The sequence below is a fragment of the Haliotis rubra genome, unplaced genomic scaffold (genome assembly GCF_003918875.1).
Source record: "Haliotis rubra isolate DU_JTF1 unplaced genomic scaffold, ASM391887v1 Scf340, whole genome shotgun sequence".
NCBI classification, from domain to species: domain Eukaryota; kingdom Metazoa; phylum Mollusca; class Gastropoda; order Lepetellida; family Haliotidae; genus Haliotis; species Haliotis rubra.
The window spans coordinates 457346-529434 of NW_025767014.1; the positions used below are offsets into that span (position 1 = coordinate 457346).

General features: G+C 40.7%; 2 protein-coding genes across 2 annotated transcripts; one reads left to right on the forward strand and one right to left on the reverse strand.

The window, feature by feature from the left end:
• The first annotated feature begins 14979 nt into the window (after positions 1-14979).
• Positions 14980-28627, forward strand: LOC124284669 (tubulin beta chain-like). The gene is given in 4 exon segments (XM_046720774.1): positions 14980-15036; positions 27437-27532; positions 27534-27838; positions 28183-28627. Coding segments are annotated over 4 exon segments (903 nt in total).
• A 17334-nt stretch (positions 28628-45961) lies between these two features.
• LOC124284629 lies at positions 45962-59943 on the reverse strand. Its single transcript, XM_046720734.1, is given in 5 exon segments — positions 45962-48266; positions 50118-50136; positions 50138-50262; positions 51638-51805; positions 58286-59943. Coding segments are annotated over 5 exon segments (2289 nt in total). The 5' UTR covers positions 59580-59943; the 3' UTR covers positions 45962-47583.
• Between the last annotated feature and the right edge of the window lie 12146 nt (positions 59944-72089).

The window sequence follows — 72089 nt, forward strand, 5'->3', positions numbered from 1 at the left end:
TTCGTTTCCACTCATGGTCGAATGAAGAGAGAGAGGTGCAAGTCGTGAGATAGGATAAGTATATAAATATACAATTTATAGTTAAAATTTCCAAGTTTTACTTTGACTGTTATTGGTGGTAGTGCTCTTTTCTGGTGCAGAACTTTAAAATCTTTTAATACTCTCCTTCCACATTGTGGGTATTCAAGAACTTAATGAACACTCAGGGAGTTGATATTTAATTTAAACTGAGAGAATTGTTCATTGAACTTTCTTAATTTCAGTCTTTGATTCATCTCACTCGTCGCTCGGATGGAGAGATGGTCACAACTCGGTACACTACGGATTCCTTCTTCTGCTTTCACTTCATAAACTGCTATGAAGAAAACGGCCATGTTGTCATCGACCTTTGTGGTTACGATAGAGCTGAAACTGTGCGTGACCTTTACCTTGATTCAGTCAAGCACATTGGGTTAAACAAGTGGGCAAACCCCCAAAGTGAGACGCTACGTCCTCCCACTTGATGCTGAGAAGGTAAATGCCTGATATCAGTCCTGACAATTTGAAACACAATGTGGAGGAGTTATTGTTGTTGCAGAGGCCTTAAGTACCCAGTATCTTAAAGTACATAGTATCTTTAAATGGAAAGCCTTAAGTACCCAGCATCTTTAAGTGGGAGGCCGTAAGTACTTAAGTACCAAGTATCTTTAAGTGGGAGGGATTAAGTTCCCAGTATCTTTAAGTGGAAGGGATTGAGTACCAAGTATCTTTAAGAACATACCCAGTATCTTTAAATGGGAGGCCTTAAGTACCAAGTATCTTTAAGTGTGGGGCCTTAAGTACCCAGTATCTTTAAGTGGGAGGCCTTAAGTACCCAGTATCTTTAAGTGGAAGGGATTAAGTACCCAGTATCTTTAAGTGGGAGGCCTTAAGTACCCAGTATCTTTAAGTGGGAGGCCTTAAGTACCCAGTATCTTTAAGTGGAGGCCTTAAGTACCCAGTATCTTTAAGTGGGAGGCCTTAAGTACCCAGTATCTTTAAATGGAAGGGATTAAGTTCCCAGTATCTTTAAGTACATAGTATCTTTAAATGGAAAGCCTTAAGTACCCAGTATCTTTAAGTACCCAATATCTTTAAATGGAAAGCCTTAAGTACCCAGTATCTTTAAGTGGGAGGCCTTAAGTACCCAGTATCTTTAAGTGGGAGGCCTTAAGTACCCAGTATTTTTAAGTGGGAGGCCTTAAGTACCAAGTATCTTTAAGTGGAAGGAATTAAGTACCAAGTAAGTGGGAGGCCTTAAGTACCCAGTATCTTTAAGTGGGAGGCCTTAAGTACCCAGTATCTTTAAGTGGGAGGCCTTAAGTACCCAGTATCTTTAAGTGGGAGGTTTAAGTGGGAGGCCTTAAGTTCCCAGTATCTTTAAGTGGGAGGCCTTAAGTACCCAGTATCTTTAAATGGGAGGCATTAAGTGCCCAGTATCTTTAAGTACCCAGTATCTTTAATTGGAATGGATTAAGTTCCCAGTATCTGTAAGTGGAAGGGATTAAGTGCACACTGTCTTTAAGTAGAAGGGATGAAGTTCCCAGTATCTTTAAAGTGGGAGGTATTAAGTACCAAGTATCTTTAAGTGGGAGGCATTAAGTGCCAAGTATCTTTAACTACCCAGTATCTTTAAGTGGAGGCCTTATGATTGAAATTGTTTACATAAACACGAAAAGTGGCTCAGGGTTTCAAGTGAGTTCATCTTTTCAGATATTGCTTATCACATCAGAAGAAGAAGTCTCTCATTAATGTATCCTTTTGAAATTTTCTCTCCAGCAAGCACACTGTATCCATATGAACTCCATACAATGCTGCTTAATGAATTGAGTGGCTGGGCATGCTGACTTAATTGATGCTTGTCACTGTATCCCAGTTGCTCAATGCTCATGATGTCAATCTCCGGATTCTCAATTAATATTCTGTCTGCCATAACGGGAATGTTGGTATACGTGATGACTGAATCAAGTTGTATATATTGTTTGTGACTCCCCCACACAGGCAGAGAGCGGCAAGAACCTGGTGACTCTGGCAGACACATCGGCTACAGCAGTCAAACAGCCTGACGGCTCCGTCTACTGCAGCCCAGACTACATCACAGGAGGTGGGTGACATTTTACTGAGAACTTGCTGTGGGAATCCAGCATTGTTGACACATGACAAACTCATGGTGATCAGTAACACGTACTTCATTTAAAAAAAATTCATATTCTGTGTGGAGAAAGTCTGGTGGATGACTGGTGGTTTAGCTTTGCGACTGGCACATGGGTTGTTGTCTCCCAATAGCATGCGTTAAGCAGTGAAGTCTTAAGAAACAATTCAACCAAAATTAAAGTTCATATCTGTTCACCATACTTACAAGAACCCAGGAAATAATTCTAATGGCACTATTTACATCAGTATGTCCTAATTTGACATGGTTTAGTTCTTATTTGACATGGTTTAGTCCTTATTTGACATGGTTTAGTCCTTATTTAACATGGTTTTGTCCTTATTTGACATGGTTTTGTCCATATTTATTTGACATGGTTTCCATATTTATTTGACATGGTTTAGTCCATATTTATTTGACATGGTTTAGTCCTTATTGGACATGGTTTAGTCCTTATTGGACATGGTTTAGTCCTTATTGGACATGGTTTAGTCCTTATTTGACATTGTTTAGTTCTTATTAGACATGGTTTAGTCCTTATTGGACATGGTTTAGTCCTTATTAGACATGGTTTAGTCCTTATTTGGCATGGTTTAGTCCTTATTGGACATGGTTTAGTCCTTATTTGACATTGTTTAGTTCTTATTTGACATGGTTTAGTCCTTATTGGACATGGTTTAGTCCTTATTTGACATGGTTTAGTTCTTATTTGACATGGTTTAGTCCTTATTTGACAGGGTTTAGTCCGTATTTGACATGGTTTAGTCCTTATTTGACATGGTTTAGTCATTTTTTTACTTTACACATTTTGTGCAGTGGTGCCCAGATTTGCAACTGTGAGACACAGCCACCGACAGCATGGCTGCTCAAAGTCAAAGCATAACGAACAATATAAGTTCAGTGACAGAGTTCACTGCTGCAAGGCTTTACGCAAGCTGTACATGCTACACATGCAGCTATCCAGCAAGTTATACAAGTGGGGTGTTGACACAAATGTTTTCAGTCTTTTGAGTTGTTCGAACCAGCATTGGTCATGCTCATCACTGGTTCGTCTGGTCCAGACACAGACACTGGTGTGATATTGGCTTGCAGGAATACTGGTACAGACAAGATTGTAACAGACTGTGTATACTGGATAATGCTACTTAAAACACATTCACCCACTCACGTAATGATGAGCACATTCCGACATTTCCACTTCAGACTGACTGTATGTAAGGAAAATGTATTCACCCTCTTCATGTGAATGTATTTTCAGATTCATCCAATGCTGTTCTCATGGAACTTCCAAGAATCAACTACGCCTACAACACGAAGAAATACAGATATGTTTATGGAACTGACTTTCTGGTTGAAAAAGCCAAGGTTGAGTTTATACTTGAATACAATTTCTACAAGTTGAAAAATGCTTTGAAGTTAGAGTTTACCTTAAATAAGTTTGGAGGATATGGTTCGGAAAGGCCTTATAATTTACCAGTGAGTGAGTTGAGTTTTATGCCGCTTTAAGCAATATTCCAGCAATATCATGGTGGGGGACACCAGAATGGGCTTCACACATTGTACCCCTTGGGGAATCGAACCTGGGTCTTCGGCATGACGAGCGAACTCTTTAACCACTACGCTACCCCCACCCCTTAAAATTAACTCTAAACCCCATCTCATGATCTCATGAAAATTCCCCCTCCCCTCACAAACACACACAAAAGACCAAAAGTTTCAAATCTTTTTCTCTGAGTTCTTAAGAAGACAGAATTCATAAGAAGGTAGAATTAGACTACTACATTAAGTATGGCAGATGGAACCTTGAAAAAAGACTTGAATTTTCCTTATTGAAGGAGAAAGAAGCACTCTCTGTCTAGCTCTGAGGACCCGCCGGTTGTGGGTTAAAATCCCTGTCTCAGCTTACTTGTAATCCTTGCCAGAGTTAAGCCCATCTTCTGTTGTCGAGGGAATATTTTTTTCATTCCTTATGCTATTTACACTGGACTGATTGGGCAAAGTATTTCATCTCCAGCTTTATCTCTCTGATCAATAACTCTATTGTCAGAAAACAAACTACATGACATACACATGATTCTCATGGCATTAACAGCCCTGTTGCAGTGTTATGTGCATATGAGGGTTAAAACAGCATTATGGTATCGCTTTGTTCGTCATCCTTGCTAGTTATCGTCAGACACGGATGTAGTTTTCATCCCTTGCCATGTATTTATCCCCGGGGGCAGTGGGGTAGCCTACTGGTTAAAGCGTTCGCTCATCACGCCAAAGACCTGGGTTCAATTCCCTACAATACAAAATGTGAAGCCCATATTCATATTATCAACTTTGGGTAAACTTTGTGAAACAGAAACACTATTGAAGTGACATGAACAAGGTTTGCATGCTTACTGAAGTGATAATTATGAAGCCTGAGTTTGGAAAGTGGTTCAATAAATTATCTTTTCCAGAGTTACCTTCCCTGCTACATATTTTTGTATCTTGATCATACGGTCAGAGACTCAGAAACTACTGTTACATGAAATTACACAAGAGTTGCTCAAGAGCTCGGAATTTGGTGTGTTCATTTCCAGAGAAGGGACCACTTGTATGTAATTATTCCACATTTACTTGCAACCCTTGTGCTTGTCTCTATAATTTCCCCGAGTTACTGTATACTTCTAATCAATCATTACTAAATGAACAAACATAATTCTAATGTGCCTATTGGCTGGAGATAGTGATAATGCTGTTTTCTTGTTTCTTGAGAGAATGAGCTAAAATACATAATCCTGGAAGCAATTTGCATTTGGATGTCACATTAATATTTTTTTAAAAGCCTATTTGGTAGTTTTCCTAATGTGGAGAGGGCGGTGGGGTAGGTGGGGTAGCCTAGTGGTTAAAGCGTTCTCTGGTCACTCCGAAGACCCGGGTACAATTCCCCACATGGGTACAATGTGTGAAGCCCAGTCCTTGTGTCCTCTGCCGTAAAAGCAGCGTAAAACCATACTCCCTCACTCCTAGTGTGGAGTGCCCTCTGCTCCCAGTCCTGGGTCCCGTGCAGATCCGGGTTAGATCTTGATTGACACATGTCATCGTATCCCAATTGCATAGATGGACGACAACAAACCAAACAACCAACCAAATCCAGTTCTGGATCCAGTGTGGTTTGGCAGTGGTGATTGTTCACATCAGTTAAAGTTTGTCGTTATTTCAGCTGACCAAGCTGGACCTGAAGACCAAGACCTGTATTCACTGGGCAGCTGAGGACCTGGATCAGCCTGGGGAACCAGTCTTCATTGCTCGTCCTGATGGTACGGAGGAGGATGACGGTATGTGCTGTGTAGGTTCCTTGGGTTGTCCTTGATGGTATGTGCTGTGTAGGGTATGTGGTTGTCCTTGACCGTGGGTTGTGACGGTATGTGCTGTGTAGGGTCCGTGGGTTGTCCTTGACGGTATGTGCTGTGTAGGGTCCGTGGGTTGTCCTTGACGGTATGTGCTGTGTAGGGTCCGTGGGTTGTCCTTGACGGTATGTGCTGTGTAGGGTCCGTGGGTTGTCCTCTTGTATCTGTGTGGCAGTTACAGGTCTTTTTAAGTCCTATGTTGATGGATGAGACTGTTTAACATTGCATTCTTCCTAACTACTAATTCTTTAAAGTTGTATATGTTTTGGATGTCTGTCTTGTCCTGATCTGTTGATGATGTTCATTGTGGTTTCTTGTTCCTAGTGTCTTTCTGTCTATTGAAGCTTCTCTGCTCCTTGCCTGTCTTTTAGGTCTTCCGTATGTCTGTGTCCTTGCCTGTCTGTCCTTTAGTTATGTATGTCTATGCCCTTGCCTCTCTTTTTAGTTCTGTATGTCTGTGTCCTTGTCTCTCAGTCTTTTAGTTCTGTGTATCTATGTGCTTGCCTCTACGTCTTTTAGTTCTGTATGTCTATGTCCTTGCCTCTACGTCTTTTAGTTCTGTATGTCTATGTCCTTGCCTCTACGTCTTTTAGTTCTGTATGTCTGTGTCCTTGCCTCTCAGTCTTTTAGTTCTGTGTGTCTATGTGCTTGCCTCTCAGTCTTTTAGTTCGGTATGTCTATGTCCTTGCCTCTCCGTCTTTTAGTTCTGTATGTCTATGTCCTTGCCTCTTTTTTAGTTCTGTATGTCTATGCCCTTGCCTCTCTTTCAGTTCTGTATGTCTATGCCCTTGCCTCTCTTTTAGTTCTGTATGTCTATGCCCTTGCCTCTCTTTTAGTTCTGTATGTCTATGCCCTTGCCTCACCATCATTTCGTTCTGTATGTTGATGCCCTTGCCTCTCAGTCTTTTAGTTCTGTATGTCTATGTCCTTGCCTCTCAGTCTTTTAGTTGTGTATGTCTATGTCCTTGCGTCTCCATCTTTTAGTTCTGTATGTCTATGCCCTTGCCTCTCTTTTAGTTCTGTATGTCTATGCCCTTGCCTCACCATCATTTCGTTCTGTATGTTGATGTCCTTGCCTCTCAGTCTTTTAGTTCTGTATGTCTATGTCCTTGCCTCTCCATCTTTTAGTTGTGTATGTCTATGTCCTTGCGTCTTCGTCTTTTAGTTCTGTATGTCTATGTCCTTGCCTCTCCGTCTTTTAGTTCTGTATGTCTATGTCCTTGCCTCTCCATCTTTTAGTTCTGTATGTCTATGTCCTTGCCTCTCCATCTTTTAGTTCTGTATGTCTATGTCCTTGCCTCACCATCATTTCGTTCTGTATGTTGATGTCCTTGCCTCTCAGTCTTTTAGTTCTGTATGTCTATGTCCTTGCCTCTTCATCTTTTAGTTCTGTATGTCTATGTCCTTGCCTCTCCATCTTTTAGTTCTGTATGTCTATGTCCTTGCCTCTCCATCTTTTAGTTCTGTGTGTCTATGTCCTTGTCTCTCCCTCTTTTAGTTCTGTATGTCTATGTCCTTGCCTCTCAGTCTTTTAGTTCTGTATGTCTATGTCCTTGCCTCTCTTTTAGTTCTGTATGTCTGTGTCCTTGCCTCTCCATCTTTTAGTTCTGTATGTCTATGTCCTTGCCTCACCATCATTTCGTTCTGTATGTTGATGTCCTTGCCTCTCAGTCTTTTAGTTCTGTATGTCTATGTCCTTGCCTCTCCATCTTTTAGTTCTGTATGTCTGTGTCCTTGCCTCTCCATCTTTTAGTTCTGTATGTCTATGTCCTTGCCTCTCCATCTTTTAGTTCTGTATGTCTATGTCCTTGCCTCTCCGTCTTTTAGTTCTGTATGTCTATGTCCTTGCCTCTCCGTCTTTTAGTTCTGTATGTCTATGTCCTTGCCTCTTCGTCTTTTAGTTCTGTATGTCTATGTCCTTGCCTCTTCGTCTTTTAGTTCTGTATGTCTATGTCCTTGCCTCTTCGTCTTTTAGTTCTGTATGTCTATGTCCTTGCCTCTCAGTCTTTTAGTTCTGTATGTCTATGTCCTTGCCTCTCCGTCTTTTAGTTCTGTATGTCTATGTCCTTGCCTCTCAGTCTTTTAGTTCTGTATGTCTATGTCCTTGCCTCTCCGTCTTTTAGTTCTGTATGTCTATGTCCTTGCCTCTCAGTCTTTTAGTTCTGTATGTCTATGTCCTTGCCTCTCCATCTTTTAGTTCTGTATGTCTATGTCCTTGCCTCTCCCTCTTTTAGTTCTGTATGTCTATGTCCTTGCCTCTCCATCTTTTAGTTCTGTATGTCTATGTCCTTGCCTCTCAGTCTTTTAGTTCTGTATGTCTATGTCCTTGCCTCTTCGTCTTTTAGTTCTGTATGTCTATGTCCTTGCCTCTCCATCTTTTAGTTCTGTATGTCTATGTCCTTGCCTCTTCGTCTTTTAGTTCTGTATGTCTATGTCCTTGCCTCTCTCATCTTTTAGTTCTGTATGTCTATGTCCTATGTCCTTGCCTCTTCGTCTTTTAGTTCTGTATGTCTATGTCCTTGCCTCTTCGTCTTTTAGTTCTGTATGTCTATGTCCTTACCTCTTCGTCTTTTAGTTCTGTATGTCTATGTCCTTGCCTCTTCGTCTTTTAGTTCTGTATGTCTATGTCCTTGCCTCTCCGTCTTTTAGTTCTGTATGTCTATGTCCTTGCCTCTTCGTCTTTTAGTTGTGTATGTCTATGTCCTTGCCTCTTCGTCTTTTAGTTCTGTATGTCTATGTCCTTGCCTCTCAGTCTTTTAGTTCTGTATGTCTATGTCCTTGCGTCTTCGTCTTTTAGTTCTGTATGTCTATGTCCTTGCCTCTTCGTCTTTTAGTTCTGTATGTCTATGTCCTTGCCTCTCCATCTTTTAGTTCTGTGTGTCTATGTCCTTGCCTCTTCGTCTTTTAGTTCTGTATGTCTATGTCCTTGCCTCTCAGTCTTTTAGTTCTGTATGTCTATGTCCTTGCCTCTCAGTCTTTTAGTTCTGTATGTCTATGTCCTTGCCTCTTCGTCTTTTAGTTCTGTATGTCTATGTCCTTGCCTCTCAGTCTTTTAGTTCTGTATGTCTATGTCCTTGCCTCTCCGTCCTTTAGTTCTGTGGGTCTCCCTTCTTTCCTCTCTCTATCCTCTAAATATGTGTATGTATATGTCTGTGTAAGTAGGAATATGTGAGTGAGTAATGATTCACACTTAGTACATTAGTTGATGGAAGTAAACACCCCACTCTGAGCTGGTAGGACACCAGATTAAAATATGCAGTCATATAAAACTAGGGTCCCTTCTCCTAAATGTCATATCAATATTGAATCCTGTCATATGTTCCAGGCATAATCCTGTCCCCTGTCCTCCCTACAAAACCTGGACGCAATGCCTTCCTCCTGGTGCTTGATGGGAAGACGTTCAAGGAGCTGGCCAGAGCAGAGACGCCCCCTGGTGTCAAGATGCCAATCACCTTCCATGGGTCGTTCATACCCTGAAGAAACGACTTGCACAGAGCTGTGTTTTTTTACAATATCAGCAATGGAAATACATAATATTCAATACACATTTCAAAAATATATATTTATAATAACATTCACTTTAATGTAATAATCCTTTGTTATCCATACCTGATTCTTTTCACAAATGTGTTGATTAAATGTGATGTTAATTGGATTTAATAATAGAATAGGCCTTAAAAGTTTTTAATTTCATTTATGATTACGGATATGTCAAGTACCGCGATACAACGAGGTCGCAGGCTACAGTTAGTGATATCATTATGTGGTTGTGTATAATATGGTTCTATCATCTTTAACCAGTTGTCATTTTTTAAGATTGTCTGGAAGTTATAGTTTATTCCCTAGGGTAGCATAGTGGTTAAAACACTTGTTCATCATGGCAGACCTGGGTTCGATTCCCCACATGGGTACAATGTGTAAAGGCCATGCCCATTTCTGGTGTCCGCTACTGATATATTGCTGGAATGTTGGTAAAAGCAGAATAAAACCCAGCTACCTTACTTGTTCATTTTATTCTCATATGTGTCAAGCCTTCTGTGCCGTGTATAATTTATGCTGGTCCCAAACAATGTACAGGTATATGCAAGATAGAAATTGCTATCATGTTTGATAGTTCCATTATCTTTTACTGCAAATTTTGTTAAACCTTGTTAATGCCAAACAGTTTGTCCAGAACAGCGACTTCTTTACGAATATGGTTGAGAACATCTGCAATCCTCCATACCAATGTATGTTGGTAATCTGGGAATTTGTGAGATGGATGATTCCGCTCCAAACATTGCCGTCCAGTTTAGCAAAGTTTCATCAAGTTTCATAATTTGAGAAAACAGTTTTGTCGGTTGTTACTGCTGAAAGATTGTTTGACATTTGACAAGATGTTCAATGTTGTGATTTTTCATCTTCTTCATCTTTAATTTGTCTGTGAAACACATGGAGATGCTATTTCGGTAAGACTACAGAATACCGGATACCTTCCGCCATCTTTGAAAGCACGCGAGTTTACTTAGGGTTAGGGTAAGGTTTAGGGTTAGGGTAAGGTTTTTGGTTAGGGTTAGCGTTTGGGTTCGGGTGATGTGACACTAAACAATATGGCTGGTAGGTATCCGGTATTCTGTAGGTGTACCGCTATTTCCAGCCATAGTACCTGATAATTCAGGTATAATTAAACGTGTGGTATATGCTTGTAGTGCCTGTTTTTGAAACATTTTGATGATATTTGTGATGAATCTGTCGTGTTGATTCAATTTGGATGTATTTAATTCCACTATTTAACCTAAACTATCTTTTTGTGTGACATGTTGAAAATGCAGGGAAATCACCTATCATTGTGGTGATTGTTTTACGCACGGTTGACTATAATCATTTTTCTTACCAACTTTAGCATTCTATATATTTTGACTTGTTAAATGATATTTATGACAATCATTTCTATATTAGTCTTTTTAACACATGATAAAACAAGTTAATGTTGTTCTGGTTTTATACAGCTTTTTTTACATCTTGTCTGTTCTGTTTGATTCTTACCAAATATGTAATTATCCCCCACAACGCGTTTTGCGGGGGGTATTAAAATGGACTCCGTCCGTGCGTGCGTGCGTCCGTCCGTCCGTGCACATTTGTCTTTTCCGGAGCAGAACTCTAAAACCGTTCAATATTTCTTCACCAAACTTGGCACATACATGAATCTGGTGGTGTACTGGTGCCTTTTGGTAGTTTTGGAATTCTGAATAAAATATTTTTGGCTTTTCCATGGCAACGAGTTCGACTTTGACTGAAATTGGTCGTTGTGCTCTTTTCCGGAGCAGAACTATAAAACCGTTCAATGTTTCTTCACCAAACTTGGCACATAGATAGATCTGGTGGTGAACTGGTGCCTTTTGGTAGTTTTGGAATTCTGAATAAAATGTTTTTGGCGTTTCCATGGCAACAAGTTTGACTTAGCCTGAAATTGGTGGTAGTGCTCTTTTCCGGAGCAGAACTCTAAAACCGTTCAATGTTTCTTCACCAAACTTGGCACATAGATTGGTCTGGTGGTGTACTGGTGCCTTTTGGTAGTTTTGGAATTCTGAATAAAATATTTTTGGCATTTCCATGGCAACAAGTTTGACTTAGCCTGAAATTGGTGATAGTGCTGCTTTCTGGAGCAGAACTTTAAAAACCTTTCAATACTCTCCTTCCACTTTTCTATATACACACCTAAATATTTGACATAATCATAACTCGTAGAAAGTGTATTTTGCCATTGCGGGGGATATCGATGACTTTGTCTTCTTGTTTTATTGAATATGACTATGTGTTGATTGGCGTACACCATGAGCAGTTACAAGTGTTAAAAGCACAGTTTCACACATTTTCGACAATATTTTGGCCTATATTGTATATATTTTGGGATATGCATTCACTTTAGCTTCCTATTAATGCAATAAAAGACATATTATCTCTTGTGACTTACTTGAAATCAATAATGGAAACTTCGAGGCGAACAGCTTCCAAACAGATAACACTTGCCATATGTGGAATGTAAATGATTGCTCCGTACATAGAAAACTGTCGCACACGGTGTTGCTGCTGTTGGCTGAACTGGCCTCAATCACAAGTTGTGCGTAGGATATTCGTAAAGAGCGCTCCATTGGACATAAATCTATGGGGTTCGCTTGAAATAATGTTCGTCCGGTGGAGAGCACGAGAGTTGATTTAATGCAACGTTGCATTAATTCATTCAAACTTTATAATTTAATTTTGTAATCTTAATACATAATTTTGTATTCGAATAAATTATATGGTAGCTTCCCTGAGGGATGATAGTGAGTATTTTTAAGAGAAATGTGGTGTGGCATTGTACCTTTAAGAATATTCAAATGGGAGTATGCCTCCAAATTGTCAACGCATGGATATGCGTCAACTGGGGAATTAGCTCATAATTACGATGAAGTGTACGTACAATACGTTGACAAGACGAAGGCATAGTTGAGTTCAAACTTCTTTAGTTACATGACAAACAAATATACAAGACATAAATCAGGTGAGCAGAGTTCCTGCTCAACCCCAGGACATTTCCTACGAGTGGCATTATCCTCCTAGCGGTCATCCTTACACAAGCAGTCGGTATACCGGACTCGACTTTGTTTTTCAATGAATATGTGAGCATATATATATATACAGTTCTTGACAACAATGGACATGCGATGACTCAACAATGGACAGATAGAAAAACAGTAGCTTGACCTTGACCAGTTGATGTGATGGCAGACACGGCCAAGGGGGATGACCAATTAAGGTTATAAATGTCATATACAATAATTAATTGCCTGACAAGTCAATGTACAATGTGGAAGTGATAAGGATTACATAGAATACAGATTAGCATCATATAGATAATTACAATGAAGTCTCACATGTCTTCAGTACATAGTTTTTACATTTTAAATAGTTGGACGATGGCTGTCCTGAATTAGTCCCTATAACAGCTGCCTCGTAGATCAGTCCATTTTTCCTGACAAAGGAATTTAAGTCTTTTGCCGTTCCGTTGGCATGGATATATCAACCCTGAAGTAGATCAGTCCATTCCGTTGACAAGGAGGTATCTGTCCAATCCATGGCATTGATGTAATCTGGACATAAGGGAAAGGTCAGCTACATAGTTTAACATTGTCAAATCCATGACACTTATGTAATCTATACATTGTGGGAAAGTCAGCTACATAGTTGAACATTGTCCAATCCATGGCACTAATGTAATCTATACATTGTGGGAAAGTTAGTTACATAGTTGAACATTGTCCAGTCCATGGCACTAATGTAATCTAGACATTGTGGGAAAGCCAGCTACATAGTTGAACATTGTCCAATCCATAGCACTAATGTAATCAAGACATTGTGGGAAAGTCAGCTACATAGTTGAACATTGTCCAAACCATGGCACTAATGTAATCTAGACGTATGGGGAAAGTCAGCTACATAGTTGAACATTGTCCAAACCATGGCACTAATGTAATCTAGACATTGTGGGAAAGTTAGCTACATAGTTGAACATTGTCCAATCCATGGCACTAATGTAATCTTGACACAATGGGAAAGTCAGCTACACAGCTGAACATTGTCCAATCCATAGCAGTAATGTAATCTAGACATTGTCGAAAAGTCAGCTACATAGTTGAACATTGTCCAAACCATGGCACTAATGTAATCTAGACATTGTGGGAAAGTCAGCTACATAGCTGAACATTGTCCAATCCATAGCACTAATGTAATCTAGACACAATTGAAAAGTCAGCTACACAACTGAGCATTGTCAAATCCATAGCACTAATGTAATCTAGACATTGTGGGAAAGTCAGCTACATAGTTGAACATTGTCCAAACCATGGCACTAATGTAATCTAGACGTATGGGGAAAGTCAGCTACATAGTTGAACATTGTCCAATCCATGACACGTATGTAATCTAGACATTGTGGGAAAGTCAGCTACATAGTTGAACATTGGTCAGTCCATGACACTTATGTAATCTAGACATTGTGGGAAAGTCAGTTACATAGTTGAACATTGTCCAGTCCATGGCACTAATGTAATCTAGACATTGTGGGAAAGCCAGCTACATAGTTGAACATTGTCCAATCCATAGCACTAATGTAATCTAGACATTGTGGGAAAGTCAGCTACATATTTGAACATTGTCCAAACCATGGCACTACTGTAATCTAGACGTATGGGGAAAGTCAGCTACATGGTTGAACGTTGTCCAAACCATGGCACTAATGTAATCTCGACATTGTGGGAAAGTCAGCTACACAGTTGAACATTGTCCAGTCCATGGCACTAATGTAATCTTGACACAATGGGAAAGTCAGCTACACAGCTGAACATTGTCCAATCCATAGCAGTAATGTAATCTAGACATTGTGGGAAAGCCAGCTACATAGTTGAACATTGTCCAATCCATGGCACTAATGTAATCTAGACGTATGGGGAAAGTCAGCTATGTAGCTGAACATTGTCCAAACCATGGCACTAATGTAATCTAGACATTGTGGGAAAGTCAGCTATATAGTTGAACATTGTCCAAACCATGGCACTAATGTAATCTAGACGTATGAGGAAAGTCAGCTACATAGCTGAACATTGTCAAATCCATAGCAGTAATGTAATCTAGACATTGTGGAAAAATCAGCTACATAGTTGAACATTGTCCAATACATGACGCTAATGTAATCTAGACGTATGGGGAAAGTCAGCTATGTAGCTGAACATTGTCCAAACCATGGCACTAATGTAATCTAGACATTGTGGGAAAGTCAGCTACATAGTTGAACATTGTCCAAACCATGGCACTAATGTAATCTAGACGTATGGGGAACGTCAGCTACATAGCTGAACATTGTCCAATCCATAGCAGTAATGTAATCTAGACATTGTGGAAAAGTCAGCTACATAGTTGAACATTGTCCAATCCATGACACTAATGTAATCTAGACGTATGGGGAAAGTCAGCTATGTAGCTGAACACTGTCCAAACCATGGCACTAATGTAATCTAGACGTATGGGGAAAGTCAGCTACATAGTTGAACATTGTCCAATCCATGACACTAATGTAATCTAGACATTGTGGGAAAGTCAGCTACATAGTTTAACATTGTCCAATCCATGGCACTAATGTAATCTAGACGTATGGGGAAAGTCAGCTACATAGTTGAACATTGTCCAATCCATGACACTAATGTAATCTAGACACGGTTAGTTATATTTAATAAAAGGCAAGCTACACTTTCTAAATCCAAGGCTGCAGCCATATGAGTCTCTGTCAGGCGTAGTGATACGGCAGTGCAACCTCAGAGCTGGTGCTGGAGATCTGGTAAAAAGTCCCTGAAACTCAGCATCCTCCAAGATACAGAGAAGTGTGGTTGTAGCTGGAAGCAGGTGCCCGTTACCATGAGGGAAATTGTTCACAAACAGGTCGGCCAGTGTGGCAACCAGATTGGTTCCAAGGTAGGCTTACTTCGCCGTCTCATATGTATTTTTAAAAATCAAGAAATTAAACTTTGAATTTAGTGAGTGAGTGGATATGATTTTACGCCGCTTTTAGCAATATTCCAGCAATATCACGGTGGGGGACACCAGAAATGGGCTTCACATATTGGACCCATGTCGGGTATCGAACCCGGATCTTCGGCGTGACGAGCGGACGCTTTAACCACTGCGCTACCCCATCGCCAACTTTGAAGTAAGACGCTGCTTTTATATTGTGTTCAGATGAAATTAATTGCATTTAAATAAACAGAACAGCATCTTGAAATGAACATGTTAACATCGTAATTTCATGATATTTTGGTATATATTTAAAGCCAGAAGTATATTTAAATACTTCTTTTATATTACAGGGTTGACAGAATTGGATCATACATTTCGTGGCGTTAAATTTGTCATTTATTGCATCACACAAGATACTCTTTTCTGTACTCCTTTGTATTTCTCGCTTTGATGTGGTCGCTTTGCCTGTCTGTCATATGCAGGATTTGGTTGATGCAGAACTACCTACGTGCGTGACATATATTCACTTTCAGGAACACACATTTTCATTCACGTTGTAGTTTTTTTTCTTAATAATCTCCATATGTTCTGGCTTTCATGTCAATCAAGCAGCAATGATTGACATATGTATTCAGAAGGTGGCAAGTGGCTTACATGATATTCTCTTGCTTATTTCCGTCCTGTATTCAGCAGGAGGGCTTGAGTGTGGTGGCGGTAGGGTTGTTTGTCGACATGATGGTTGGTGGATTTCGTGTTGTATTTACATGAACTGGACGGAAATCTGGTGAAATGCTGTGAAGTGGTAGTATTCCGCGAGTTGAGCTCGTACATGTGTGTCTGAGTTACCACTGACTCGTAAAAGGACTCGTAGTAAGTGAGGTTAGGTTATAAAGAGACCATGGCTGACAAACGTCATCGTATCCCAATTGCGTAGATTGATGCTCATGCTGTTGATCACTGGATATAGCTGGATATTGCTGAGTGCGGCGTAAAACTAAACTCACTCACTCACTCACTCAAAGAGATCATTAGTTGTTATGCTCACGCAGTGAACTAGTCTCTAACAGCGTTGCAGTGTTGATCGTTTCAAATACCCCCTTTTAGGTTGCACGATAAATTATCCTGTAGAGAAGGAGAGAGATATGAATCTACGACACCAGGCATGAATTGACAACATATCCCTTCACAACGAGGCGGAGAGCGGAAGGTCGCTTGTTCGATCCCCGACCGCGTCATACCAAAAGACGTTAAAATATGGTACTTGTTGGTCCCTGCCTGACGCTCGGCATTAATGGGTACAACAAGGACTGGTCGGCTAGGAGTCAGTATAATGTGTCTGAGTGGGGTATTCATGCTTCACTGCGGCATGGTATCTCAGTGAGCTAGCACTATAAAACCAGCTAAAGTCTCGGCTAGTACAAGTAGCCGCACATACACATACACACGCAAGCACGTCGTCATATGAGCGAAATATTCTCAAGCACGACGTTAAACCCAATTTCACCTCACCTCACCTTCACAACGAGGACGTGTTTATCATCGTAACAAGAATCTTTGAAACACGCTTTGCAGCGACCATGTTTTCCGGACGTGTCACAATCTTCTCGAGGGTATCACAAATATAAAACGGTAAACGTCTGACAGCTTTATACGGTAGGCACATTGGAACCCGCCACTCGAATTATGTGTACTTCATAAAGGTAACGGGTTATTTCACCCCAAACACGTTCACCCCAGCACAGTTTCACCCCAGCCTGTTTCACCCCAAACGGTTTCACCCCATTTAGAGGTTGTATCACCCCAGTTTCTTCCAGTATTAAGCTTCGTGCATTCTCTGCTGCGGGTCTGATGAAGGAACGGGCTTGCGAACACGCATCACAAGACCAGCTGTCATTTGCTTCACGACGCATTACCCACAGGCCCTTGTGTCTTTGCGAGGATTAAAGATTTTCAAAAAATAATAAAAAAATTGAGATGACCCCCCGATATATGTTATATGTACTGTGAAGCATTTCGAGTCGGGGGTCATCTCAAAAATAATATTTTATCAATCTTTAATCCTCGCAAAGACACGAGGGCCTGTGGTAGTCAGTTCTTGATATTCCTGTTGGTTAAAAGTATTCCCATACAGGCAATATAGACAAGAAAATAGTCAGTTTAGGCCAGACCAATTGTATTTCTTGTTTTACGGATCCGCCGGTCGTATTTTTTCAAGAATAAGAAAAAAAATATTAATTGAATTTCTCCGCTCAAAAAATAAAATCTAGTGTTTTTATTAGCCAAAACTGTAAACTTACAACAATCTTTTTAGATTGTTTTTTTTTGCCCCATATACAGTTCATAAAGTGCCAAAAGTAAAATACTTTTTGTATTTAAAACGAATATTACTTTGACTGGTGTTTTTTAAATATATTTTTCTCCCACCTCTAGGTTTTCTGAGGACAAAAATCCGTAAAACAAGAAATAAAATTGGTCTGGCCTTAATGAATAATTACAATTTACAGATTAAATTTACTCATTGGATACTTAAAAGGTATCAATTTAACATTATTTATCAACGGGTATTAAGTATATAAGGGATGGGTCTATAAGAGCACAGTGTACTAACATGCATGCAACATTCTTATCAAACAGTTGTTACGACTAAGTATTACCGGTGCCAGATATTCCGTGTTGATGGCGATGGAAAGTTTCACACAGCAGTCCATCTTGACGCGGTCTTACTCTCTTCTTGCAGCCGAGCTGGAATTGGGTTGAAACAACCCGGGTGAAACCACTTGGGGTGAAACTACCTGGGGTGAAACTACCTGGGGTGAAACTACATGGGGTGAAACTACTTGGGGTGAAACTACCTGGGGTGAAACAACCCGGGTGAAACTACTTGGGGTGAAACAACCCGGGTGAAACTACTGCGGGTGAAACTACCTGGAACTACCTGGGGTGAAACTACTTTGGGTGAAACTACCTGGGGTGAAACAACCCGGGTGAAACTACTTGGGGTGAAACTACCTGGGGTGAAACTACTTAATAATAATAATAATAATTGATTTATAGAGCGCCTATTTCCAAAAGATATTGCTCAATGGCGCTATGAAGAGAAAAGATTGTAGACAATGTCTATGGAAAAGAGAGTTTGAACAGATGAGTTTTGAGGGCAGTTTTGAAAGCATCAGCAGATTCTATTTCTTTTAGGGTGAGTGGTAGAATGTTCCAGAGATAGGGGGCTGCAGCAGAGAACGCTCTTGATCCCATGGCTGTTTTGACGTGAGGCTGTGTAAGCAGTAGGGAGTTTGATGAGCGGAGCAATCGGCTTGGAACATGGAGATGAATGAGGCTTTTAAGATATTGAGAAAACATGTTTTCATAGATGCAGCTGTGTGTAAGAAGAAGAAGTTTGTATTGAATTCTGCTTGATACAGGAAGCCAGTGAAGAGTTTGGAGGATAGGTGTCACAGTTTGGTAGCGTGGTGCACGGGCAACAACACGGGCGGCTGAATTCTGAATCCGTTGGAGTTGTGAAAGGAGCGGTTCGGATCTTGCTAATATTGAAGATATGGTAGAAACATCCTTTGCTGAGTGAATTGATTTGATTTTCGAATGACATTGTTGATTGAAAGATGACACCAAGATTTTTTGCAGAGTCGGACTGCGTGATAACATCTTGTCCAATTTCAAGAGATAAACTGTCAGGCACTTTGGAAAGTTGATGCCTGGATCCGATGGTTAAGAACTCAGTCTTTGTGTCATTCAATTTCAGAAAGTTCAAGGTCATCCAGTCTCTTATTTCAGCAATACATTGTTGTATCATCAGTGCACAACCTTGAGCAAGGTTAGGCTCCGCTGACAGATATAACTGATTGTCATCAGCATAAAGATGAAATTTCAGTGAGTGCTTTCGGACAATGTCACCAATGGGAAGAATGTACAGACTAAACAGTAAAGGTCCAAGGACAGATCCTTGGGGAACGCCATAGTGGAGTGGTGACGCAGTGGAGAGTACAGATTCCACTTTGACGGACTGTGACCTATCAGATAGGTAAGAACGTACCCAGTCAAGGACAATTCCATCGATACCGACTCTGACCTTCAGACGCTGCAGAAGAATTTGGTGATCAACAATATCAAAAGCACTGGGGTGAAACTACCTGGGGTGAAACTACTTGGGGTGAAACTACCTGGGGTGAAACTACTTGGGGTGAAACTACCTGGGGTGAAACAACCCGGGTGAAACTACTTGGGGTGAAACTACCTGGAACTACCTGGGGTGAAACTACCTGGGGTGAAACAACCCGGGTGAAACTACCTGGGGTGAAACTACTTGGGGTGAAACTACCTGGGGTGAAACTACCTGGGGTGAAACTACTTGGGGTGAAACTACTTGGGGTGAAACTACATGGGGTGAAACTACTTGGGGTGAAACTACTTGGGGTGAAACAACCCGGGTGAAACTACTTTGGGTGAAACTACCTGGGGTGAAACAACCCGGGTGAAACTACTTTGGGTGAAACTACCTGGAACTACCTGGGGTGAAACGACCAGGAACCCTTTATAAATATCAATTAAGCGGAATTGAAGTACTTTAATCAATCTTTTATTTACGGTACTGAACAGGCCATAGGCCTATAGTACATTTTTACATACAGTAGCAAAGTGAGTGAGTGAGTGAGTTTAGTTTTACGCCTCCCTCAGCAATATTCCAGCTACATGGCGGCGGTCTGTAAATAATCCAGTGATCAACATTATGAGCATCGATCGCCCCAGTTGGGATACGGTGACATGTGTCAACCTAGTCAGCGAGTCTGATCACCCGATCTCGTTAGTCGCCTCTTACGATAAGCATGGGTTATTGCAGATCAATTCTAACCCGGATCTTCACGGGTTACAGTAGCAAAGGGCGCAGTAGAAATAAATTTATCATAAATAATAATATCGCATCTGTAATGCAGAGGATGGGACATTCATTCCATGGTGTATATACATTGCAAGATACTTTGTGACTGTTTGGTTTTGGGATGACATGAGGGTATAGAATTTGTCTATTCGGGGGTTCAAATAGAAATACCTCTTTATGTTTGCATTCTTTTCTAATATTCGCATACAATGGACAAACAAGCAAGAAATGGTATTCATCTTCTACCTCCTGTTAAGTACAATATTTACACAATCAATTTTCCCTTGATATCCCTAAATGTCTACCTTTTTCTATTGGAAGATCATGAGAACTACATCTGAAACGGACTAGTGCCGTTCGGAATTTCTTAACCTTAATGTCTAAAGATATTTTTCAGTAAGAATGAACGATAATTTACAGGAGGAATTTAACTTATTGTGAAGCATAGTGAAGAATGCCACTTTGGAAAATACATATCTTTTAGCCTTTGCCTTAAATCACATATGAAATGATCTGGTGCTGTTACGTGTTGTTCTTTAATCATACACCCAAGCTGCCTAGATAACACTGACACAATAGGAGTGGAATTAGAGTGAGAGTGAACGCCGTCTTTCATGTAGGGGAGATAACTCCTCCATTACTCGGCACAAGGATTTAAAAGGACAGATTTGAAATCCGCCATATATTCTCTTGGTAAATATTCTAATATCTTTTTTTATACAAATCGTTTACGTTCAGAGGGGTAGCTACCATTGTAAAAAAAGCCCAGGCTTACACATGATTGTTGCTAAAAAGGTTAGGCAAGCCCTCAATACTATCTAGATATAAAGCTTTGCACGGGGTTGCACGAAACAATTGGCTTGCTACGCGCTTGACGTTAACTCTCTCTGTCAGCTCTGAAGTGTGACGGGCCTATGCTCAATATATGGCTATTCCACGAATGAGGGTGTTTAAAAACAAACAAATCGTATCTTGTTTAAAAGGTATCCGAATCAAAGTTATCTCAAATGTGTTTTGATATTAAGAAATTAATTATTCACTATATAAGATGACCTCTGACGTCCTCCTTCTGAACAAGATGAAATAACCCTTTAAAATAGAGGCGGTTACTGTATCATAACCGTTCGTGCGTGACTGACGCTGTCACACAGTTATTTATGACGTTGTTTGTTTATGCCACAGGCATATAAACACCTGTATGGTTACTAAACTTTAATGAAAGTACATCTAAACAATTCACACATATGTCGACCTGTTCCCCTGCCCTCCAACGTTTGCACAGTGACTGTTGTATGTACGTTGGGTGAAAAATATACATGTTGAGACACATGACCTTTCACCTACACCCTCGCTAGTTTCCGTAAATATTTAGTAGGCTCTTATATTTCTTAGGTCCCCACATATTTATGATATGCAATATTAAGTAATATCGAAGTACTACTTGATTTCTCTTCGATCACTTGATTGTCCGGTTTGTTTAAAGGCTGTGTGGCGTAAAGTAACACACGCATACTTTTTTATGTTATGCAATCTGTATGAGTGGCGGGTGGGTGGGTGGGGCAGGGCGTGCTTACCCTTTAAAGAACACCTGGTGTCATCTCTGACATTGAGACATCTAGTCATATAATTTGTTTTTCGTGCATTTTGAAATATACTCTCCCAAAAAAGAAACGCATATAGGAATTTCAACTGTATTTTTATGTTTATTTTGAAACATCTTGTAGGCTTTATGAGTCAATGAAATATAGCGAAATTGCACACTGGGAATGCACACTTATCCGTCTTTGGCACTCGAGGAAAGTCAGTTTGAGTGTCACATGGAGACGTGTGGTGGCGCTGAAGTCAATACCTCGTGTGACCACCGTGGGCATCCAGAACTGCCCGGCATCGCCTCGGCATCGAACGAATAAGTCTCAGAATCTCGTGTTGCCCAATCGCAGCCCACTCTGAATAGTGCCTGTGCGAGTTGCTGAAGTGTCTAGGGCTGAGGGTTACGGCGTCGCACCCGTCGCAGGGCATCCACAGATGTTCGATCGGGTTTAAGTCCGGTGATCTTGAGGGTTGGGGAGCACATTGATGTTGTGGTTCTGGAGGAAGTCTCTAGTGTGACGTGATGTGTGCGGCCTGGCATTGTCCTGTTGAAACAACTGCCTCTGGCGATCAATGATTGGAAGGAGGTGTGGGCGTAGGATTTCGTCACAGTACCGTTGAGCTGTCAGGTTGCCCTGGATCATCACCAAATCACTTCTCCTACGGCAGGTGATCCCTCCCCACATCATAACACTTCCCCGGCCGAATCTGTCCACCTGGGGAACGCAAGCGTCGGCGAAACGTTCACGTCGACGTCTGTACACCCGCATTCCATCGCGTCGTTCCAATAGAAATCGTGATTCATCACTGAACCAGATTCTACGCCAATTCGGTAGGTTCCAGGCCTGAACGTTGGTGCACCATTGAACTCGATGTCGACGATGTTGTTGTCGAAGCACAGGGCTAAAATAAGGTCTTCTGGCACGTAAACCAGCCTCTCTCAACCTGTTCCTGACGGTCTGTGCAGAAAGCCCCCTCAATCCGGGTATTTGTCGAGCGGTACTGGTCGCCGTAGCTGTTCGATGACGCAGGTGATGACGTTCGATGACCCGGATGTAGCGATCCTGCGCCGCAGTGGTCGCTCGAGGTCGCCTATTACGAGGGGCATCTGCTACCGCATTCTGCCGGCGATATCTCTCCCAGAGCCGTGAAATGGTGCTTTGGTGAACATTCATGCGTCGGGCAACTGCACGTTGAGACTGGCCAGCTTCAAGCAAACCAATGGCGATATGACGGTTGGCTTCACTTAAACGTGGCATTTTGCGTTCGTCAACAATATTCCAAATACAGTGAATAATCGACAGACAGCGATCAACCTTTTATACCCATCATTGAGACTATCTGATCCCCAACTTTCACGTGCATTACATGTGAATTGTGTATTCTGTGACACTACACGCCGAAATTGAAAATCATGCTGTTAAATACGGTTATTTTACGGATGGTGCGTTTTGTTGTGATGTTTCAAAACATAAACACCATAAGACTCATAAAAAGTGCAAAACCTTTTGTAAAATGAATCACGTTTTAATTCATTGCTAAATGAAACTGCTATTTTCATGATGCGTTTCTTTTTTGGGAGAGTATATGTTTCGCCGGGTAATGGAGACTGGTTGGTCTCTGGCCTTAACGTTTGAATGCCTTGTAAGACTTGTTAGGCGATCTACTTATGGGAACCATTTCCCCTCCAACTTGAAGTTGTTTTCATTAGAAAACATCCATCTTAAATTATCCAAAGATGGAGCCTAATTTTATTCAATTCAGATCATTCTGGACAATTGCATGTTTACTACAGACACAGTAATATTTAGTGACATCTTGTGTTTCTATAATATCATGTTTACCACAGAAACAAAATTATTTATACACCCCCAGTACATTGTGTTGGTCATCTGCATTGTCACGACACCCTTCTATTTCATTATTCTAAACACAACATTAGATGCTTGAACACGGTTCGTGAGACAACGGCGTCCTGGCAGGCAATTGAAGCAGGAAAAGAAGTCATTGTTGACGCCTTATCACCGCCTAGCACCAAACACCTTAAGGCATCTTTCAGCCATGTTGTTTACCCGCAGTGCCATCTGTTTATCTGAAGGTATGGGTAATCATAGTGTCACGATTCCAGTTTTATGTCTTGCGCACCAAGTACACCAGATAACTATATATATATAATTATATACAAGCGGAAGTCCCATCCTTGGTTTAAACCTATGAATCGTCACTTAAACCATTATTGCATTAACAACACATTTATCCTTTCCGCGATATGTTAATGTTGACGTATGTACGATATTTTCGGACGATCACGCTATCACGCTTTTACTGATTACCACAATCTTCATGATATTGACACCCGTGAAGATCCGGGTTAGAATGAACCTTCAGTAACCCATGCTTGTCGTAAGAGGCGACTAACGGGATCGGGGTGGTCAGGCTCGCTGGCATGGTTGACACATGTCATCGGTTCGCAATTGCGCAGATCAATGCTCATGCTGTTGATCACTGGATTGTCTGGCCCAGACTCGATTATTTACAGAACGCCGCCATATTGGAATATGGAATATTGCTGAGTGCGGCGTAAAACTAAACTCACTCACTCATGATATTGACAACTATGACGTTGTGATCTTTGATGTTTGACAGCCATGGGTAGAGATACATCTCTGACTAATTAGATACCGGTAGTCTTGACAAATATAACAATCAATTCTGACTTTTAACATTGCTCTCGGTGATGTATTTTCTTTGGTGCGGCCACAGATGGTACTGGATATTTGTCCGGGGATGAAAATGTGATATGATTCATTGATAATTCTTTTTGCAATAGCTATGATTATAATAAGGTTTCCGGTTGTTTACAATAGGTTGTACGATTGATTAGCGTGTTTCGATGTGTGATATACATTGTATAAAAGTGACCAGTTCTCTCTGGGTATGGTTCTTAATAATTTTGGGTGGTGGGGTAGCCTAGTGGTTAAAGCGTTCGCTCATCACACCTAAGACCCGGGTTCGATTCCCCACATGGGTACAATGTGTGAAGCTCATTTCTGGTGTCCCCCGCCGTGATATTGCTGGAATATTGCTAAAAGCGGCATAAAACCAAACTCGCTGAGTGTCAGTAATTGGCCTTCAGCAACACACGTTGGTCATCTAACGGGATCGGGTTGTCAGGGTCGGTGACTTAGTTGACACATGTCATCGTATCCCATCTGCGTAGATCGATGCTCATACTGTTGATCACATGATTGTCTGGTCAAAACTCGAATGTTTACAGACTGCCGCCATATAGCTGGAATATTGTTGAGTCAATCAACAAACAAAACAAAACAAACATTATCAGTAAATATTTACTGTTATACAATGAGACCCCAGTGAGACATCCCTATAATCTATAAATAGATTGTTCAACAGGTTTGTGATTTAAATCCATGCCTCACTCATAACCTACTGAACACTTTTAAATGTTACCCATGTGTTCATATGTATTTGTCGTAATGAGTGAGTGAGTGAGATTAGTTTTACGCCGCGTCTAGCAATATTCCAGCAATATCACGGCGGGGGACACCTGAAATGGGCTTCACACATTGTACCCATGTGGGGAATCGAACCCGTGTCTTCTGCGTGACGAGGGAACGCTTTAACCACTGGGCTACCCCACCGCTCCTGCCGTAATGAAGAGTGTCCGTATTAACTAGGTAGAACACGTTCTAGGTAAGGCATCATGGAGACAGCCAAGAACAAGGATTACCTTTGTTTACAAAGCCAGTCTTTATCCTTGATCCTCCTAAAACCTGTATCCATGGAGCTTGTGGCATTTATAGTCAATCAAGACATTAAACGTAATAAATGTTACCTGTCCATATGCTAAACAGTGAACCCAGTGTGTACAACTGCATAAACTGTTGAAGGTCGAGTTAAACTGATGGATAGATGTTAAGGCACGTTTTGAAATAGGTAAGGACAAAAGCTTGACGAGTGAGTGAGTGAGTGAGTGAGTGAGTGAGTGAGTGAGTGAGTGAGTGAGTGAGTGAGTGAGTGGGAGGAGTGAGTGAGTGAGTGAGTGAGTGAGTGAGTGAGTGAGTGAGTATTGTTCAACGCTGCATCAGCGGTCCTGCAGCTTGTCACAGCGATGGATCTTTTGACAGCGTATAGGCTGAGGTAACGACAAACACAATGAATGGACATAATACATATCTAACTATCCTTTTGTAATCACAAAAGTTAGACATTGGAGCACATCAACACACGGTTGTATTCGTTAAATATATAAATATATGTACATACACGCCAGCGATGGTGAAAACCAGTCTGGACGTAAAAGGCCAGTAGTTGAGTGAGTGAGTTTAGTTTTACGCCGGACTAAGCAATATTAGTCGCCTCTTACGACAAGCATGGGTTACTAAACTCACTCACTCATTCACCTTGTCAACCACTGACATAAAATGATCAAAATGACACATTTGATCTTTTATTAAATGAAAAATTATGTTATACTTATTTGTAAAATATTTCAAAGAATAGTATACCCTCAGACAGGCGATTGATGGCTTTAAACATGAGGCTGATAGGTTGTTCAAGCACCTGCGAAATGACAGATGACTTAAACAGTAAAATGTCTCGAAGCACGTGGGCCCGGATATGAGTTTATACCTTCAGGTTGCGAAGTGTTTTTCACCCCATAACTTAAAGAGTATGTGTTTAAACCCGCAAGCGGTGGTGCTATTTCCGCTTGTGCACACATTCAAAACAGAGAAGAGGCCTGTACTACAGCGGTTCCTACCGTAATTATAAACAAACCGAATTGTCCGGCTTTCTTCCTGCATGTCAGTGTCCAGTGTGTTGAACTCCCAAACGATTTCCGATAATAAAAGCGACAAAACCCTTTCCACATCCACAAGAAATCTCTGCTAAAATCAGTGTCGATTGTACAATTGTGACTATATCATGAGTATATGTTTGTTTCAGCAGTATCAGAGCTGTGCGGTGTTGTTTGTAAACAAATCGAGTCTGGACCAGACAATCACGTGATTGTCACCATCGATACGGTGACAGAGCATGTGTTTATTAATCACTATGAAATAGTGATGATACCAGGGGCTTGCGAAAAGTGAACGTATCCTGCCCCACCTCATATGACGACGTGCATGCGTGTGTATGTGTATGTGCGGCTGCTTGTACTAGCCCAGACTGAAGCTGGTTTTATAGTGCTAGCTCACTGAGATACCATGCCGCAGTGAAGCATGAATACCCCACTCAGACACAGTATACTGACTCCGAGCCGACCAGTTCTTGTTGTACCCATTAATGCCGAGCGTCAGGCAGGGACCATCAAGTACCATATTTAAACGTCTTTTGGTATGACGCGGTCGGGGATCGAACCCGCGACCTTCCGCTCTCCGGGCGGACGCTCTAACCACTACACCACGGAGGCGGTATATGGTATTAGAAAAAATAGGGAATAACTGGTCACAATTCTTGTTATTCTCCTAATATATATTTCCATAGAGTTCTTATAGAACGGTGAAGGAAATTCGACTGACTGGTAGATTAGTACCCTCATATGCGCCACCTGAACCACAAATACAATAGGTTAATGAGCCCGCCTCGTCTGTATAGAGATCGATACATACATATTAAGAGTGAGTGAGTGAGTTTAGTTTTACTCCACGTTTAACAATATTCCAGCAATGTCACAACGGGAAACACCAGAAATTGGCTTCACACATTGAACCTTTGTGGGGAATCAACCCAGGTCTTCGGCGTGACGAGCGAACGCTTTAACCACTAGGCTACCCCACCGCCCTTAACTATAGAAGTCTTCTTGATAGATATTATCAGTAATGTCTCTGCGAATTATTATTCGATTCCCATCAGGTTTCTGACGTGCCAGTGGAGCCTAACAATGCAGCATTGTCTATCAAGCATCTTGTTGAGAACAGTGATGAGACCTTCCGCATGGACAACGAAGCCCTCCCTGTATGACATGTGTTCGAGGACCCTCTAACTGACCGGTCTTACCTACGGTCACCTTAATCACCTTGTGTCTGCTGCTATGTCCGGCATCATAACATGTCTCCGCTTTCCCGGTCAGCTAAACGCTGATCTCCACAAATTAGCTGTCAACATGGTCCCTTTCCCTCGTCTCCACTTCTTCGTCCCCGGGTTTGCCCCTCTCGTGGCGAGAGGGGGCCAGCAGAACCAGGCCCTGACTGTTCCAGAACTTACGCAGCAGATGTTTGACTCCAGGACCATGGTGGCTGCATGTGACCCGGATTTGTCCTTCTCGTGGAGAGAGGGGGCCAGCAATACCAAGCCCTGACTGTTCCAGAACTTACTCAGCAGATGTTTGACTCCAGGACCATGATGGCTGCATGTGACCCGGATTTGTCCTTCTCGTGGAGAGAGGGGGCCAGCAATACCAAATTTGTCCTTCCTCGTGGAGAGAGGGGGCCAGCAATACCAAGCCCTGACTGTTCCAGAACTTACTCAGCAGATGTTTGACTCCAGGAGCATGATGGCTGCATGCGACCCGGATGTGTCCCTCTCGTGGCGAGAGGGGTCCAGCAGTACCAGTCCCTGACTGTTCCAGAACTTACGCTGCAGATGTTTGTCTCCAGGAGCATGATGGCTGCATGTGACCGGTGTCATGACCGTTACCTAGCAGTAGCGGCAATATTCCGCGGAAATATGTCCATGAAGGAGCTTGATGAACAGATGCTTCACGTCCAGAACAAGTGCAGCTCATACCTTGTGGAGTGGATCCCCAACAATGTGAAAAAGGCCGTCTGTGATGTACTTCCACAAAGGCTGAAAATGTCCTCCACCTTCATTAGCAACACTACAGCTATACACGAAGTCTTCAAGCTTAGCTCTGGGCAGTTCATCGCTATGTTCCGTTGCAAGCCATACCTTTTTCACTGGTACACTGGTGAGGGTATGGATGAGATGGAGTTCACTGAGGCCGAGTCCAACACAGGCGACTTTGTGTCTGAGTATCAACAGTATCATGATGCTACAACCGAAAATGGATACGAATATGGAGAGGATGGCCTTGAGGAAGAGTGAGTGAGTTTAGTTTTACGCCGCGCTCAGCAATATTCCAGTAATATGGCGGCGGTCTGTAAATAATCGAGTTTGGACCAGACAATCCAGTGATCAACAGCATGAACAACGATCTATGCTATTGGGATACGATGACATGTGTCGACCAAGTAAGCGAGCCTGACCGCCAGATCCCGTTAGTCGCCTCTTATGACAAGCATGGATTACTGGCGGCCAATTCTAACCCGGATCTTCACGGGTCGCTTTGGGAGGGAGGATGGTTTCTCTTTTTGAGAGTTATTTTTAAAAACATTGGAGGAGTAAAATATTGGAAATGAAATGAATTCCAATGTACACTCTCCTTTAGATGAATGAGTGTCTTACATAGGACTCTTCAACTAAACCGGGGTCGGTGGGGTAGCCTAATGGTTTAAGCGTTAGCTCGTCACGCCGAAGACCCGGGTTCGATCCCCACATGGGTACAATGTCTAAAGCCCATTCCGGTGTCCCCCCCCCCCCCCTTTGATATTGCTGGAATATTGCTAAAAGTGGCGTAAAACCAAATTCACTCACTCAACTAAACCGAAAACAGCAACGAAACAACAATGGAATCTATTTTACCATACTGATGAAAAACAAGTCCTCCGCTGAAGAGTTAACGATATCAACTTATGTCCATTCCCCAATATACCATCCCACCACATATGGACTGTGAGTTGTTATATTTTCAAGTGTACATCAAGACCTACTCTTAAGACATGCCGTGTTGCTATGGTGACTTGATGTGTCAACGCCTTTCCATGACAGATGAACTCATTTCTGACCAATGACAAGCAAGAAGCCGCAGGTGCCCAAAGGTGTAGACGGACAAGGGACTATATATATGATGAATTGATGGCATTTTATGCAAGGACCAGTGTCAACACTGCTAATAAATATCACTTCTTTCAAAGACATATTTATTTATACCTTCTCGTATGCAAACGTGCTGTTTATTGCTTGAAAATAACTGTTCCACCCAGTGTTTGCCCTTAACGCTGAAAAGCTGCAGGCCCGAAGGACCCAGGACCATAAAAAGTTTGTGGGTCCTGATCAGAATGTGTAGGCCCAATGTTTTAATATGGAAATAATACTGTTAGTTATTGGGGATGAAAAAGCTGTCGGCCATAAGGACCTGCAGAAAACAAAAGCAGTGGGTCCGAGTGGTTTTCAGTCGGCTTCGGGCCTAAGGACCGACGTTAATTTCGAACAAAATATACAGCTTCGTGTTGTAACGATAATAGAAAATGTATTTTACGAAATACGCACATCCAGATACACGATGTGACACTGCCAGATACAACAATATGTCCCCTTACAAAGCCACATCTTGCCTCCACCATCACCATGAACATGTCTTAATGATCTACTTACAGATCGAAATGTTAAATATACTATCCAAAAAAAGAAACGCATATGCCAGAAACCTGTTACGAAAATGTTGTATTTTCAAACATGTATAACTCGTCCACAAATAGACTTTAGTGCATGAATTTTTACACCAGTTTAGAAGAAGGTAATGTCTATACAACCACGTGAATACTTGTAGATAACGGAGACGTTGGGCGCGATGGTGACCACGAAGCACGGTCCCGACGTCAGGTCTCCTGGCTCTCAGACCAATCTCTTTCAACCTGGTCCGTACAGTTTGACCGGATATCTTCCGACATCCAGGCTGGCTGCTGTAGTCTCACCCGTGGCAGTACGATCACGCAAATGTAGTACCCGGATGTACCGATCTTGGGCTGCAGTGGTGACTCGAGGTCTGCCTGTACGGGGACAGTCATTTGTTATACCTGTTTGGTTGTAACGAGCTGCAAGCCGTGATATCGTGCTCAGACTAACATTCAGACGCCTGGCAACAGAAGATTGGTAATCTCCAGCGTGCATTCTTTCAATGGCGATGTTCCGTGTCGCAGAGTCAAGACGTGGCGTTGTGATTTGACCTTGAAACTCCTTCAAAACGAATGCCAATTTTCGAAAGTAATCTGGATTTTTATTGCCAGACAGTGCATGCTCTTTGCTGCACAATTTCAACTGGAAGGTGATTTCTGTTGCGTTGTGGCGATGCATTTTTAACCCTTGTAAAAAATCTCATCAAAATCAACATTTTCCGGTAAAATCGATTATTTACTTGTGCAATTGTGTAAAATCATGTTATCAACACTTTTGTTACATATTTTGACGACTGTTTGAACCCAATAGGTAATTAATAGATTTTTAAAAATACAAATCGCCTATGCGTTTCTTTTTTGGGAAAGTATATATAATGATTTCAAAATATTATATTTGTATATGCCGTGTCCAATTTGAAAGGTGTGTTGGTGATGGTGATTTCAGTAAATAATGAATCTGAAAGTGTTACCTTTTTCAAATGTTTTCTTGGTATCGATAGAGTAGACACCCGGTAATTCTATAGCGTATCAAGTGCAACACAGATCAACGAAACATGCTTTTAGCGTTGTCTTATCGTGTGTGTTGACCAGTGCCACCCGTGGGGCAGGATACGCTCAGCTTTTGGCGAATAATACTTCCGCCCCGCCCATACAGCTTCATGTAGGTAGGTACAAATAAGGTTCTGACGTGGGCCTGACGCCTATGCAAGGGTAGACCCGTGAAGATCCGCGTTAAAATTGAACTTCAGTAACCCATACTTGTAAGAGGCGACTGACGGGATCGGGTGGTCAGGCTCGCTGACTTGGTTGAAACATGACATCGTATCCCAATTGCGCAGATCGATGCTCATGCTGTTGATCACTGGATTGTTTGGTCCAGACTCGATTATTTACAGACCGCCGCCATATAGCTGGAATATTGCTGAGCGCGGCGTAAAACTAAACTCACTCACTCACTGTGCGAGAGAAGGAATCTAAGGTGGTGATGCTCGTGCCCCAGATATGGTCGTGGTGAAACTTTGCCATGCCAATGCTTGGATGTCCCACCATCAGTTATTTCAGCGTAAATAATGCACAGCATGACATGAAATTCATGATCTAAACGCTGTTGTGTTTCGGTCACTGGTAATTCATTTTCGATGGCATGTGTCCCCAGTTCATGTATATGTGGCGCACGCTCCTCGTTCATTTTAACATGCATTCAAGTATATGTTTGGGGTGTTTCGTGATGTAGACAAATACCTAGCATACCACAGGCATGATTTGTTGTTTTATAGGTGTGTTTGAGGGGGATTGGGGGATCTGCTTCGGACAACACCATTACAGTTACATGCCGAGTCATGGCAAGGCAAACCAAAGGTTAATATTTCAAACAACAATGATAAGTACATAGTTGTCATGTAGATAATACTATCCAAACATCAAGACAATTCTAAATTGTTGTAAATGGGAAGGTCGTGTGTTTTGACAAGTGTCTTAAGCGGAACTAAACGAAACAGACGCAAACATCTACCTCTGTGGGATAATAGATTCACATCCTTTTCATTTCCGCCTTAATAAATTGCACAGGTTTTTAAAGGATTACCCTGAACGTACTAGAAACGAAAATATTATTTTCGTGGTGTACCATGAACACAGCCTTTGCTGGAAGCAAGCACGTCATTATTCTTCAAGAGTAACGGTCTGTCATTCTTATGCAGAAATATATAAGGTGTCTCAGATGTTACTTGGAAGTTCCTTTTGACTTTGGGATGTATTGTTGGGCGGCTCTGTTTTATGCGTCTTTTGTGTCACGGACGAAAAGTTTCTGTGATTCTGCTGAAACACACTATTTGTGATGAGTGAATTAGCTCTTCCAATTTCAAGTGAAAATGACTTGGTGAACATTGAGATCGGGTGTAAAATATGCCAGTTGTCACACATGCTATATCACCTCCTTATGGTAGTGTCCACACATGACGACAAGAAAACAGTTGCTTTAATGGTCACACAATAACATGGAAATGGACGTTTGTAAGGATTATCAATGGTTGTATTTTGTTGGTCAACAATCTCTTAGGCCATCAGCCACATTCAATGCCATTTAATGTGTTTGTAGAACTCACACAGAAACAGTCCTATTAGATTATACGTGTATTCCTTTGGCTATAAAACATTGTGGGGGAGTCGGGGTCTTGCTTAAGTATCTCCATTTGATGTCTATAGAAAACCTACACAATAAACAGTAATATTATTTCACACATGCAAACACTTTGTCTGTGATATTTTGTATGCGAGCTGGGTCTTTTCAGAATCTTGCAGATATCCTTGGACCACACTTTTATTACAAAATTTAAAAGTCTACTCCATGTGATTGAAGTCTGGCCCATTTGAACTTCGGGAGTTTTCTCGTATGTACACAACGCCGTCCACTCGTTAAAAGTCAGTGAGGGTGTTTAGTTTTACGCCGCTTTTAGAAATATTGCAGCAATATCACGACGGGGGACACCAGAAATGGGCTTCACGCATTTTACCCATGTGGGGAATCGAACCCGGGTCTTCGGCATGACGAGCGAACCCTTTAACCACTAGGCTACCCCACCGCCCTAATTGTTAAAAAGCTGTGTGTATAATTCCGCTGTCAACACGTGGTACTCCAGTTACAAGGCAGCCTTCCTGTATGTGTAATCTTCTAACATGGAAACGCCTATTTGTGGGTGACAGTTCCTGCTGGAACCCTTGCCCTACCACCATCAGGCTGAATCCATCATTCTATTTTCCGTGTACCAGAGTGTGGATGTCATGTACATTCAAAACAGACATACATATCTGCATACCACAATACGGCGATATGCATATTAGGGAGTCATGTGGAAAAACGAGAAAAAATAATTACTGTATGTAATTATTAAGAAATGTTTCATTCTGGAAATTCTAGAAAGTTATGCACCGGCTTCATCATAGTTTGCAATATCAGATTTCAAAATATTTCTTTTTGATTTAATCTAATTTTAACATTTTTATGACCCAATCCCGTGGGTATTTTAAAAAGCAACTTTAGTACTGTTGTCAGTTTTTAGAACTTGTCGCTGAAAACATATTGTCTTTGAATATAATAACGGTGACGCTACACATACACAGCCATAAACCAGTCTAACACAAATACGAGGGGCGTCCGAAAAGTAGTCGGCTTACTATATTCTCGATGTCCAATGTTAGAAAAGCTTCTATTTTATTTTAAAGGAATCATTAGCAATGCCATATCCAAAATTTCACATATGAGGGTAATGTGGTTAACAAGATATTAGTCGTCACAACACATTGGGGTATAATATTACTTTAAAAAGTGCAGAAAGTGAAAAACGATCTGTCATTTTGTACCTCTTGGATAATGGTATACCTTGGTGGTGGTGGTGGTGGTGTGTGTGTGTGTGTGTGTGTGTGTGTGTGTGTGTGTGTGTGTGTGTGTGTGTGTGTGTGTGTGTGTGTGTGTGTGTGTGTGTGTGTGTGTGTGTGTGTGTGTGTGTGTGTGTTTTTTTTTTGTTGTTTTGTTTGTTTGTTTTGTTAGTTTTCTAACCCAAACACTCGAAATTTCGGTTGACGTGCGATGGCATAAACCTCTGGCCTACCCGACCTTAGATAGGTTGTATAAGCATCCATAATGGGATATGAACATACTCGGGTAATTTGGTCCACCGTGCTTGGCAGAGTCAGCAACAATGGTGTGTAAGCTGAACACAACATCACCTTTTTTCCTTTATTGTACCAAACTTTTCCCAGCACATCAGCCCGAAGGTACTGAAGTGAGTGAGTGAGTTTAGTTTTACGCCGCACGCAGTAATATTCCAGCTATATGGCGACGGTCTGTAGATCATCGAGTCTGGACCAGACAATCCAGTGATCAACAGCATGAGCATTGATCTACACAACTGGGATATGATGACATGTGTCAACCAAGACAGCGAGCGTGACCACCCGATCCCGTTAGTTGCCTCTTACGTTACTGAACTTACTGAAATAGTGCAAGAGGCGGTATCAACATGGATCGCAGGATCGGATGATGAGATATCATCCTGATGCATACCATCGCTATGACAGTGAAAGTTGTAACAGCTGCTAGTTTTAAGGTATCCAGTGTCTACTGACGCTTCAAATATTGTCAACTATTATTTTTTTACTTATTTGTCCCTATGTATTCAAATATTATCTGAGAGTTCTCTCCCTGTTTTCATTCCATAGATATATATCCATAGTCATTCCTAAACATACGATATACAGTGAGACCGGAAGGCGAGGTTTCCGGATATCTGGGGTCCGGGTATCCGAGGTCTCACTGTACATGTATTCATGTTAACATGAACAATAGATTGCTCGGTATTGTTGGTTGAAATAAGATTATTATTGCAATATATACGGTAAACCCAAATGTTATCTCTATCTGTGTGGCCCTTATTCATCATCAAGTTTACATTTCATTTGTTGTCTCAAGGATCGACTAACGTGATCAGATGACAAGGCTTGGCCCATGCATGTCAACATAGCAAAATTGTGTCGATCGATGTTCTGGATTGTCTTGTCCTGACTCAATTATTTACAGACCGCCGCCATATAGGTGGAAGATTGCTGAGTGCAGCGTTAAACAACCAGCAAACAAACAAAATCATTTCTTTGACCCAAAATGTTTACCTGAGACATTCCGTTCACCCAAAGAAACCTACTGGAACTAACAGAAATCTACAATATTGCAAATGAAATTTGCGATGCATTGTATCGTGTATAGTTTGAATTCCGATTATTCCATTAAGCAAATGATATGTTCTTCATTTTTGTTGCCACTAGAGTTGCCTGTAATTGTGTATGTAATTATCTCTCAAGAATATTTGCGGAAATAAAATATTGAGTGATCTGCATGATGCGAATATTCAAAATAACTTTACATTAACTAAAGGGTTAATAATTAATAAACTTTCCATGATGTCCAAATGGAGTTTTCATCATTGTAACCAACATACCTTCAGCTTTCTTTTTATATGGTACATATGAAATTTGGAGAAATGTATTTTTTTTAATGTCTTTTTTGCACCTTTATGCTTAGGTCAGAAAATGACGTTCGGTTCGCGAAATCCTGATTCTTGGGCACCTTCACAAATACGTTAAAAGCAGGTAATGCCTCCCTGTATTTTCAATGTTAACATTCAATTTCATATCCAGAACTTGCAGTGGCTTGAGAAGAGGTAGGGGGCGGTGTGGTAGCCTAGTGGTTAAAGCGTTCGCTCGTCACGCCACCCGGGTTCAATTCCAAACATGGGTACAATGTGTGAAACTCAATTCTGGTGTCCCCCCGACGTGATATTGCTGGAATATTGCTAAAAGCGGAGTAGAACTAAAACTCACTCACTCACTTTAAACGAGTGGACGGTGTTGTGGTACATACGAGAAAACTCCCAAAGTTCAAAACTCACTCCCTCAGAGAAGGGAGGTTTTGCAAAGCGCATCTGTATATTAGCGTTTGACGAAATAACGATGATGCATCGTCACCACCTTATCCGTCAGAATTAACACAAATGTTTCACAGAAAGTCACACCATTCTAACTATCAATAACTATAAATGTCGAAAAGTATTTAGACCTGTGATGCTTGATTCCAAATGACGGAAACACATCCATCTTCAGCATCATTAAACTGCTCCATAACCAACTTAACAATCAGTACGTTGTATTGTCCGATGCTATAGTACTGAGTATGCCATAAAGTCGAAGATGTCGACCAATGAACCGTTAAATGTAAAGGCATTCATCATTGTTATCATACAAATGTGATCATTTATTACACGAAAATGGGTTTTATTTGCTCTAAGAAGGAACTATTGTAAACATATATAAACGTAAATCAGTCAATGGATATCCAACTAGTGGAATCTTTACATTAGGTAAAGGAAATTCCAATGTTGTCGTTAATGATTCATAATGGAGCGATTCGGAAAATGATATTTTCAATGGCATTTAAACATACGTTTACTATACATCATGTTTAAATGAAGGAAAGATATGAAAGTATTATATCAATCATCTGGAACTACTCGGTACAGTTCTCTGTCATGTGGTATGTGAGGTGAGGTGAAATTGGGTTTTACGTCGTGCTTGAGAATATTTCGCTCATATGACGACGTGTATACATGTGTATGTGTATGTGCAGCTGCTTGTACTAGCCCAGACTTAAGCTGGTTTTATAGTGCTAGCCCACTGAGATACCATGCCACAGTGAAGCATGAATACCCCCCTCAGACACATTATGCTGACTGCGAGCCGACCAGTCCTTGTTGTACCCATTAATGCCGAGCGTCAGGCAGGGACCAACAAGTACCATATTTTAACGTCTTTTTGGTATGACGCGGTCGGGGATCGAACCCGCGACCTTCCGCTCTCCGGGCGTCATATGGTATCACGTTAGGAGATTTAATTACATATACGCTGTACTGTTCATTTCGCTGTTATGGAGACAATCATATCCAGCAGCACTGAAAATACGTTTTATCACAATTTATAATATGGTAATAACATTACATACTTGTGATGGTTTGACATAATGGTATGTGGGTTAGAACATTTTCTACAACCTAAAGGCATTTTTGTCTTGTAATTTGAGAATTGATATCCATTTTAAACAGAAATCATTGTAACATGATGTGTTTCCATTGTTGTCAAACTTTAGGTGTTTACCAAATGTTTTTCAGAAATGACTTTACTTACTGAGTATTGAGTTGTAAATTAAGTTAACTATTGATATGACTGAAACACCTGTCCATTTAGTTTATTACGATAACAATTGTTAGGAAAATGATAGATTAAAAGTGTACTATAGTTCTTTGGGCTTCTTATTCAAGTGTAATGTATCATTGTGATGGTTCAAGCCCTTTCGAACTATACCTTTTTCAGTCAATCCGTCAAGTGGAGGGCTTATTTTTCTGTCATTTGTAAAGTATATGAAATATATCAGTATTTTATAAACTTCATATATGATTCCGGTTTTATACATTGACTGTATATGAACGGTATGATACAAATGTATGCGATACACATTGGTTAGTTTGTGAATTAGAGAATTAGAAACAACTGGGTTTTGTAAAATACTAACATAATATATTAAATCTCCAAGAATATGCACTTGTGAACCGTTTGTGGGCCATCAATGCCCCAGGCATTTCAATTGACGTCACCAAGCTCCGTTAAAAAAGGCACATGTTGGGTCAAAGTTCAACCGTGACAATAACCCGGCCTGACGAATGCATGAGTTTAAATTATTCAAGTTGATATCTTACATGAAGGTTTCATACCTGTCAGGTGATGGTTCGTTTTCATTCTTCAGTTCTAATTAATCCCATGAGCCAGTGACCCAAATAGTACAGAGTTACGCCCCCTTACGTGTCAGTTATGGCCGATATTGGTTTCGTTTACCTGATAGGTTACACAAAACAAAATATTTTCCCATTGACGTCTCAAGTAACGTTATATTTTTTTAGAAGTAACTAAGATATCAACTATTACATAGACATGTGAGGATAGTCTGGCCTTAAAGAAGCAATAAAAATAGAATATATGACCGCCTCAGCAAACTCCTTCTCCGAGTACAGGAAGCTAACAGGCCAACCCCAGTTCTGCACAAAATGTCAACTGTTTGAAAATACCTGTGGTCACATGCAGTATAAGTCATCATGTAAAAAGACAGAACTGAATATTAAAACATATGGTCAGTTTTAATTACTGGCTGGATGTACATTGCTAGCAATATACCCAAACCGAGTTTATAGAGCCTATTGGGACGTCCTCCAGAACACTGCTCGATGTGTTAAACCGCATCTGACTCACAAGCATTAAAACAACGTAAGGGTAGCCAAGTAGCCTAAGCATTCGCTCTTTAGCAAAAGCTACACAGTTTGAAGCCCATATCTGAGGCCCTAGCCTTTATATCGCTGGAGTATTGCTTAACGCGGTAAGCATTGCTCACTCAAAAGCTCCGAGCATGAGAGGCGGTGGGGTAGCCTAGTGGTTAAAGCATTGGCTCGTCACGCCGAAGACCCGGGTTCGAATCCCCATATGGGTACAATGTGTGAAGCCTATTTCTGGTGTCCCCCGCCGTGATGTTGCTGGAATATTGCTAAAAGCGGCGTAAAACCAAACTCAGTCAGTCAGTCAGTCCGAGCATGAATTATTTGGATATTAGCAACGGTGTGAGTGAGTTTAATTTTACGCCGTTGTAGCAATGTCACGGGGGACACAAGGAACTGGCGTCACACATTGTACGCATGTGAGGAATCAAACCCGGGCGAGCGAACGCTGTAACTACTAGGCTACCCCACGGCTCGTTTAAGTAATAGAAATAGAACTACAGTGGAGTACGTTCATAACGAACACCCTTATAATGAACAGCTGTTTTGTCAGGGCCATTTGCTGTATATTGTAACTGAAATGCTTATAACGAACAACGGTAATAACGAGCTGCAATTAGTGGTCCCTCGGGGTTCGTTATAACCGTACTTTACTGTATCATGTTATATATCATGGTCTACTAGGCAATAGTACCTGTTTTGAGTTTTGTATTTTGGGAGAATCATAAGCAGCAGAGAAACATATAGTAAACCTTTGTTAATCCAGACGACGAAATAAGGAGAAGGGTACGGCTTTATGCTATTTCATGCGAAAGAGCCGAGGAATGTGACATGCTCAAGCTGCTAATATACTGTGAATAGTCGTAGTTACTGACTACGGTACTGAGTATTATGTAATATAATGACATTTACATAACAAACATGTGCCACAGCGAAATAGTTATGTTATCAAGGAATATAACAGCACATTAATTACGTCGAATTACCCTGTACGTCACGAGGGAGGTTTATTATCAAACTCTTCCTTGCGGCATCGGATTTTAAAGATGACTACGTATCACGTTCATAGAGGACAAAGGTTTATCGTGCAATTTTGACATGTAGAAAAATATTAATAAAAACGACAAAAACATTTCTATAACCATCAGAAAGTTCTACTAAAAGCAGAAGCCCTTGCTATCTATGAATCAATATCTAAAAGTGATGCTATGTGGTCGGGTAGAGGTGAGCGTGGCCTGTCCCATGAGTGGCATCTGTCACAAATACATGCAAGGCCACGTCAACTAAAATGACAAGGGAACATAACTCAGGTTTCAAACTCAGTTTATAAGTATGGATCCCCCTCTTCACGGCGACGACAACAAGATCGTCAAAGACAACCCGATTCCTTTACTCGCCTGCTATAACAAGCATAGGTTGCTGACGACCAATTCAATCCAGGCTCCTCCTGGGTCCTCAGTGATGTAGTTGGAATATTAATGTTGAGTTAAACAACATTCACATAACACACACTACGCACATAAGTATGACGCACAGAAGAAGCTTGTTTCCCTCAGGCATCTGCCAAATTTCGATTCGGCCTTTCCTCACCATACAATTTAAGTTAGGGCATCATTTTTTTATGTGTTTCACGTAGCCACCAAATTCCGAACATGGGTCGGTCGGGCAAAAAAACCACAATAAACACACAATTATCTGAATAAAGTTCTTGATTCTCATTTATTACAATTTCTTGCGTCCTTTGGACTTGTGGCAGCGACTGATTTAGAGATTAACATTTTATATGGCGAGGCGGTACGTTTTACGTTCGAGTTGGAGGCGTTGGAATAGAAATTTTATTTATTTTTTTTAATTTAAATGCATATTTTTATTTATTTATTTTTTTAATTATTATTTTTATTTATTTATTTATTTTTATTTTTAGCGAGGGCTCGGCAATAAATTCAGAAGGGTCAGTCGGGCGATGAGAAACACAGAAAATAAAAATGCTGCCCTTACATACAGACCCATTACAGTGCAGGCAGATCCTTATCTTGTACTAATACTTGTACGCCATGTACAATAGATTCTATAGTTTCTTATAAACTATTTTGAAAAGTTAAAAATAAACACAAAATGACATAGAATTTATTCATTGTAAAATCTCGTGCACATTTTCTTCCAAGTGTGTCCTTGATAAATCATCCAGAATTTATGGCTGTATATGTAAGGATTCATATGGCTCCAAGTGGTTCGTTTCGTGAGATAAAACTTAATCCTTTAATCAGTACAACCCATTTATACAGATGCGACGTAGTATGATTCACAACTAATAATCATCACCGTTATTTTTCAAGAACATGGGTTAAGAAAGAATTAACCTCGTGTCATGTTGTCCCAGAACACTTGTTTACAATACGCACTACCTTATGCTTCAGTAAGCTGCAACATGCACAAAGACGGTGTTTTTCTCTTTCCGTTGACGTATTGCCTCCGTCATGTTGTTTATCAATGTTCATTCCGTGATGATAAAACCGACACAGTGACATTTCGTGCTGCAGCGGACATGCGCTGTTTGTAGGGTCGGCGACAACACCGCGGGCGAAGGAGGGGCGAATATTGCAAAATCTACCAACACACCAAAACATATACTAGGCACATAAAGAAACTGTGCATACAAAAATTTAAAATCTAAATTTATCAAACCTGTGTAGACACATAAGGATTTAAACTCAGAGATTAGTGACATGTATCCACCATGCATGCACGTGCCACGTTCCGTGACGTCAGTGGGTTCGTCCTTGAGACGTGCAATACGTTATTGCACGTGCATTCCGGGGAAAGAGAAACAGAGCAAATGAATGCCACACAATACTGTCACTTTGGAAAGCTCAACCCCTGCCCTTGCGATCGTTCAAAAAATTAAACGGCTATTGAAACGCATAGCATGCCAAGGCTCACGTCTGCACAACGTCATGAGGCCATTGGGATGGTCCGTGGGGGAGTGTCTCAACGACAAGTGGCTGCACATTTCCACTGCCACCGGAACACCATTTCTGCACTGGTGAGACGCTACCAGAACACAAATGACGTCATCGACCATCCCAGGACTTCGCCGTATCCACCCCAACACAGTTCGACAACGTTTACGTCATCACGGGATCAGACCACGACGTCCCGCCATACGGCCTATCCTGACACAACGTCATCGACAAGCTCGCCGAATGTGGTGCCGAAATCATGTCCGCAGACCCTTGTTTTGGTGGAGAAATGTTGTTTTTACAGATGAGTCCAGGTTTAACATTTCCCATAGTAATGGACGTCAACGTGCCTATAGACGCGTGGGAGAACGTTATGCACAGGCCTGTGCCTTGGAGAGGAATCGCTTTGGTGGTGGTTCCGTGATGATTTGGGGTGAAAATAACAGCACGCCAAAGAACTCCTTTGGTGATTGTTCAGGGCAACTTAACTGGTGTGGGCAACAGGGATCAGATTCTTCGACCTGTGGCAATTCCTTTTCTGCAACGTCATGGCCCTGGGTTAACATTCCAACAGGACAATGCCCGCCCTCATACGGCAAGGGTTCCTATGGATTTCTTGCAACACCACAACGTTGACTTACTACCTTGGCCTGCAAATTCACCGGATCTCTCCCAGATAGAGCATGTTTGGGACGAGATGGATCGACGTCTACGCCGTCTTCCTCATCCGCCAGATAAAGTCCTTGACCTTGCAACAGAACTTGAGAGAATCTGGCGTGACATCCCACAAGCCTTCCTTGCACGTTTGATCGGCTCTATGCGCCATCGATGCACTGCTGTTCTCAATGCCGATGGTGGACATACCCGTTATTGAGCTTGTGACATGGTCGTTTGACCCCTGTCCCGCTTGTGGACTCGTGACGTCATTGTGATTGACTTTTCAATTGAAATTCTCCCGACTTGTTATGGTCTCATGATCCCTCCATTAAAGTTTATATGTACCTTTGACATTGTTATCGTACTTATCAACTGGGATAATATTTTGACAATGCACAGTTTCTTTATGTGGCTAGTATATATGATACAAATTAAAATCCCTAATAAAAAAATACGTAATTTCAAGTATTTTGGAAGGGATTCTGTAAAATGCCCACTGGTTTGTGAAGTATTTGGTCATAAATAAATATATTTCGCAAGCTAATTAAATTTTACCATGAACATTGTGACCGGAGAAATAGTGGGATGTTTTATTTTATCCATTCTCAAACTCTATCTTATATCTCATTCTCCTTCTAACTGACGTTCACTACATATTCGAAATTCCAGGTTCAATATCGGGTTGCAGGGTTTGTTTTTAAATGGTCGTACATTTGTATGTCTACCACATAACGTATGTATACTTTATAAGGAAAATTTCAACCTACTCCATGTACTTGTTTACCAGAACGCAAATATTATTGACAACGGCGTACGTAACCCAAAAGAAAAAATTTGAATGTGTAGTATGTCGTTAAATACAACCAAAAGTACCTCAAACTTAAGACGAAGTCATATGTAAGGCATGACACAGGCATCGACAAGAAGCAGGCATCCTGAGGGGCCCTATGTTCAAAAAGTAGGCATCCTCAGGGGCCCTGTGCTCAAGAAGGAGGCATCCCCAGGGCCTCTGTGCTCAGCAGCAGGCATCCTGAGGGTCCCTGTGTTCAAGAAGCAGGCATCCTCCTGGGGCCCTGTGTTCAAGAAGGAGGCATCCTCTTGGGGCCCTGTGCTCAAGAAGGAGGCATCCTCCTGGGCCCCTGTGTTCAAGAAGCAGGCATCCTGAGGGGCCCTGTGTTCAAGAAGGAGGCATCCTCCTGGGTCCCTGTGCTCAAGAAGGAGGCATCCTGAGGGGCCCTGTGCTCAAGAAGGAGGCATCCTCCTGGGCCCCTTTGCTCAAGAAGGAGGCATCCTCCTGGAGCCCTGTGCTCAAGAAGGAGGCATCCCTAGGGCCTCTGTGCTTAAGAAGCAGGCATCCTGAGGGTCCCTGTGTTCAAGAAGCAGGCATCCTCCTGGGGCCCTGTGCTCAAGAAGGAGGCATCCTCCTGGGGCCCTATGTTCAAGAAGGAGCCATCTCCAGGGCCTCTGTGCTTAAGAAGCAGGCATCCTGAGGGGCCCTGTGCTCAAGAAGGAGGCATCCTCCTGGGTCCCTGTGCTCAAGAAGGAGGCATCCTTCTGGGTCCCTGTGTTCAAGAAGCAGGCATCCTCCTGGGTCCCTCTGCTCAAGAAGTAGGCATCCTCCTGGCTCCCTGTGCTCAAGAAGGAGGCATCTCCAGGGCCTCTGTGCTCAACAATGAGGCATCCTCAGGGGCCATATGTTCAAGAAGCAGGCATCCTCCTGGGCTACTGAGCTCAAGTAGTAGGCATCCTCCTGGGCCCCTATGCACCACTCCTTTCTGAGTTGATTTCTTTAATCGAAAGCAGGAACGTTTGTCGCGATGTTAACTACTATTTAACTTTAGGCACATTGATGGTCGTCCAATAACAGCCATCTTACCAATACCGGCACACTGATTTATCCGCCTGAACCATTAATTAAAGGGAACAGTGAAACCATCTGAGCTGTCACACATTTAGATCTGTCCATGAGGCTTCATATTTAGGATAGACTGTATGAATGAGGACTTCAAGGTTCAAGAGTATAAATCGCCTTATGTGGAGTATTGTTCCAACATCTTCATCTCTTGGTGGCTGCATGTCTAGAGGTACAATCCAACACGCTCTTTCTACGAAAATTTCAAACAACAGCTGTTGCTCTGGGTTACAACATTCCTCTTTCAAACGCTTTACTGCAGACATTTCCATATTTAACATAATAACCAAACTTATGTTTGATACAATGCCCTATTTTGACTTGTACGTATCCGTTCCAGTGAACACTTTGTAACAGGCCACAGCGAGGCAGGATACGCCGATAACGCGTCACTATATCATAGTGAATCATAAATGCATGCTTATGACATAGTCGATTTGAGGATTTCTTAGGATGACGTTTAATATTTTGCGCCGCATTCAGCAATATTCAAGCTATGTGACATCAGTCTGTTAATAATCTAACAGACCAGTGACTGACATAATGAGCATCCACCAATACAGCTGGGACAGCGAGTCTGATCACCCGATCCCGTTAGTCGCGTCTTACGACAAGCATGTGTTGCTGAAGACCAATTAGAAACCCGGATCTTCTCGGGATATTCCAGCAACATCACGGCGGGGGACACCAGAAATGGGCTTCACACATTGTACCCATGTGGGGAATCAAAACCGGTCTTCGGCGTGACGAGCGAAATTGTGATAATGGATGACACTACATTAATGACAATAATTGTGTGCCTTTAGTTTTATTGTTTGATAATTAATATATGTACACAGTAAAAATGATACAAACACATACCTTACAAACATAAGTCATAACATGCTATGTGTGAGGTACAAACATCTACAGTCTAACATGAGTATTGGCTAAATACATATACACTTGATAGCTAAGTTGTATACTAGGTGTATTAAAGTTGGTAAATCTACAAACTGTATTAATTGGAATACGTGGAGCCATACCAAAGTATATATCACAAAAACCATGTTGACAGTGCAATTTCATTCTAATACAGGGAAAATATATTTCTTAGAAATACAAATTACATATTCTTAGCTGTTCGCTGTATGAAAATAGGTACATCATTCTGAACTTGTCTTTGACAAGTCATACATTCAATATGTTTGCCCTAATGCTATATGACACGTGTTAATTCAATAAAGTTTGCTCTCACAGGAGGGGGGGGGGAGGATGAGGACCCTTATTGGGCAACAGGAAATGTTAAAATTATGAAGTATATGATATTGTGTGTGTACAAAGGACTGACATCTGATCATTCTTTCTTCATACACTGCAAGTTTATATTTTTTTAATTTTTTTTTCAGATGATCAATTCCATAAATATGGCTGTGAAATGTGAGTGAAAATACACAATTTTCTGACTTAACATGAAAGCACGATCAAATCCGTAATAAGAGAGGAAGTTGTTTACAACATGTCGGCACTAAATTATCTTCATCGCCCATGAAAATATACTTGAGTCATTATAAATTTTCGAAAACGCTTCCTGATTAAAAAAACAGTCAAATTCTCCTTTTCGGTTCATTGTTTTATCTGTATCTTTATATTTCGTACCAATTTCTGAGGGTTTAGAAAATGTTTTATATTGCGTAGTTCCTGTGTGCCAAAGTGGCCCTCATCCTACCTATTCCTTACATTTGAATCCATATTCTTTACCTTCAGTTCACCGGATCCGTACATTCTGTACATTACATGGTAATAAAATTATGCTCGGCTGATGAGACATGTGAGTCTAATATATGTGAAGTATGTACAGGTGTATTAGAGTCTAGGTGAGTGAGTGAGTTTAGTTTAACGCCGCACTCAGCAATATTCCAGCTATATGGCGGCGGTCTGTAAATAATCGAGTCTGGACCAGACAATCCAGGGATCAACAGCATGAACATCAATCTACGCAATTGGGAACCGATGACATGTGTCAACCCAGTCAGCGAGCCTGACCACCCGATCCCGTCAGTCGCCTCTTACGACAAGCATGGGTTGCTGAAGATCAATTCTAACCCGGATCTTCACGGGTATTAGAGTCTAAGTGTGTATGCTACACTGAACAATATGTATGGCCATTCGAAACGGTGCTTAGATATCATAACAACATTTCGTAAATGTGTCTACATTTCAGTTTAATTTCGGTATAATAATACTAAGTGGCTTGTATAGCGCTTAGTTTCCATCACAGATGCTCAACGGTGCTGCATACATTGTTAAAACACAGTAAGGGAAAAAAAGAGAGTTCTATTCAAAAGCCATCTTGAAGAAGTAGGTTTTCAACAAGTTCTTGAAAGATGACTGGAAGATTGTTCCATAGAGCTGGTGCTGCTACAGAAAAGGTTCTATTACCCAATGAGGTTTCAGTGCTTTGCAGTGTTTAATTTCTTGTTTAAATCTCTTTGCCTTGCTTGTAGCCGCAAATAGCTTCAACACTGAAGATGCAGCTTAAAAGCAATATTTGCGCTCTAGCTTTTGTTATTGCTTCTCGTGTGCTTGTTTTGTTTGGGGTTTGGGGGTTGTTTTAGTTTTCGTCTTTAGTGTTAATAAAATCTTGACAGGAACGTGCTTCGTTGATAGGACACGCAATATAAAACAGTAACCTTGGTTGTCGCTCAGACGATTGATTGTGTTATCGATACATAGCCAGACAGTGGCAGGTGTTACTATACAGATCTTAGGCTTCTTATCCATGGAAAAATTTGAAAGAAACCAAAAAGTTTTGAACTAAATTGTTCACCACGTGACATTGATCATTCATCCTGTCAAATGCTGTTCCTTCACTTTCGACTTTTTTTCCACAAACGTCTTCAAGGTGTAATTCAGAATTTAAAATCAGTATTGACGATTGTAATTGTGTAATTCAGAATTTAAAATCAGTAATGACGATTGTTATTGTGTAATTCAGAATTTAAAATCAGTAATGACGATTGTTATTGTGTCATTCAGAATTTAAAATCAGTAATGACAATTGCTATTGTTGGGTTTCGATTTATGTAAAAATAATGTCTCATACATAGTAAATATCTGTGTTTGTGAAACCGAAATAATATGAATTTATATAGAGAACGTGAGTCTCGACAATACCCAGAAACAAAATCCGCATGGTGTAACGGGGAACATAGCTATGAAAACCATATGAATAGATCGCTGACAATCTGTGAAGACACCAGGTGTTCACGAAAAAGGGTAAACATGTTTTGCCCTACATTGCCCTACATGTTTTGCACCCGCCATTCACAAAATTTGCCTAAACCTGGAAGTATGTTTTGCCAACGCCGCACAGCAGTACTAATGAAATTCGACGCTAGCATGTAAACAAACCTAAATAAACCTAAATAAACCTATATAACTGGATGTGGCTTGTTTAGTTTTACCTCTTATTTCGAATGGCCATAGCATGCCAGGTAATCATGGGTTGTTGTTTTGTTTAACGCCGTACACAGGAAATCATGCAGGACTAGAAACATTGTCCCTGATATACAAAAACAATTGCACCAATATAACTTTCGCGTCATAATTTTCACATTTTGTCCTTGAGTGGAAGAATGCCCTGAGTACAACTGTGTGTGGTGAACCAGCGCTAGGAGGCCGCCTTTCTTCCAATGTTCAAGTCCAGTTTGAATTTACGGAATATTTTCAGTTTATGTCCAGGAAGTTTCCGTATTTCAATCACATGATCGTCACTTGAAGGTTTGTTGATGCCATTTGCGGTGAAACTATCCTTCATAATGTCATTTGAAAGATTAATCACAGTGTCATTGCCGTGATGCTTGTTATTGATATCATTCCTGGCGATGATATCAACATTGAACTCATCACTACTAGTGTTGCTTGAATGAATCTTCTCGGGAAAAACATCATCAGAAAGAGTGTCTGGAAAATGGCTTCCGGTCACAGAGGTCAGAGGGAGGTCACTAGAACTACTTCCGCCGGAAGTCTCGCTTTGACCCGAATCTTGCTTTTTCTTGGGTAATGCACACACCATTAGTTTCCAAAAGCGGTCAAGCTTCTTGGAATCTTCTTCCCCGGGCCAATCAATGTATGTTACAGTGTTGAGAATCTGCTTTAGATTCTTATCCATATTCTTCATCTGAGACATGTCCCCAAACACGATCGGAATGATCTTGTGCTTCATCTTCAGCATCTCATGTTGAGCTTTCTGATACTCCAGCATGCACCACTCACTCTCCACATACGCCGGCGAGAGGATGATAATGGTTCTTCTGCTGCTTTCAACAGCCTTCATTATGTTGTTGGCAATAGCTGAAAGATTATGACAAAGATGGCTAAATATCGGAAGAGTTGAACATGTAATTCAAACAACATGAACGGTCCATTATTATTAATTTGTTTTATTACTTTATTTTGCCAGTTGGCCATCAGGGCCTGCTGCTGCCTGCAGGCCCTGAATGTAATCTGCAGGCCCATTTGGTGAAAATCAAGCCAATAAAAACAAAATAGACTATATTATATAAACTTTCACATTGTTTCAATTAGCGAAGCCTATGGCGCTGGGAGAAGTTTTTATTGGTTAAAGACTGGTGTTGACATTCCTACGCTCAAAGCGCTGAAATACCAGGAAGTGAAGCTGTAAGCATCGTAACATGATGGATCATGAAAGATTCCCGAACGTTAATAATGAAAAACAATATGGGAAAGATTCCAGTTGAAAAAACAAACTTTGACAGATAATTTACTGAAGGCCACAAGGGCCTGCAAATATTTGAAATTGCCGGCCCGATACAATAACAACCGGCGCTGGGCCTCGTTATTTCGAACGCTGTTTGTGGCATCATTTCATAAATAGAATCGGGGCCTTTCATTACTAACAGAAATGTAGTTATCTCTGTATAAATGTCAAATAAACAAAAGTAACTACACCTCAGCTGATTTTGACCTGTTTCATTTTTAATCGAAAAGTTCTTATTTATAGCAATAATATATCTACAAATGAACTATAATGGCGCTTAATCAGCACTCAAACAATACTAGAGTCGTTTTATTTTATTTTTATAATTTTATCTAAATCTTTTTAAAAATGGAAAAATATTTTCTAAATGGAAGCTGATGTGAAGAGTGTCACCAATAAAAAGCAGTATAATGTGCACTGGCGTGACACTACACGTAGCTGCATGATTCATAGCTGGTACCTGGTGTTTGCCTCCTCAGTGTCATAAGGTAAATTTCATTAACATGCCCACGTCGTGTTTCTGGGTTTATTAAATTCCATTTGGGGGTCTTCAAGTAAGATGTTATGAACTTGGACTTTCAAATTCGTATATGCAACATGCCTCATTACTACGTCTTCATTGTATTAAAAAGTTTCTTCCAGTTTGATATGTAGCTTGCTGGGAATGAAGTACGGGGTTAATGGTTTATATTAAGACAAGAAGGCGTGCCCTTACTGCATTGTCACTTATGTCACACATAAGAAATGAGAGTACAATGCTTAATGCTGTATTTTATGTTATGTATGCCTTTGTTTCAAAATCAGCGGAAGTATAAACAACTATTGAAAGGACAAAGATTTCATTACGTTATTTGCCATTTGAAACTGTGAACATCTTATACCTGTCAAGGGTCAGGTTGATAATTAGCATAAGACATGATTCTGGACAATATATCTTAATGTGCTGCAGGTAGAGTTGAGATAGCAGATTTAAGGCATAATGCATGTATCTATATAGCAGTAGCAGTGTACAGTGTACATAGTGTGACTTGCAAGCTGAGCAGCTAATCTAATTCATATTGAACTTCACCCATAAACACTGTTGTCATCAATACCTTGTTAAAAATGTATAAAGTAATTCTGGAGATAGAGGCACCACAGTTTGCAATAACAACTTATCAATATCTAAACCTATGTATAACTTCCAACGACAGCCATCCACAAATTACCCTGTGGTTGTCTAATAAAAAGTCATTTGATAAAGGGGCAAAAGTACCAATGACAGGACGTTTACGAAGAATAAGGAAATTCCTATCCACACAAATATGTGGATCAAAGATTTCAAAAGAGGCGTGGTATTTTTTCATTTTCGAGTGTAAAGATTCTTTCGTAATAAGCCTTTTGATCATCCAATTATATAATTAGGTATTTTAAAGAGCACTCACTTTCTCCAGGAAGAAAATCCCCGGAAGTGCATACACAGCTTGAAGTCCAGCTCCTTCTCCAGTTTGGGGTAAAGCTTGTGGACCACGAAGTCCTCATCCTCCTTTGTGGACTTGTACGACACAAATGCATCGAACTCCTTCCCATCTGTGAATGAAATAGAGACTCACTGTTGAGGAATACGAACAAAGCCACAAGGCATAATTAACATTAATTAACATTGTGTTTGTTTGTTTGTTGTTTAAAGCCGCACCCTGCAATATTCCAGGTATATGGCGGTTGTCTATAAATAATCGATTCTAGACTAGAAGATCTAGTTATCGACATCATGAGCATCGATCTACGCATTTGGGATACGATGACATGTGTCAACCACGTCAGCGAGCCTGACCACCCGGTCCAGTTAGTCGCTTCTTACGACAAGCATGGATTACTGACGATCGGTTCTAACCCGGATTAATATGGTGACAAGACGCTGGTGGACTAACAGTTCTAAGGCAGGGCCTGGTAACTGAATCTATGTATATCTAAACAATATCTGAATAATTTCAAATGTTGAAGGGATGTGAAACAGACTTAACACAGTATTTGAGGCATGTCAAGACATAACAGCCTTACACTATTTGGGGGAATTTTACGGTAATTTCTACATCTATACCTGTCAAATATCTTACAAAGCCAAGGAATGGTTTACAGACATTGTTCCAGACTTTCTGATAGGTAAGACTGTTTGTGTGAAACGATGCATATCTCGCAATGTCAAGTCTCCTGGCGATGTAATATCATTGTTTTATATTTCTGAAGCATTCGCGGTTCAAACAGGACTGCGACACAAGATGATGGATTACAGTCGCTTCCAGCAGGAAGTCCTGTAGTCATTAATTACACTAAATGGCATCAGATTTTTATCCATGAAGCATGTTAAGGACTGAATGAAAGACAAAAAACGGCAAGAGACATGGATTTGGCAAATAGGTAGTCCATATATCAACGAAGCGACATAAATCACAAAACACGGGTTACCAGTGTTTCCTTTTATGCAAAAACAATCCTGTCACTAGGTTTATGAAACATTTGCAGCGCTAAAGTGGTCGCCTTGTTCAGATATTCTAATTTATTCGTTCGTTCGTTTATTTATTTATTTTGTGAGCCTTGGTCAAATGTTTGATATTATTAGTTTTGTCCCCAAATCGTCAGATTACAATGGCACGCAGTCTGCAAAGTCCTCGAGTATCGATAGCAATGCCACTATAGCACTAAAATAACAAGTTTGTTGCCTAATGCCACTCAGCACAGCGCAGTATGAGCAGCGCAAGGAATGATAGTTCAATGACTACCTTGATCCTTTGTGAGTGAGTGAGCATGGTTTTACAACATTCCAGCAATATCACGCCGGGGGGCACCAGAAATGGGCTTCACACACTGTACCCATGTGGAGAATAGAACCCAGGTCTCTGGCGCGACGCTTTAACGCTTTTACCACTAAGCTACACCCACCACCCCTTCAGCACTTGTAGCTCACCATCGTCCTCATACTGCTGGAAGTAGTGGACGAGTTTCCTCATGGGCAGCCAGCGTCTCCGCCATGTCCAGTAGGGCAGGATGACCAGCAGCAGAAACAGCAGGACAAACAGACCAATGCACACCCCGATCACTGTCCAAGGCTCGGACTTGACAGCTTGTCTGTACTCTGGAGAATAAAAACAACATTTATAAAATCTTGACAAGAAATACATATAAACTGAAGGATGCCACTGCATAACCGAGATGTTACAGAATACCAAATTATTTTGTGTAACTGTAGTTTGACCGTCATTTCATTACAGATTAGTGAGTGAGTGAGTTTAGTTTTACGCCGCTTTTAGCAATATTCCAGCAAATCAGTTGGAATGTGTTGGAAAATCAGAGGTATATAACGAAATTATAAAAGCGTAGCGTGATTTTTTTAAATCAAAACGTTAGAGCTATTATCATTTCGTTATATACCTCTGATTTTCCAACACAGTGTGTTTATCTCCATTCTACCATAACCGCGTTATGAAGATTTAAAAAAAATACATACCGGGTTGAAAAATCAGAGGAATATAACGTGATTAAATACCTCTGAATGACCTTAATTAACCAATCACAATCCAGTAATAACTGAACTCATGGTAGAATCCAATTTGGATCAATTCACAGATTACTTTTTTAAGCTGGAACAGAAAAAACGCCGACACCAGATAAGCGAGTTCGTTCAGTGATGGAATCGGTTGTCACGTAGTATTGCAAAGTGAACCTGTATTCTCTGTGTAGCATAGAGGTGCGTCACAACATCGAATGTCCACGTAGGTGCAATTCATTTGATGCATTGACATACACGTACATAAAATCTTCACTGAAAAAATCTTTCATTACAAAAAGGCGAACCTTGTTCAACGCGGCAGTGTGACATTATTAGAGAACAAACACGAATTGAGCTTGTTTTGTTTGTTTCTTTTTGTCTGTTTGTCCACCCCACACTCCAGCTATATGCAAATAATCGAGTTTGACTAGACAATCCAGTGATCAACAGCATGAGCATCGTCAGTGTTTATGTTTCTCAGAAAACCGAAATCTTCAATCAACATATCTGTAATTTAGAACGCAGGTTATTTATTCTGGTTCACAAACTAATATAGGCATTAATGGGTAAAACAAGGACTGGTCGGCTCGGAGTCAGTATAATGTGTCTGATTTGGGTATTCACGTTTAACTGCGGCATGGTTTCTCAGTGAGCTGGTACTATAAAACCAGCTTATGTCTGGGGTAGTACAAGCAGCCACACATACACACGCGTGCACGTCGTCATAAACAAAATTATGAATTGTATGTCAAGGGTAAAGAAACACGTGCGGATCATATGCTATGTACACATGAAATATTTTGCATCATCAATCTCCGCGAGACTCTTTGAGAACATCGTATAGCTAGCTTGATCACCCACTCACAAGACAGACCCACGCACCCACGCACCCACCCACTCATCCAACTCGCAGAGTGACAGAGTGGTTCCCTCCTTCACTCACTCACTTACCATACTCAGTCCTACACTCACTCACTCACGTAATGAATAACGTGTCACGTTTGAGACTAGAGTAAGTCGAATATCTTAAATAGCATCCTACACTTGTGGCTGTTTATGAACAGTTCAGTCTTAAATAACATCCTACAAATGTCACTGTTTATGAACAGTTCAGTCTTAAATAACATCCTACACCTGTCACTCTTTATGAACAGTTCAGTCTTAAATAACATCCTACACCTGTCACTATTTATGACCAGTTCAGACTTAAAATAACACCCTACACCTGTCACTGTTTATGAACAGTTCAGTCTTAAATAACATTCTACAAATGTCACTGTTTATGAACAGTTCAGTCTTAAATAACACCCTACACCTGTCACTGTTTATGAACAGTTCAGTCTTAAATAACATCCTACAAATGTCACTGTTTATGAACAGTTCAGTCTTAAATAACATTCTACAAATGTCACTGTTTATGAACAGTTCAGTCTTAAATAACATCCTACACCTGTCACTGTTTATGAACAGTTCAGTCTTAAATAACATCCTACACCTGTCACTGTTTATGAACAGTTCAGTCTTAAATAACATCCTACACGTGTGACTGTTTATGAACAGTTCAGCCTTAAACACCATCCGACACCTGTCACTGTTTATGAACAGTTCAGTCTTAAATAACATCCTACATCTGTGGTTGTTTATGTATACATTAATAAATTTTTATTTAGAACAATTCAGTCCTAAATATATCCTATACCTCTGGCTGTTTATGTATTCATTTTATTTAGAGCAGTTCTGTCTTAAATAACACCCTACCAATGTGGCTGTTTATGTATACATTTTACTTAGAACAGTTCAGTCTTAAATAACACCCTACCAATGTGGCTGTTTATGTATACATTTTATTTAGAACAGTTATGTATGTCTTAAATAACACCCTACCAATGTGGCTGTTTATGTATACATTTTATTTAGAACAGTTCAGTCTTAAATAACACCCTACCAATGTGGCTGTTTATGTATACATTTTATTTAGAACAGTTCAGTCTTAAATAACACCCTACCAATGTGGCTGTTTATGTATACATTTTATTTAGAACAGTTCAGTCTTAAATAACACCCTACCAATGTGGCTGTTTATGTATACATTTTATTTAGAACAGTTCAGTCTTAAATAACACCCTTAGTTTTATAACACCCTACCAATGTGGCTGTTTATGTATACATTTTATTTAGAACAGTTCAGTCTTAAATAACACCCTACCAATGTGGCTGTTTATGTATACATTTTATTTAGAATAGTTCAGTCTTAAATAACACCCTACCAATGTGGCTGTTTATGTATACATTTTATTTAGAAGAGTTCAGTCTTAAATAACATCCTACAAATGTCACTGTTTATGAACAGTTCAGTCTTAAATAACATCCTACACGTGTGACTGTTTATGAACAGTTCAGCCTTAAACACCATCCGACACCTGTCACTGTTTATGAACAGTTCAGTCTTAAATAACATCCTACATCTGTGGTTGTTTATGTATACATTAATAAATTTTTATTTAGAACTAAATATATCCTATACCTCCTATTCATTTTAAGATAGTTCTGTCTTAAATACCCTCTGGCTGTTTATGTATTCATTTTATTTAGAGCAGTTCTGTCTTAAATAACACCCTACCAATGTGGCTGTTTATGTATACATTTTATTTAGAACAGTTCAGTCTTAAATAACACCCTACCAATGTGGCTGTTTATGTATACATTTTATTTAGAACAGTTCAGTCTTAAATAACACCCTACCAATGTGGCTGTTTATGTATACATTTTATTTAGAACAGTTCAGTCTTAAATAACACCCTACCAATGTGGCTGTTTATGTATACATTTTATTTAGAATAGTTCAGTCTTAAATAACACCCTACCAATGTGGCTGTTTATGTATACATTTTATTTAGAACAGTTCAGTCTTAAATAACACCCTACCAATGTGGCTGTTTATGTATACATTTTATTTAGAACAGTTCAGTCTTAAATAACACCCTACCAATGTGGCTGTTTATGTATACATTTTATTTAGAACAGTTCAGTCTTAAATAACACCCTACCAATGTGGCTGTTTATGTATACATTTTATTTAGAATAGTTCAGTCTTAAATAACACCCTACCAATGTGGCTGTTTATGTATACCTTTTATTTAGAACAGTTCAGTCTTAAATAACACCCTACCAATGTGGCTGTTTATGTATACATTTTATTTAGAATAGTTCAGTCTTAAATAACACCCTACTCCTGGGGTTGTAGTGGACACAGAAGTCATGAAATGTAAATGACATACCATGCCAAGAAAAAGTTACAAATTGTTAATTACTGGGCACGCAGTGTATATAAACACCAAGCATAATATAGAAACACTAATTATGAAAAGCGAGAAGTCGTGAGACTTATTTAAAAGCATCTTCAAACATAGCCCCTTTATTGTTCTTGCGGGCAATGAACTTATGAACTGAGTGCGCTGTCTTTTTGAGGCTACTTAAGAATAGATGTCTTTTTACATATCAAGATTAAATGATAAATTAACTTAAAATTTGGCTGGGAAACCAATAAGAATAGCACAAGTGTCGACTCTAATTTCTTCATGAAGATAAGAGTTCAGGTATGATTCCACATTCAACCAGAATTCTTTGACAAGCTCACAATCTAGAAAAACATGAGATATGCTTTCCTTGTCGGTTTTACAGGGGGAGCAAATATCCTGTGGTTGTTTATGTACACACAACAACGGTTCCTATGATGTATATTAATTGTCCGTGTTTTCAGGATGTCGTAGTGCTTTCAACGGTATAATAACAAAGGCTTTTGTTTTCAAAATTGTTAGTAATTTATTACTAAATCCAAGTCGACTTTTGAACTGCGTCTTAACTTATGGGAATATACGAACAATATAACAAAATATAAATCTCCATGTTTACTGTTACAAAACACTAAATGTCCCATCACTCTTCACTTTTAATGCCCATGTGTCGTAATTAAGATTCACGAAACAGCCTACCACGTCGTCTGGTATAACCTAAAGCCATCTCAAACTTATCCCTGTCTGACGGTCGAAAAAACATGTTTATCTGATTATCATATTCAACGTAATGACATATCTTAGGATGAACTTATTGCCATAAGTGTTTATCTGATTATCATATTCAGCGTAATAACATGATATCTTAGGATGAACGTATTGTCAGAAATGTTTATCTGATTATCATATTCAGCGTAATAACATGATATCTTAGGATGAACGTATTGTAAGAAACGTTTATCTGATTATCATATTCAACGTAATAACATGATATCCTAGGATGAACGTATTGTCAGAAATGTTTATCTGATTATCATATTCAGCGTAATAACATGATATCTTATATATATTGTCAGAAACGTTTATCTGATTATCATATTCAACGTAATAACATGATATCTTAGGATGAACGTATTGTCAGAAATGTTTATCTGATTATCATATTCAACGTAATAACATGATATCTTAGGATGAACTTATTGCCATAAATGTTTATCTGATTATCATATTCAGCGTAATAACATGATATCTTAGGATTAACGTATTGCCATAAATGTTTATCTGATTATCATATTCAACGTAATAACATATCTTAGGATGAACTTTTTGTCAGAATTGCTTTGCGTAGCAAGATCTCGTAAGATACTACTCTAGCCTAAAATATAATATAATATATCTACTTTACGATGTATATATATATATGACTGAAAGTAAATATTTCAAACCATAATGGGTTCATATGTAAAACCCATTATGGTTTGAAATATTTACTTATTTATATATATATTTATTACTGAAAGTAAATATTTCAAACCATAATGGGAAAAAAATGTTGGATCCCAGTTACGTCAGTATCTCCCAGGAGATGCGCCAGGAGCGACAGTTGGTCTAAAATACTCCTTGGACTCGGAGTAATTAATTATGCCACAAACATGTCCTGTCAAGACAACCCGTGCGTTGTTGGTATACCCTTTGTAAGTTAACAGCTGGTGATGCTTGAAGTTTCTGTGTGGGATACACATCAATATATTAGCATATGTAAACCATATGTAAACTACACATAGGGGGAGACAGGGACCTTTCTGTGACACAGTGAGAGTGTCTCTTTCATGTCCTTTTAACCTTCCCCAACTTGCTACCGCTGCTATTCAGGTCATCTCACAGCTGATGTTATAGATTGCAGCTTAACGTCTTGTGCTTGTATATATGATATAAACATAACTCTATACCTGATACTGGGGGTACGTAAGTCCCAAAACATTCAAATCAAATTAAGCTTACCAAATATTTAAATCTAGTATCTTTGTGTTTTTAAATGATGGCTAAAATTAACTACAATCACCAACGGCTGAAGGGATGACGTAAATCCAGGTAGGCTCCATGCAGGTAGCAAAAGTAGAGTAAGTCCCCATGGTCCCTAGCATGGTGATCTACTTTCAGCTGTTGGTGATCTATGGCCCGTTTTTTATATTGTATTGTCATTAATATAAAATTTTAGCGATTGATGCTAGTTTTAATTCTTGATTCGGTGATATTCTAGTCGGTTTTACTGTCCTTCGTCGACAGTTTCTTTTTACAAATGTAACAATATTTATCATGCATATACATGCATATGTATAACTAGTTTAGTCACGATATGGCTGAAATACTGCCGATGTCACTATAAACACACTCACTCACTATACCTGATACAAGTGCCCTGTCTGTCACAGGGGAGTAATCGACTCGATTCCCCATGGTTGTTGCAATAATCATTTACAGAATTTTAATTCCATTAATAACTTGAAATCAAAGTATTCATTTAAACATGTTTAACAGTTAGTTTCACTAAATTAAGTGTACATCGAAATTAGTCATGACAATGTACAGCATATTGATAAATGTTGTACCAAGAATACACACTTACAGTATGTCACTCAGTACCATGAATCTTACCCTGTCAGTTCATAAAGGAACACATCATATTATATCAAACAAGTCCCATAAGACTGATGAGTTTTATATTTATGGTGACATGACGATGTTTATAATGTACGATGTTGCAGTGCCTTACCTTTCACAGATGGAGCAGGTGTTGTCTTCAGTTCCTCGCACTGCCCGCCAGTATAATTCCAGTTACACACACAATGCATGGTTTCATTGAAGAAGGCACAGTCTCCTTTCTCTCCACAATCAAGATCACAGAGATGCTCACAAAATATCCCTGTGTAGTTTGCAAAACATTCACATTTAACTTCATTTGCGTCTTCCACACACTCCCCGTGATCCCCACAGGAGAAGGCATGGCATTTGTGGTCTTCTCCATCCTCGCATTCGAACATTGGCACCCTGTTCCAGTCAAAGAGGCAGGTGCCCTTACAGTCTTCACAGGGGGAGGCAGAATCCATTGTTGGGGGAATAAAGTCCGAGTAAAAGTCTTCAGTGGTCATCTCATGACCTGTTTCGTCAATACTATTAGAGCCATTTGTTTGGGATCGATTGGATGTGATGATTGGATCTATTGGATGCAACTGTCCTATTCTATTGTCTATATCGCCATGAGTAAGTGATGGAGATGTTGTTGTCTCCAACGTTGTGGGGAGTTCCAGGATGTTCAGATGTTCTGTGGATGCAGTCTGCAGTTTGGAGGTTGGTGTGATGAGTTCCTTGTCAATGATCATATCATCTGATGCAACTGAATGAGGTGGAGTGCTTGGAGTTGAAGAAACAGTAACTGGAGATGCATCAAGACTTGGGGTTGAAGTCAAATTATAAGCTTCATGGGATAGGCTTGGAGAGTCGGAGGCAAATCCCATGACAGGCGACGGGTATGGAGAACCGGGTACTGAATCCACTGATGAAGATGGGAAGATGTCAACGGTTTCAGAATGTCCAACTGGTATGGAGGTAGATGTGGAGATGGGACTGGGATCGGTAGCAGAGGATGCATTTATTGTAGGCTGGGTTGATGATGTGAGTTCATCACGTATCTTTTTCAGCATGTGCTCACACATGTACGACGGCAGTCCAGACACACACATGCACAGCTTAGCACAGGTGGTGTATCCAAGAGTGCAGTCACCATCAGCATCGCATATCCCGGGTAGTGCTTGACAACACGTTCCATCAGATGCTGTAGAAGGCGACAAATGAGGCGACTGTCCTATGTGGTCTACTGGAATTATCTCACTTCCAGAGGGCAAACCAAGAGGAATATCCCCAACTGAAGATGAAGTTCCAAACACGCACGAAAAAACCGTGAGCCACAGTAGAAGTTTCAGCAGCAACATGTTTCTGTTCTCAGAGATCGAAAACGTAAATGTCCAGGTACACTTCCGTCCTACATCATGCATTACATATGCATGCATGCATAATCAACCATCGGAGATAGGACCGCGTTGTTCAGGCTACCACCGGCATGTCTAAAGTAAACCCGCGCAATACGTTCCGTCAGAACGGAAGCCATTGGATGAAGTGTGTGTCACAATACTTACATCACAACATATCAGCCTTCAGAACTCAGCTGTTCGCCTATACGATTCATACAACGTTTGAGGTTAACATCATATAGTCCCATACACAAAACATCTCCAGTAGGGGTGGATGGACTACACAACACGCACGACCTGATGAGGTTAGTGTGTGTCTCCGAGTCAGCAAACCTGAATGTAGTTCACAAGGTGGCCCTATCCCGTTTTCAAGATGGCGGCTCCCAATCTGTCATGGTGTCATTCTGCCTTCACGGTAGATGCCTGTGTCTCAAAGCGCTCATAAACATTCTCTACCGTCGACTGTGACAGGCAGGGTTCTTGCCATACAACATACACAGTGTCCGTATACTCATCTTTAAAACTTGTGAGACGCAACCGATTTGCGCCGTTTTGCTGATTTACAAACCTTAATCAGCCCTTATGCCTCAATTTACTAAAATATATCATAATTTAATACATGTATTGTTTTTAAATTGCTACAATCTGATGTTTTTTTGTACATCCTTCAATGTGTTTATTTTAAAAGATAGTATTTGCGAAATAACAATATTGGCTTGTAATAGTTGTACATGTAAACATGACTGTACTAACACATATTTTGTGCTATAAATTGCTGTAATGAGTGAGTTAGTGAGTTTGGTTTAACTCTGATTTCAACCCCATTCCAGTTCTATCAGGGCGGGTTGATTTTGGGGGGAAGCCAAAAGTGATGCAAGTTCTCTAATGTATACTACTCTGGTGAAATCCACGAGCATGAATCTGTTGCTGACAACATTACTCTTGAAATATGATTCGAACCCACAATCAAGGGTTTGAAGCATGTTCAAGGGACGCAACTCTGCACAGATATTAAACCACAGAGTCACCGTCGTCCCTCGAAAATATTGAATTAGTTTTATACTAGGATTTAACAGTAAACGAATACTCTATATATTTCAATCACAATTACTCTCATGTTGGCGAATGGCAATCAAATATATGAAGTTATCGAAGCATTGTTTTAATATGGAAATAAATGTCATTGCAACTATGTAGAGCTTATGTTTATTACAGACACACGCCAGTGGCCGATCATATACACGTAATTCTCTCTCTCTCTCTCTCTCTCTCTCTCTCTCTCTCTCTCTCTCTCTCTCTCTCTCTCTCTCTCTCTCTCTCTCTCTCTCTCTCTCTCTCTCTCTCTCTCTCTCTCTCTCTCTCTCTCTCTCAAAGGTTCCTATGATGTACATGTTTAATTGGCCGTGTTTTCAACGGTATAATAACAAAGGCTTTTGTTTTCAAAATTGTCAGTAATTTATTACTAAATCCAAGTCGACTTTTGAACTGCGTCTTAACTTATGGGAACCTACGAACAATATAACAAAATATAAATCACCACGTTTTTGCAACTCTCTCTCTCTCTCTCTCTTTCTCTCTCTCTCTCTCTCTCTCTCTCTCTCTCTCTCTCTCTCTCTCTCTCTCTCTCTCTCTCTCTCTCTCTCTCTCTCTCTCTCTCTCTCTCTCTCTCTCTCTCTCTCTCTCTCTCTCTCTCTCTCTCTCTCTCTCTCTCTCTCTCAGATCCATCATTTCCCCATTCCACCCACCTGCCTGTCCCTCACTACTCAATGTAACATTCTACCTCCAGCGACTGGTCTCTTGTAACTACTAAGTACTTCCTTTACGTGACATTCATCATGACAAATTGTCTGATAGTCATAGCCAGATGGCTGTGTCACATCTATAGGTATCAATACCCTCATGTCTCATCAGCACGTATATAAGTCATGCCAGATGGCTGTGTCAGATATCTATAGGTATCAATCATAGCCAGATGGCTGTGTCATAGCCAGATATCTATAGGTAGGTATAATACCTCATCGTGTGTCGTATCATCCAGCACACGTATATAAGGACTCAAGTCAAATCGAAGCCATACACTAGCATAATAGGAACATGCATCAATTTGCCAAGTACGTTTTATTAACATCGCTCCTTTGGATTTTTAAATTTGTTTGACCATGTGTAGGCATCTAGCAATAGCTGATTTTCTTTTGATAACAAATGTAACCGACACTGTCAGAGTCAGGCACCTTATGGCCAACACAGAAAGTCACCGTGTATTCATTTTGTTAACAAATTTTGTCATGACATTCTCAAAAGCTGCTGGGCAAAAGACAGTACACACTTCGTCGCCTGAAAACCAGCGTGTTCTGTATCCACTTTGAGGACTGACTGACTGAGTTTTGGTTTTACGCCGCTTTTAGCAATATTCCAGCAACTTCACGGCGGGGACACCAGAAATGGGCTTCACACATTGTACCCATGTGGGGATTCGAACCCGGGTCTTCGCCGTGACGAGCCAACGCTTTAACCACTAGGCTACCCCACCGCCCCCCACTTTAAGAAGGCTCAGGGTACTGCATTTACTGCATATTCTACCTCTATGCAAAATGTCACAGTGATTTATGGCCCAGAAAGTGGTTTTACATTGTTTTATCTCCATAAAATAACACTGTACAGTGTTAGTTCCAGAGTATTCTCAGTGGTTATTGGACCAATCAGCAAATCCAGTTTGATCACGTGACATGGAGATGTAACAATCTGGATGTTATTATCATCACTATAGACATGCACATGGAACATAGGAACGTTGTCCTTATTTATTGCTTAATTTAATGTAATTCGTAAGCTATGAAATTAAAACAAGTTAAAACAACAAATCTGCTTCAGGAATACCGTCCACTACAACACCGCTCAGCACATTGCCCGACTCCTCGCCCCCCTTGGTATATCAGCCTCATCCTTCGTCGCCGACTCTGCCAAATTCTGCACAAAGATCAGTTTATTCAGACTAATCAGCTACGATGTCGTAGACCTCTTCACGAATGTTCCCAGAGATGAAGCCCTCACCATCACATGCAGAAGACTTGAAGACCTCCACCCCGACCTAGACACCCACCTCAGGATTGACGGTATAATCCTGCATCAGCTCAACCTATTTTACCTGGTCTGACAAGATCTTTCAGCAAACCCATGGGTTCTCCTCTCTCCCCTATCATCACTGAGATATACATGACGGAACTTGAAGATAAGGGCCTGCTGACATCCCCCATCGCTCCAATATGCTGGTACAGGAAAGTAGACGACACCTTTGTAGTCCTCAACCCCAACGAAGACCCTGAACACCTCCTCGACCACCTCAATTCTCAACATCCCCGTGTGCAGTTCACAATGGAAGAAGAATCTGATAACAAACTCCCTTTCCTCGACGTCCTGGTTACAGAAACAAGAAAACAAGCTCTCCACCACTTTCTACAGGAAACCCATTCATACCGACCAATCTCTCCACTTCACCTCTAATCACCCTCTGCAGGTTAGGAAAGGCATCATTTCCACCCTTACCCGAAGAGCCAAGAACATCTGCTCCTCAACAGAAGCCCTAGAAACCGAACTAAACCACCTCCGAGGCTCCGCCATGTCTTCATCGAATATAACCAGTACCCCTAGAAATTAGTTAACAACGTCATCAGATCCACCCTCAACCCAAGAGATAAATCACCCCGTCGGCAATCAGCACCCTTCGTAATACGTATCCCGTATGTCCCAGCAGCCAGCCACTAGATGAGACTACTACTTCAGCAGCAAGCAGGTATAGACGTTCTGCTCCAGAAAGGCAAGTCCATCCAAAACCTCCCCCAAGCCACCGGCAAACCCCCATCAACAACTAAAGAAGACCCCACAGGAGTAGACTACCAGATCAATTGTCAATGTGGAGACTCTTACATAGGTGAAACGTCCTGCCCTCTCCCACTACGAATTAAAGAACCCAAAACTTCAGTCCAGAAAAACGACTCCAAATCCGCCATAGCCGACCACACCCAAGCCAACCCTGACCATGCCATCCTTTGGAACAACATCCACATCCTGGAAACCAACCAAACAGACAACAAGATTTGGAAACTTCTTGAAGACATAAAAATCCAACGTTTCAACCCCACAATGAACCGGGATCAAGGTAATTTTATCTTCTCGGTCTATCACCACCTAATTAAAGATCACCAGTATTTCACCCATACCTCGTCCAATTGGTTTCCATGCTCCCCATTTGTTTATTGTAATCACAGCCAATCAATGTGTACGTCAACCTACTCTCTTCAACTCACTATTACCGTCTCAGTGTACATCAACTCATCTATTGTATAAACTCATTCTACATATTGTTTTAATCACTATCACTCTGTACATCAACCTAATCTGCTCAAGTCACTCATTAGCAATTAAATGTATATTGCTTGATAAAGGTGTTAGTACCTACACCGAAACGTCGCATCCATCTTCACTTCATCTATATAAACTTCTAAAATGCCTCACAAAGAAATAGTCCAGATATACATGACGGCGATATGCTAGTAATCGAGTCTGGACAAGACAATCCAGTGATCAACAGCACGAGCATCTATCTACGCAATTGGCATACGATGACATGTGTCAACCAAGTCAGCGAGACTGATCCACCCGATCACCTTAGTCGCTTCTTACGGCAAGCATGGGTTGCTGGAAACAAATTCTTACCCGGATCATCAATGGAAAGTCATGCGGTAGTAGATTGTTTATCGTTTTCTTCTTTGGCTAAAGGGGCGGTGGGGGTAGCCTAGTGGTTAAAGCGTTCGCTCGTCACGCCCGGAAGGCCCGGGTTCGATTCCCCACATGGGTACAATGTGTGAAGCCCATTTCTGGTGCCCCCTGCCGTGATATTCCTGGAATATTGCTAGAAGCGGCGTAAAACTAAACTCACTCATTCACTTAGTCTGTCTCACAGCCCCTGAACCACATAATTGTCCCTACTGCCAAGCCCTCTCTACAGTGCTAAATCCCTAAATAAAGCAAGTCTAGAGCGCATTTTGTTAAATCTCTAGCCAGTTTAAAATACGCTGTCACACAAGGAACAAGTCTTAATGTTTCAATATCTGTCAACAATAAACGGTTGTAGCTGTTAAAATTCATGTGGGCCCGTATATGATTATTGCGTGAATAGGGGCGCTGTCTATGTACTACTGTCAGTACTACTACTAACAGCAGAATCGTTTGCTCACTGAGGCGTAACTGAAGAGACATGTGACAGCTGTGATTGGATGAAATAGTGTAAGGTGTTATGTTTGTTAAAAGCACCAGCATCCAGTCATTAAAACTGACCACCATTTTAAGTATTTAATGCTGTCATTTGTATTACTTATGCTTATTAACCTTCGAGCGAGTGAATTTGATTTTACGCCGCTTTTAGCAATATTCCAGCAATATCATGGCAGGGGACACCAGAGATGGGCTTCACACATTGTACCCGTGTCTTCGGCGTGACGAGCGAACGATTTCACCACAAGGCTACCCCACCGCCCCAGAAACCTTCGAATCTCCATTCGAGATGTGTTTCTCATGCTCTTTGGTTTCACCAAACTTCTGGGAATTGAATCATTTCGGGATTTCCTCCCACGTTAAGCTGTGAAAACTGGAACACTGTTAAGAGTGTCGTTAAACACACTCACTCACTCACTCACACTTGCAAAGGAAAGTCATATGTGCACCAAAAACTAACAAGGGAACATTTAGCACAAGTCAAACTAGGGACTTATATCACGCAACATTCTGTTCACTGAAGCGTTACATTAAATTTCCTCCACAAGTCTACCATAAAACGATTTGAAAAGTTCATTAAACTTCATTGAAAGCTTCACGTTCAGAGGAGTGTTATGCCATGGTTGTTATTGGCCTGCGGGTTATTTACATGAAGATCAACCTGTGTCGATAGTCTTTGTTCTAAATTAATTCTAAATCTTTATGTGATTATGTTTGGTTGTGTCCTGTGAAGAATCGGTTCTATTAATTCTTTGAATGTCAAATATTTCCCCATGCCAAGTTCATTTGTTAATGAAGGTTAGTTGAGACATACGCCTTCTCACATAATCAGCTCAACAAAACATTGAAAATGGCAGCATGCCCAGTAACGGTACATGTTGTCCTCAGAGGAGGTATGCAGAGAAAATACCTCCCTGGCGTAAACACGGCGTTACCGCCGCGACATGACAGGTAAAAATGTGTGCTCTATCTCACGTGACAGGGGGCACAGGTAACATCATTATCGGTCAACCGGCTGCAGGCTTTACAACCCCTGGTCTCCCTACACACAGGTACGCCAGAGTTGGCGGGCGTGACTTGTACGTATAATTTGGAAGATTTCGTATCCAAAAGGTAGCTTGTATGTAACATCCATTCAATATCAGTCACAATGTGCAGAATTCCGTGAAATTATTTGATCGCTGTGAAATTTCCGAAATAGAAGATTTTTGTTGGATCACGGAGAGCACGGCGCAAAGTCCCGCTTAGTAGTGATGCACATACATCATGAAGCTTAGGGGAAATGCTTCGCAGCGAATTTCTTTTCGTGGGCCCACATGGGTACAATGTGTGATGCCCATTTCTGGTGATATTGCTGGAATATTGTTATTGCTAAACGCGGCGTATAACTGAACTCACTCACTCTTTTCGGGGGAGAAGGGGGGTTGCGCACACTCTCTCTCTCACTCACTCACTCTCTCTCACACACACACACTCTCTCTCACACACACACTCTCTCTCACTCACACACTCTCTCTCTCACACACACACACACACTCTAGATATCCGCCCCTGATTACTGCACATACCTCTGAGTTGGTGAACCCTTTGTCATATGTGTTAACTACATGTAATTTATAAAACTTGTCAACATAATTAATAGTTGTCAAATATACATTATTTCACAGGAGTATATCTCCATAAAGAATATTCACTGTAAATGTCGCCTTTGATGAACGGAACCATAAGTTATAAAACAGTTGAGATGGATCTCATGAAAAAACTGTCAACCCTCACAGGGAGGATATCCTAATATCTGTATCCCATTAAATTGTCCTGATGACCCTACCCATGTAACTATAAACTATAGGATTATATAGTGGCACAAGGCATGTAGCAGTAGAGATCATTACAGGTATATTAACAATATACATCATTGAAGTCCTTGAAAGGCATTTAGAAGTTGGACGAACATGAATACATGACATCTTTTATGATAACAGTTTCTTTTATATTCTTATTCACGACGTTTCAGAGCTACTTCTTGCTCCTTCATCAGGTGAATGCTGGGTCAAGCTGAGTTAATATACATCATCTATTTCCACCGTTAACTACAATAGGACCCTTGCGTTTTAAGAAGGCGCGGTGGCCTAGCAGTCAGTCCAAAATGGTGAGTTGAGTCTCCTGTGCGTACCAGAACCTATGGTAGTGGGTTCGAATCCCGGCTCGCACCGACCGCTTTGGCCTTTTGGCGGCACCACACCAGTGCTCGTGGGTTTTAACATCTTGGACCTGCATCATTTCAGGTGCTCCTCTCGTTCAGGATATAGTGGTTCAAGCGTTCGCTCGTCACGCAGAAAACCCGGGTTCGGTTCCCCACACAGGTACAATGTGTGAAGCCTTTTCTGGTGTCCCTCGCCGTGATATTGCTGGAACATTGCTAAAAGCGGCGGAAAGCCATACTCACTCACTCGATTCCCCACACAGGTACAATGTGTGAAGCCTTTTCTGGTGTCCCTCGCCGTGATATTGCTGGAACATTGCTAAAAGCGGCGTAAAACTGAATTCATTCACTCACGCCTCACGTGGTATAACTGCACGAAAACTGTTACAAGGCGTTCAAGCGTTCACTCACTCTCGCAAAGTCAAATGTTATAACGTTGCTTAAAAAGATACTACAAAGGAAATCCCGTTAGCCTTAACGGTTAAGACGAATGTATTATCCAAGATCCATCGGGTCAAACATCGATACTTCATACGTCGCTTGGCCTGGGGGCTTTGTTGCCAGTGTTAAACTGTCAAGTGTGCCTTCAAGGTGTTAGTCATGAGGGTGTGATCGGCAAGGTCGTATAGGTTATGTTTTATAATTACGTTGATGTTTGGGCGTTACAGCCATTAATCATACTTGAATTGTTGTTTAAGATATATTTATGTTTTGATGATCTGTCTGAGGAAACTTCAGGTTATTTACCTCCATAAAAACTCTCGGGTCCCAGTCTTATGATACATCAAAATTTTTAATGAAACATATGGTGATCGAACTTGTTTGCACCATATTTGTAAAACTATTGTCAATTTGTCAACTGTCATATTGTCAATCACTTTGCAGATTTTAACCTACATATTGGAAAAGTAAACCTTTCGGAATTGTTAAAAATAACAGTAAGTCTAGTCATTGCGTTAAGTGTAGTCATTCTTGTACATTGATTAAGGCAGTCATAGCTATACGATCACTCTGTGAAACGGGCCCGGGAGCACTGGATTTGATCTATCGTTTATTGGGAAATGGTTATCCATGACATTCGTGAATTTCCTGATTTCGTTTCCTTGCGGACTTGAAAACACCCCTGAAAAATATTATTGTAATTGTCTATTCAAAAAAAAATAATACATTTACGTTCTTTAAATTCAGGGATATTTGAAGAAGTAAATTTCGTTTTTAACTTTTAAGCATTATTTAGAAATATAATCTGGAAATGTAACATGAACGGCTAAGAATAATTACTTCCGAATACGTTTTCAACAAAAATTATTATAAGTATTAGCAGGAGCCGTAGTGGTAAATCAAAGAGGTTTGGTTCGTATAAAAAGTGCAATATGTGATTGCTTCTCTCATGTTTATAAATATTGGAATTACACAGAAATAGAGTTATCGTTCTTGTTTGGGGTAGTTTTGGTGTTTATACGCCAATATGAAATCCTTCTAAAGAGGCAGAAGTCTATTCGGCTTGTCCCGGAATAACACGAGTTAGGTACACGTGTTAGTAATTATATAAGAATTTCTAGATTCTAGAATTCTTGAAATGGTTCTTGTGTTCTGCTCCCTCCTTAAGGTTCCATTTCATTCAATGACAATCAGATGATCGAATAGAACTATCCAATGCTGAACCTTTTCGTGGTACGTATACCCTAATATAGTGTACTTCTATTATTGTACCTATTGATCTCCTTTTGTATTGATATTATAGTAATCGTATTAGTGTACCACTATCAGCGTACGCCTATTGTACTCCCGCTCTGCACACGAGTCTTAAAGGGGAGCTCCGCTCTATTGTTTGGAGCCCATTTCAACTTGATGACGTTGTGATTGAGAACGTGTGTGCAAGTGAGGCAGCGCGTGCGCGTGCGCGTGTGTGTGTAGTCATGCACGATATATAGTTTTAGAGTATATAGTATTGTATTAACAATGTACATCATAGAAGTCCTTGAATGGCATTTAGAGGTTGGACGAACATGAATACATGACATCTTTTATGATTAACAGTTTCTTTTATATTCTTAATCACGACGTTTCAGAGCTAATTCTTGCTCCTTCATCGGGTGAATGCTGGGTCATGCTGAGTTAATATACATCATCTATTTCCACCATTCTACAAGAAGACTCTTGCGGCCGCCTATTGTACTCCCTCTCCGCACAAGAGTCTTAAAGGGGAGCTCTGTTGTTTGGGGCCCATTTCCAAGTGACGACGTTGTGATTGATACCCTGTGTGCAAGTAAGGCATTGCTTCCTCTCGGGTACTTAGCTTAATAAGTAACTGAGGTTGATACGCGTCGTATCAGTTCAGTGAGTATGGTTTAAGGCCGTCTTTGCAATTTCTTTAGCAATATCAAGGTGGAGACACACTAGAAATGAACTTCATACATTTTCCTCATGAGGAGAATATAATTTGGGTTTTTGGAATGACGGGAGAATACTTTAGCCAAGAGGCTACCCCACTGCCAAGATACAGACAGACAAACAGACAGACAAGTTTATTCAGTAAAAGGCCACAGGCCCATCATACAATCATTTGCATATGATATAGATAGTTTAGTGCACATGCTGTGTAATGTAATACCTTTTAAAAGCAGAAATTGAATGACATGAGTCTATTCGCAGGGACTGCGTTTGGTCCGAAATCATTCTCTCTATAAAGAAAAAGAGGAAGACACAATTTGGGCACTATTGTTTTTACTGTCTGTTTTAGATCCAAACTAATAAGAATAAACTGTAAAATGAGTTTTAAAAATGCGGCCTTCTGAGTAATTTATTACCCCCGGTATATCCTTCGTTGCCACCATGACCGTTACATTTCACACCAACAGGAAATTATGAGAAAAACTCACTGAAAGACAGACAGCAATAAATATTCAGAGATTACATATGTCAACTCGATTAACTGTTGATATCTCGGAAGGGCCAGCTTATCGCCGACATTGGTTGAAATGAGCACCGATCAGTCATGTGTTTCGTTGTACGACCTACATTCGTCCTTGAAAGGTGATGGTTGGATGCAAGATTTGATTGATATGCTGTCGGAGGTTACCACTGGTCTTTGTTCCTATGTCATGATTCTCCTGTTGGAAAATGACGCTTGTTTTCACAGCTTGACAGTGAATATTCAAAATGTGTATTTTTGGCTTTACTGTTTAAAATAGTATGAGAAGTACATGTACATTCAAAATGTTACCATAGATCCAGTTTGATACACTCAAAGCATCGATGTTTTATTCTATCAGTTTTATGTATCTCTTCCTTGAGAAGTAGGTCAGAAATGTGGGTGAGTGAGTGAGTGGGTTTAGTTTCACGCCGCACTATTCCAGCTATATGGCGGCGGTCTGTAAATAATCGAGTCTGGACCAGACAATTCAGTGATCAACAGCATGAATATCGATCTACGCATTTGGGATGTTATTATTTTATCATTTATTACAGGATATTTATGGAGAGCACATAACCAGGCAACTAGTACATGCCCAAGGCGCAAGACCAGAAAATCCAGTGATCAACAGCATGAGCATCGCGGAGAGCCGCGTTAAACAATATACAAACAAATCTCACGCCCAGCTATTACTGGGATACCGTTATGTGTTTATACCTAACTCACTATAAATCAGGATTCACAGACTCATGGAATACATACAAATCTAAGCTAAATGGCATGTATATTCACTGAAAAAATTCTTTTCATGCTCCACCATGTTGTTTTCAGTGAGTACAAAAAAAACAATCGTATGTACAAAAATTTAGACATTTTTATTAACCAGTTGCTATTCCTTACACACATTTCCTATAATTTTTATAGTTGGATATTATTTCTGAAATCAAATCTCCATATGGAAATACTTACCGACAAGAAAAAATTAAGTATTTCTTTAAAAAATTTCACAATGGGCACTGTCGTGTGTTTCAACACTGGTGCACTTTAGTGTTGTAAAGTGTAACGCATTCATATGCTGACTGTCAGATAAAGAAACAGTAAGTTGTGTGAGCATATAGCTCCAGGTGATTAATCACTGCAGCATCAACGTCAGTCTATATCATTACCCCATCCCCGTCCCGTTTATTATAGACACACGCCAGTGGCCGATTATATACACATAATTCTCTCTCTCTCTCTCTCTCTCTCTCTCTCTCTCTCTCTGTCTCTCTCTCTCTCTCTCTCTCTCTCTCTCTCTCTCTCTCTCTCTCTCTCTCTCTCTGATCCGCCAATGCACACCTCCCTCTCTCTCTCTCTCTCTCTCTCTCTCTCTCTCTCTCTGGATCCGCCAATGCACACTCCCCTTGAATGTTGTTTTCTGTTCTCATAGTGCTGTTCCGCTTTTTCAGAGGACAAGGCTTCATATTTGTAAACACCTCGGAACATACGTCATACGACACTCTTGATTAGAGGTTTTAGTTTCTTCTGTTGGTGTTTTGCTGTCATATTTCACAGGTGACACACGAGATGTGCGCTGCGTGGAGTGTGTCTATGGCGTGACGTAACGTAGACATGTTTATGTGCTGTTGCTGATGGCGTCAGTGGGGACCAGTGGAGACTGATGGCAAGCTGCTGTCGTAGACACTTGTGTGAAAAACGACTTTCTTCTAAGTTTTATTTCTGAATACATTGTATGTTTTATTATTCCAACTACGTAATGAGATTGAGTATTGTCTGCAAGACACGAGAACAGTTAAAGTCAACCGTACTGAGCACAGGTGTGTGTGGGTGAGTGAGTGAGTAGGAGTGGGCTGGTGGTTCGTTTGTTTGAGTGTGTGTGTGCGTGCGTGCGTGCGTGCGTGTGCGTGCGTACGTGCGTATCTGTAAAATTGAGATAGTGGTTTGGTAGTTAGTTGGTGAGTTGTCGTAAGCAGATTTTCGCGCCTGGGTAATCAGAATGTGTGAATATTTCTTCACTGAGGGAAACAGTTCGACACACCTATTAGCCAGTAGCCAGTAGCCAGACTATCCTGTGATTGATACTGAGACATACGATCCCTTCCTTCAGGGTATCCTTGGTCACCAAGCTTGACCACCCAATCCACTGTATCGCCTGTTA